Genomic DNA, 72,089 nt, shown 5'->3' with positions numbered 1-72,089 from the left:
TAAATATCAGAGAAACAAGATCAGAGTTTCTTTCTCCTTCCTCGAACTCCATCCTATCAGGAACTGGCTCTTTCAATCAGATTGTCCCCCATCCTGTCCTGTGGCTTCTGACACATGACCCAGAAGAGCAGCTCAGGCTCCAGCCATCAGACCACATTCCAGCAAGCAAGAACGGGGGTCAGGAAAGGAGACACGCCTCTGTAAAGACACTTCCCGGAAGTCGTACACGCCACTTCCCCTTATCAACCACGGGCCAGAATGGAGTCACATAGCTACCCCCAGGTGCAAAGGGGGCTGGCAAACATTCTCTTCTCTCTGGGTGGCCAAGTGCCAGCAAAGTTGGGAATCATATTGCTGAGGGAGAAGAGACAGATACTGGGCAACTAGTGGTCTCTGCCCTGGCAGTGGAGCAGGGGTCCTCCAACTACGGCCCGCGGGCCACATGCAAATACAAATATTGTATTTGTTCCCGTTTTGTTTTTTTACTTCAAAATAAGATATGTGCGGTATGCATAGGAATTTGTTCATAGTTTGTTTTTAAACTATAGTCCGGCCCTCCAACGGTCTGAGGGACAGGACAGTGAACTGGCCCCCTGTTTAAAAAGTTTGAGGACCCCTGCGGAGTGTGGTATGTGACTCCACAAAGAATGGGAATGGCCCGTCCCCTCGAAGGAAGCTGGTAACACGGCCTGGCTGTGATTTTTCTAAAAGCACTGCTTTACCTTCCAGTTTAAAAGTCTCATAATAATTTAAGACCGAAAGCTTTTCATTTATAAAAGTCAGTGTTCACTTATAATGGCGCTCCCTCAGGAAGAAAGGCATATACATAAAACTGGTTGATTAAGGAGCTTTTACAGAAATTTTCTTATTAGGGTCACTTTCAAACAAATGCCAAAGCAGGGGGGGAGTACGATGCACCTCCATCAGCTCATTAGACAGCTCAACAGCTGTAGCTCAGGAACCTCTTGTCTCCTCTGTACCCCACACCCTCAACGACGTCATTGCTTTTAATTGAATTTATTGGGGTGACATTGGTTAATAAAATTACATAGGTTTCAGGTTTCCAATTCTTGTTTTTAGTCCTCACCTGAGGATATATTCCCCATTGCTTTTTAGAGAGAGAGAGAGAGAGAGAGAGAGAGAGAGAGAGAGAGAGAGAGAGAGGCATCGATGTGCGATCTGGTTGCCTCCCACTCACACTCTGACAGTGGCAGGGAGTGAACCCGAAACCCAGGTATGTGCCCTTGACCAGGAATAGAACCCTGGACCCTTTGGTGCCCTGGCCAACACTCTAACCACTGAGTGCACTAGCCAGGGCTCAGGTTTTCAATTCTATAATACATTATTTGTATATTGTATTGTGCGTTCACCACCCCCCAACTATGGGAGCACTATGGTATCCTAATGCAAACCCTAGATGTCACATAATTTTATCTAGAGTAGCCCCCTTTATCCTTCCAAGACCCCAGTAGACGCCTGAAGCTGTGGGTAGTACCAAGCCTTACATATACTAGTATGTGGTGTTTCCTATACATACATATTTATGAGAAAGTTGAATTTATGAATTAGGCACAATAAGAGATTAGTAGCTAATAATAAAATAGAAGAAGTAGAACAATCTACCGTAATAAAAGTTATGTGAATGTGGTCTCGCTCTCTCAGAACATTTTACTGTCTTGTGCTCATCCTTCCTCCTGTGATGTCTCAAGGTGACACCATGCCCAGGTGATGAGATGAAGTGACGATTCGTGTCCCAGGCGGATGGAGGGGGATGGTGGGAGATTTCATCACACTACCCAGAACAGCACACAATACAAACCTTACAAATCGCTTACTTCTGGAATCTTCCATTTAATGTTTTCAGACTGCTGTTGACCGTGGGTAACTGACACTGTGGAAAGGGAGGCCTTAGGGAAGGGGAGATTAATGTATTGCTATTTTAGTTTCTCTAAAAGATAAGGACTCCCAACAAATTCAGTAAAAATATGTATATTTTTTCAAAAAAAACAATAAAGAATGAAAAATAAATAAAACATAAGGACTTCCTTCAAAAGCAGAACTGCAACCCTGGCTGGGTAGCTCGGTTGGTTAGAGCATCGTCCCCATACACCAAGGTTTGGGCTTGATCTCCAGTCAGGGCACATACAAAAGTCAACCAATGAGGGCAAAATAAGTGGAGCAACAAATCTCTCTCTCTCTCTCTCTCTCTCTCTCTCTCTCTCTCTCTCTCAAGTCAGTTTTTTAAAAAAGCATAATCGCAATATCACTATCATACCTTACAAAATTAGTAATACGTATTTAATATCATCAAATATTTTTGCTAGTGTTTAAATTCCCTGGCTCACAGATGTTTTAAAGTTCATTTGTTTGTGAATGGTGATGGAAAAATAATAATGAAATAAAATACAGGGGCTGGGATGCCGAAACCGGTTTGGCTCAGTGGATAGAGCGTTGGCCTGTGGACTGAAGGGTCCCGGGTTCGATTCTGGTCAAGGGCATGTACCTGGGTTGCGGGCACATCCCCAGTGGGAGATGTGCAGGAGGCAGCTGATCGATGTTTCTCTCTCATCGATGTTTCTAACTCTCTATCTCTTTCCCTTCTTCTCTGTAAAAAATCAATAAAATATATTTAAAAAAAAAAAAATACAGGGGCTGGGGGTGGGGTGAGTTCATTTGTTTGATTAAGAATCTTGCCAAAACCGGTTTGGCTCAGTGGATAGAGCGTCGGCTTGCGGACTGAAGGGTCCCGGATTCGATTCCGGTCAAGGGCATGTACCTGGGTTGCGGGCACATCCCCAGTAGGAGATGTGCAGGAGGCAGCTGATCGATGTTTCTCTCTCATCGATGTTTCTAACTATCTCTCTCCCTTCCTCTCTGTAAAAAATCAATAAAATATATTAAAAAAAAAAAAGAATCTAAACAAATCCAGCTCGTGTGGCTCAGAAGTTGCCAGTTTGATTTGATTCCCCGTAAGGGCACATTCCTGGGTTGCAGGCTCAATGCCCTGTAGGAGGCGTGCAGGAGGCAGCTGATCAATGATTCTCTCATCATTGATGTTTCTCTCTTTCTCCCTTCCTCTCTCTGAAATAAATAAAAACATATTAAAAAAAAAAAAAGAGCCTGGCCGGTGTGGCTCAGTGGTTGAATATTGACCTATGAACCAGGTGGTTACAGTTTGATTCCCGGTCAGGGCACATGCCCAGGTTGCAGACTCAATCCCCAGTGCGGGGTGTACAGGAGGCAGCTGATCAATGATTCTCTTTCATCATTGATGCTTCTATCTCTCTCTCCCTGTCCCTTCCTCTCTGAAATCAATAAAAGTAAAATAAAATAAAAGAATCCTTGCCGAAACCGGTTTGGCTCAGTGGATAGAGCGTCGGTCTGCGGACTGAAGGGTCCCGGGTTCGATTCCGGTCGAGGGCATGTGCCTGGGTTGCGGGCATATCCCCGATGGGAGATGTGCAGGAGGTGGCTGATCGATGTTTCTCTCTCATCGATGTTTCTGACTCTCTATCTCTCTCCCTTCCTCTCTGTGGGAAATCAATAAAATATATTTAAAAAAAAAAAAAGAATCCAAACAAGGTCTTTTTGGGGCAGCTGGGTGACATGTCTCTAATTCTCTTTTAATCTATAGCTACACAGTTCTGCACAGTAGCCATCAGCCACATGTGTCTATTTAAATAAATTAATATTCATAAAACAAGAAATCCCATCCTTCAGGCACACAGCCACATTCCAAGGGCTCAATGGCCGCATTTGAGCAGTGCCCAGTACTGCGGACGCCGGGCATTCCCACCACTCGGGTTCTGTGGCCAGCCCTGCCCTGTGGGATGCCCTAGACGCTTTAACCTGCAATTTATTTTTATTTTTTTTACATTATTTTTTTAAAATTTTGTTTTATTGCTTAAAGTATTACAAAGAGTATTACATATGTCTCCTCCCCACCTCCCCTCCCCCGCAATTTATTTTTTGAAGAATCTGGGGTGTTTGTCCTGTAGAAGCCCCCAAATTTTATTTATTTTTGTTTTGTGTGGTGTTTTTTTAAAATATATATTTTATTGAATTTTTTACAGAGAGGAAGGGAGAGGGATAGAGAGTCAGAAACATCGATGAGAGAGAAACATCAATCAGCTGCCTCCTGCATACCCTCTACTGGGGATGTGCCCGTAACCAAGATACATGCCCTTGACTGGAATCAAACCTGGGACCCTTCAGTCTGCATGCTGACGCCCTATCCACTGAGCCAAACCGGTTAAGGTTTTTTAAAAATATATATATTTTGTATTGATTTCAAGAGGAAGGGAGAGGGAGAGATAGAAACATCAATGATGAGATACACTCGGCTGCCTCCTGCATGCTTCCTACTGGGGATCCAGCCCACAACCTGGGCATATGCCCTTATCCAGAATCAAACCTGAGACCCTTCAGTCCACAGGCCAACACTCTATCCACTGAGCCAAACCGGCTAGGGCAGAGGTCCCCACGCATTAAACTCTGCTGATTCCAACCCCCCATATCATTTAACATGTTTCTCCCTTTTCTGTACTCTTGTAAACCAGCACTTAGAACAAAATAGTCCTGGGGATGAAATACAGCATAGGGAGTACAGTCAATAGCAATGGCCTAACTACGCAAGGTGCCCGGTGGGTACTCGACTCATGGAGGCTTCCTTTGTGAGTTACGGAAGATGTCTAACCCTGTGCTGTACACATGAAACGAATACAATATTCAATGTCAACTGTAACTGAAAACAAAGAAACAAACCAGCAACCCAGGAGTTAGACCTGGAGCCTCGATCAGGTTCAGGGTTGATTCCTTGGTGCCATTTAAGATAACAGGCAACCCCATTTTCCACATTATGCTAAGAAGCACTCAGAGATGAACATGGAGGAGGAGGTACCCCGGAACGTTATCAGGAGTTATTCTGGGGCATAGGATGGCCTTATTTTTGCCTGTCTGTACGCCAATGCCTATTCCCCAGTGGGCGTGCCTTTCTAATGAAAAGTCAATGAGAGCTGCTATTTATTGCAAACGGCGTGCCAAGCGGTGTGCCGAGAGCTCCACCTCCATTAGCTCACTGCATCCTCGTGGCCTCCTGTGAGGTCATTGTCTCCGGTTTGCAGTAAACACTCAGGAAGATTAAGTCACTTGTCCAAGGTCAGATGGTCAGTATTTGGTGGAGTCTGGATTGAATCTCTCAACTGGCTGACTCTCAAGGGATTCTGATTTTGGTAAGTGTGGCGTGTGGCCTGAGAGACGTAATTTCTGGGAAACCCTCTCAGGTTATTCCGAGGTCTGGGTGGCGACGTCCACCCCTGCTCACCACAGGGCATCGCACTCCACAAGCATCTCGCGTCCCCATGCCAAACCCTACTCTCAGCTGAAAAGTATTCTCGGTCTGGCACATATGAAGCCGAGGCCTGATGCCTGCACAGAGCGTGTGCTCAGCAAATGTTCCCTCCTCTCTCCCCTTGTTCCTGAGGGACCTGTGTGAGGGCCACTTCCACCCCGTGATGGCCCCGCCGTCTCTTCTCAAAGGTGTCATCCACTCACCACTCTGTGTTGAGCTTCCCACGATAAGCCAGCTGTCTTTGCTGGGACACATTTGTGCACCCACACAGCCCAAACCCCCTGCCTTCGTGGACCTCCTAGTTGGAGGTCAGGGAGGGGAGAAAAGTAAATAAATAAAAAAGAGAGGAAGTTAAACATAGAGAAAGCCAGGTGCTGATAAGTTACGAAGAAGGATCTGAAAAATAGGGTGTGTGTGTGTGTGTGTGTGTGTGTGTGTACATAATTTTTGAGAGGATGGCCAAGGAAATGCTCCCTAAGGCAAGGGCGGACACACGGGGGCTGAGGGCCAAGTCTAGCCCGCCGCCTGTTTTTATACAGTTGTGAGCTAAGCACCGTTTTTCCATTTTTAACTTGTTGGTATAAATCCAAAGAAGAACATTTTGTAACACATAAAAATTATAGGAAACTCCATGTCTGTGCCCATAAATAAAGTTTTATTGGAACACAGCTCTGCTCCCGTGTTTATTGCCCGTGGTGCCTTTGCATGACAATGGCTGGTCGAGTAGTTGCCAAAGAAAACAGGTGGCCCACAGTTCCTAAAATATGTACTCTCCGGCCTTTTCTAGAAAAAGTGTGGCAACACCTGCCCTGCGGTGTTACTTGAAGAAAGACCTGAAATAAGTGAGGGAGCAAGTCATGCATTTATCAGAGGGAAGATCCAAACTGATGTCACAGGACATGCAAAGTCCCTGAGGTCGGATCATGGCTTGTATGTTCTTGGCAAGACATGGGACTCCTTGTGACTGGGGCAGAGTGGACGGGTTCAGAAAACACAGGAGCTCACACTCAACCCACGTTAAGCACTTTGGCTCCTGGGCTGAGCAGACCGGAGCCGTGGCAGTTTTGTGGGAGGGATGATATGGTCTGGCTTATTCAGACAGATTTTCCTCTTTTAAGAATAAACTGAACCCAGCCGGTGTGGCTCAGTGGTTGAGCACTGACCTATGAATCAGGAGGTCACCTGGGCTCAATCCATAGTGTGGGGTGTGCAGGAAGCAGCCAATCAATGATTCTCTCTCATCACTGATATTCTGTCTCTCTCTCCCTCTCACTTCCTCTCTGAAATCAACAAACATACATTAAAAAAAGAGAGTAAACTGGAAGGTGGAGGGTGGGCAGTGACGCCGGCTCCGAGGGCACTCTAATAATCTAGATAAGAGGTGTGAGGCGGCAGCTGCCGTCGCCATCACTGTGTAGCTGCATGAGATCTGGGTGAGGTCAGCAAGCAATGCGTAAAGACAAAAACGATGAGCCCTGTTGGTGTGGCTCAGAGGGTTGAGGGTTGAGTGTTGACCTATGAACCAGGAGGTCATGGTCCCTTCCGGGTTGCGGGCTTATCCCCAGTAGGGGGCATGCAGCAGGCAGCTGATCAACGATTCTCTCTCATCATTGATGTTTCATATATATATATATATATATATATATATATATATATATATGATTTTTTACAGAGAGGAAGGGAGAGGAATAGAGAGTTAGAAACATTGATGAGAGAGAAACATCAATCAGCTGCCTCCTCCACATCCCCTACTGGGGATGTGCCCGCAACCAAGGTACGTGCCCTTGACGGGAATCAAACCTGGGACCCTTGTGTCCACAGGCCGACGCTTTATCCACTGAGCCAAACTGGTTAGGGCTCATCATTGATGTTTCTATCTCTTCCTCTCCCTTCCTCTCTGAAATCAATAAAAAAAGAATAAAAGATGAACTGTAGCTTATCGGATGCTCCTCACCCCTATCCCACATACAACCTCCCAGGAGGTCTTCATCTTAATAAATAAAACCTCAAGTTCCTATTCTGCCCCCCTTCCTGACCTCTCCTCCTCCCCACTTTCTCCTGGTCCTGCCAGCCCTGACTGCGCTGCTGCTGTCTTTCCTCCGACTGAACCAGCCCATGGAGCGCCAGGCTTGTCTGCTCTGGCCTCTCCATTTGTAGACTTTGCACGGCTTGCCGGCCACTTCCGTCAGATACCAGCTCTACAGGAGGCTTCCTTGACTCACCTAACATAGTCCCTCCTCACCTCAGTCCCATGACCTCGTTTTATTTTCCTTCTGTCTGTAAATTCCTACGTTCAGTATTTGTCTTCTCCCATGAGACTCGAATATTTGTTGAAGAATTGAATAAAAGAATGGGGAAGGTATAATTTTCTACTATTTATATTCTGCTTTCTCTACCCCAAAGCCTAGCCATCTACCACCCAAACCCTCAGTCTAGAAATCATCTCAGTCTAGAAATCATTGGTCCCAATTGTAGGCTTAAGAGCTCAACCCTCGAGGCACGTGCAGCAAAGGGGACTAGTGAGCCAGACGAGGCATCTTGAAGAGCAGGGGTGGGGCAAGGCCTGTGTTTGGGCAGCTTAATAAAATGGTCAGGATGTGCAACTGTAAAGCACGGTGACTGGAGGGAGGGGAGGGCAGGCGGTCACTGAACATACCGCTCCCAGTTCCTTGTTGCGCCGTCATTCCAAGGAGGGGGCTTCCTCTGGGACGTTTGGCAAAGCACGTCAGGTATTTCCCTGCTCGGGCAAGAACACAAGACCGGGAGAGGAGGTTTTCCAGGGACATGCAAGTTGCAGCCAAACAAAGTCACTTTCTGTGGCTCTCGGCCAGAAAGGAGAATCGGCTCTCATCTTCTCCTAAAATAAAAGCCCCTTAAAGCAGGACAGAAAGAGGTGAAAATAGCAATTATGTTGAAAGTGCAGAATTCAGGGTGGCTGCTTGGTGGAACCAGACAGGGCCTTTTTGTTCTGTGTGCTGCGGTAATAAGAGTGGAAACGTATCACTATGCATTTTTCAAAACCCATAGGATGCACCACATCAAGGACAAACCTGAATGTAAATTATGGACTTCAGTTAAAAACCACGTGTCAATATAAATTCATCAATTGTATCAAATATACCATATAATGCAAGATGTTAGTAATAAGAAACTGTATGAGGGCCCACGGCCACTTTCTGTACTATCTGTTCAGATTTACCAATTACAACATAGCCCAAAAGGCACACTTTTTAATGAGTGCAAAACTTGTGAAGCTCACCTTTCATTTCACTACTGTGTATGTTGGGAAACAGAAACATTTTTTATGCATCTGAGGGAGTGAGGTGGAAAACCTGGCCAGCCACCATCCATTCCCTTGGAATTGATCCACGTTTCTGTAGTTTGAACAGCATGTGGCTTTGCTTTTGTTGCTGCTGCTGCTTTTAAATGTCAGTATCTTGTCATCCAAAGAAAGCCCTCAGAGAGCTGGGACTCTTAAAAGACACTATCAAGTGTTTCAACAACTGACAAACCTCAGACTTCCTGTGTTTCTGTAACTTGTCGTTTTCCCTTCTTCCTTCTTCTTTTAATTTGTTAATGATCTCTACAGCTACGGGGCCCTCGGTCACACATCCCTAACTAGATCAGTAGATCAAAGGTGAGGCTTTGCCAGGTAATCAGTGCAATTTCAGCCTGGTAGCAAGCTATTAAAAACAGACCTACGGGTTTTTCAAGGACAACCCAGGTATTGATTTGGCAACCAAAAACTCCTGTGGTGCAACCAGTAACACAAGGGCCCCTGTTTGCACACCACCCCTATTCCTTACTCACTGTGTCCCTAGCGAAATCCTGCAAGACTCAGCCAAGAAAAGCCAGGTACACCCGCCCCCCGGCCCAGCTCCCGCCTTCAGAAAGGAATGCCACGGTTATAAATTAGACCAGGAAGAGAAACCTCTTCTTTTCTTCCACAGACTTGTTTGTGTTTTTTTTTTTTCTAAAAAGGAGATTTGTTGCCCATGCCTAATTTTTCCTTCCCGTCATGACACCTGTAGGTGGGATTGTCTTTGAAAGAACACATTTCTTATGTAATCTTGTCATTCATTTCGCGTTTCTGGAAAGAGGACACTTTTCTGCTCATATTGTTGTTAACATCTACCCAGGCGCCCTGTGATGGGGCCTGGGAAGGAAACGATTCACCACAGCGCGGTGAGAGGCAGGTCATAGCGGTGCCTGCACCACGCACGGCCTTCTCTGCACAGCTGCCCTGCTCCCTGCGCCCAGTGAGCCTGTTCCCGTCAGCTCTGCTCCTCTCTGCGTCCTCTGTCCGAGTACAAGTAATTGAGGCTGGGAACTCAGCCTCCATTTTTCATCTTGAAAAGAAACCTACACATTTATAATCGTCCACCTGGGTGCACCTGCTTCCAAATGGTCCTTCCAGGCTACCACCTCCTAATTTTGCACTTAAAGTTTTTTTTTTTCCCCTGCACCTTAATTTGTCAGATGAATGAATGAATGAGTAAAACCAAAAATATTCAGAAAAAAAATTCCAAAGTTATAAAAATAAAATATATCCTTTACATTTTTTTAATGACTGAAAAACAAAACAACCCACAGTAAAGCAATGCGTGGGAGGGATGAACAGTGAACACACCTTTTGCTTAAAAAAAAAAAAAAAAAAAAGATGTCAAACAATAACAGCACAACAATGAGGCACTAAATATGAGACATGCTTCATTTCCCTTTAATGTTTTGGTCAAAGCAGATCACAGACATACCCAGAGGTTCATCCTTCTTTATGAAAACGATGTGAAATATTTCTCATCTTTATTTAGTTACATTTAAAAATTGAAAAGTGATCACTGTTGATGGAAAATGTCTGAATATGTTATGCATTGAGTTTCAAGTTATCATTTTGAGTCCACTTATTCTGCATGGAAGCAACCAGGTGTGATCCATGTCTTTTGAAAAAAGATGCTAAAATTGGGCAGGGCCACAATATGACTTGCATGGGTCCCTTCCTAAAAAAGTAATATAAAATAAATTATGCTGGCATAAAAATGAATATATTAAATATTAAAACATTTTCTTCCACCTATAAAGTCACTTTTTTCTTCTGATTTTAAAAGACATTAAAACTTTTTTGTGGGTCCCCTGTGTCCAATGGAGAAGTCTGCCTTGGAGAAAATCACTTCCTAGAAGCAGATTAAATAATCATAAAACTCAAAGACAGAAGACAGACATTTTTAACAGTAAATAAATCTGCCAGTGAATTGTTACAATTATGAAAAAAATTTGTACTCATTAGAAAGCTTCAATCCTATGTAATAAAAGCCTAATATACAAATCTACTGAACGGTGGAACGACCAGTCGCCATGACGTGCACTGACCACCAGGGGGCAGACGCTCAATGCAGGAGCTGCCCCAGCCCGCAGGCCCCAGGCCAGCCAAGGCAGATGCCAGTGTGTGTGTGTGTGGGGGTGGGGGGGCATGGCCCTGCCAGTCGCCCCACAGATTGGCCCTGATCTCTGGCCAGGCCTAGGGACCCTATCCATGCAAGAATTTCATGCACTGGGCCTCTAGTACAAAATAAAAATCAACTGAGTGTTCAAATCAGGAGATATAAATAAATCGTGGTGCCTCTATTCATTGGAACATTACTACATTACTAAAAAAATCAGTTTTCTACTTTGTTAGGTGTGCTGCTTGAGTCTCCTTTCCATTTACATGTACAGAAGTTTTAATATCTTTAAGTCTATCAATCTTCACCTATGTCTTCTGCCTTTAATGTCATATTAGACATGATTATCAAATTAGTCACCAATATATTTTCCTTCAGTTATGCTTCATTATTTTTTTCTTAATCTGATACTTATTTGTATATTATATGAATAATATGAATGTACAGATAATGTAAAATAAAATGCTATCTTTATTTTGCTTAAATCTGTTTTGGGAATTTTCAAGCTGATTCAGCTCCTCTAAATCTCTATTTTAGTAAAAAGCACCCTATTGTCTTAGTAATTGTAACTTTATAATATTTTTTAATTCTTGGAATTAGGAGTTCCTTCTTCATTAATCTTTGTTGTCAAAATTTTATTTTTTTCACAGGCTGTCCATCATTCCAGATGAATTTTAATAGTCATTTTGCCAAACTCTCCATAAAAATCTCTTTTGGTTTTAAATTGAATTTCATTAACTTTATAAGTTAATTTGGGGAAGCAACATCATTACAATAGTTATTATTCTCATCCAGGAATACAACTCAAAACTCCATTACTGCTAATCTTTTGTGATTTGTGCCATGCCAGCACGGCCAAGGGTGACCCTGAGTGGGGGCGGTGAAGGATTTAGAAAAGACAGATGAGAGAAGAAAGCTGGGTCTGAGTAGGATGCTGCCCTCTCTGATGGAGAGACAGCGCCATGGACTACAAGCTGTGTCTTTATTTTATAGCAGATTCCATAAGGCAAAGTAAGGGCGTGACCAAGATGTTTACAACATTCTTGTGGGTTTCGATCCTACTCAATTACATGCACCTGAACTCTATCAAGCCCACATCACTCAGACACGTGGGGCCACGTGTTCGGACCATAGGTTCAAGCTTACAACTACAGCTGTTGGCTAGAATTGTGCTGGGAGGGCTCTGCCCTCCAAGCTGGGACTTGCACGTGGCCATGAGAGGACTGTGCCCTCTCATTAGTCTGAGGCTTGAACCTGTCAAAACACTGTAGCCGCTCTCCACAGTGATTCTCAATAAAATGTTTTATTTTCTTTATAAAAGAAATCAAAGTTTTCAACAAATAGGTAACCATTTTATTATTTTTACTTATTTTTATTTTTTAATATATTCTTATTGATTTCAGAGAGAGGAAGGGAAAGGAAGAGATAGACACATCAATGATGAGAGACAATCATTGATCAGCTGGCTCCTGCACGCCTCCAACTGGGGACCAAGCCCACAACCTAGACATGTGCCCATGACCAGAATCAAACCTGGGACCCTTCAGTCCGTAGGCCAATGCTCTATCCACTGAGCCAAACCGGCTAGGGTGATAACCATTTTTTTTTATGGGTTCAAAGTGCAAACAATATTTTTAATTGGATTTTCTCCCTAGAGTTAGTGAAGGTCTATGGAAATGGATACTTCCACACTTACTGAGTAAACTATCATGGAATTTTGGATGTTTTAATCTATTCAAGTGTAACTATATAAGGGCATAGATATTCCTTGTAACAGCAGGAAATTGAAAAAGAAATTAATATTCATCATTAGTGGACTGGTTATATAAATGATTATCTATCTCCAGGGTGGAATAGTATACAGTCAGTAAGAAGAATAACATTGATATGTTATTCAAATGACTAGAATTAAGCCTGCCTATTCTTAATCCAGTGGCTCACAGACAGGTGCATTTTTGCTCTCCAGGGGCCATTTGGCAATGTCTGGAGACATTTTTGGTTGTCATAGGTGGGGTGGAGAGAGTTGTTGCTACTGGCTTCTGGTGGGTAGAGGCCGGGGATGCTGCTAAACATCCTACCATGCCCAGGGCAGCCCCACAGCAAAGAATTGATCTGGCCCCAAATATCAAAAGTTCTGAGGTTCAGAAATTCTGTTCTAAACTGATCACTAGCAAGGAGAATAAAACTTACAGACTTTTGTTTTAGAAGAATTGAGTTTTACCTTCTGGGCTAAGGGAGGGCGCAGATTCCTCTCTGAAGTCTATTATCTGAAGCGTCAGGGTCCTGACAACGAGTAAGAATTGAGTTGTGTAAGTCACCAATGGTGTCTCCCACACACATAGAAAATTGAGAAAGAACAATATAAAAACTAAGAATATCTTCATATTTATGTAAAAGGCAAGAATACGCACCAAATTCTTAAGTCCTTAACTGGGGAGGAGTAGAACTTGGATTTTCTTTTCTTTTTCAAACTGCTTCATATTTTAAACATTTTCTGTAATGATCATGTCTGACCTTTACCATCAGAGAAAAACATAAGAATATCTCAGTAAAACTTTGGTTTAAATTTGGCAAGCATGTAGTTTTTAAGGTGATTTTTTCCCCATCGTACTACTGTTTTCTAAAATTGTTTAATGAAATTTTAAAGATTGGAGTGGCTGTGTTTGTGAAACCTGAATAAATGTGACATTTCCTGACAAAAGTTGGAGTTCCCAGATTACAGCTGAAACTGAGTTAAGCTGATATACAAATGTTCAGGTTCTTTCTTTTCTTTTCTTTTCTTTTTTTTTTGCTTCGAGTAATCTTATTTTCCATACATAGCATTGAATGGAAAGGAAATTGAAATGGGAGTTAGAAAGCCTGGCTTCTAGAATTAGGCATGAGAAACTGGGCAAGTTGTTCATCTATCAAAATAACCATAGCACCCAAAGGAAATGAGATCATTATCTCAAAGAGATATCCGCACTCCTCTGTTCACTGCTGTATTAGCCACAGTAGACAAGACATGCAAACACCTACATGTCCATTCAGGGATAAGTGGATAAAGAACACCTAATCATCCATAGCTATATAGATATATACCTATGTATCTATATATAATGAAAATTATATATACTATATATATATATAGTCATAAAGAAAGAAGGAAATCCTGGCATTTGGGACAACATGGATGAACTTGGAGGGCATTATGCTAAGTGAAATAAGCCAGACAGCCTGGCCGGCATGGCTCAGTGGTTGAGCATCGACCTGTGAACCAGGAGGTCATGGTTTGATTCCTGGTCAGGGCATATGCTTGGGTTGCGGGCTTGATCCCCAGTGTGGGGCGTGCAGGAGGCAGGCAGCCAATCAATGATTCTCTCTCATCACTGATGTTTCTATCTCTCTCTCTCCCTCTCCCTTCCTTTTTATCTTAATAAAAATATATTTTAAAATGTAAAAAAAAAACAATAAGCCAGAGAGAGACATCTACTATATGATATCACTTATACATAGAATTTTTCCTTTAAAAAAGAGTGAATTTATAGAAACAGAAAGTAAAATTGGTGGTTGCTGGGGCTAAGTGCTGGGGAAAATGAGGAGATATTGGTCAAAAGGTATGAGGTTTCAGTTATAAGATGAGTAAGTTCTGGGGACCTGATGTACATTGGCATGGTGGCTACAGTTAATAATACTGTGTTATATATTTGAAATTTGCTAAGAATAGATTTTAAACACTGTCTCACACACACACAAGATAACCGTGAGATGGATGTGTTGTATGTGTCAATTACCTGATGATGGTAATCATTTGACAATGTGTGCAATACTGAATCATCACATTGTACCCTTTAAATATATTACAATTTTGTCCATTATACCTCAATAAAGCGGGGGGCGGGGCGGGGGGAGGGAAGGATAGCAAACACCTATATGGCACCTGTGGTGTGCTGGGCACTGTTCTATGTACTTGGCAGCCATCGGCGCGCACGGGGTGTCCTCACAGCTGCTTTAACAGGCAGGTGCTACTGTTCTTCCCGCTTCACACAGGTGCCCGCGGAGCTCTGGCTCCCCTCCCATGGTCACTAGTGAGAAATTGGGGACTTGAACCCGGGCAGGCTCTGGCTCACTATGTCATCAGGTTATGCTGGGCTACGTCGACACTGGCCTCCTAACTCGTCACCTACCCAGACTCTTGGCCCCCATTGATCCATCCCAGCCCCTTCTTGCCACAAGTCATTTTTCCAAAATGAAACGCCCATCACTCGCCTTCTTAGAATCTCTCAGTAGTTCTGTGTTCATGCTGCTGGGGACCTCAGCTCTGCAGGCCGGACCCCCACCCCAGCCCTCACATCAGAGCTTGGGAACTTTCGCCTGAGTGCAGCCTGCACACAGGTGCAGTTTGTCCTGGCAATGATTTCATTTCTTTTAAATTGCCTTTCAGCATCTACAATCCTGGAGGATGAGGAAATAGCCATGCAGATCCCCAAGGGGTTGGTCCATTTAACAGGGAGAAAGAGCAAGGGACCACGCTAGACTAGAAAAGACATCAGTGACCGACATCCTAGGTCCATGCCTGGGCCTGGATTGCAGCTGGGCTTGACTGAGCCAGCTGCAAAAGACATTTTTGGAGCCAGTGGGGAAATCTGAATATGGAGTGGTACTAGATAAGAATATTTCTTGAAATGGAAAGGTGGAGGTTGTTAACTCATAAATCAGACATGATCTCCTTTTGGGGGGAAAATATATGGATGTTTATGCACACACAGAGAAAGATCTGGAAGCATAGAGTGTAACAGACATTGGAGTTTGAGGCTATTTTTTTTCATTATTGTTTAGCTCTATTTTCTAACTTTCTACAAAATGCACATATATTCACTTGCAATAGCAAAAGGTTATTTTTTAAATTTTTTAATTTATTGATATTTAGGGAGAGCGAGGAACACCGATTTGTTGTTCCACTTATTTATGCATTCATTGGTTTATTCTCACATGTGTCCTGACCAGGATTCGAACTCGAAACATTGGTGTATCAGGACAATGCTCTAACCACTTGAGCTACCTGGCCAGGGCACAAAAGATTATTTTTAATAAAAATAAAATAACCTGGAAATTTCCACGATAAAAATCCAGATTTTTGGCATATCTTGAAATATTGATAGATGTTCCTAGATTCTCCTTGAGCTCAATCAAGGGGAGCATGGGAGGTGGTGTTCCCTTTGGATGGGGCCTGGACTGTAGTTCAGAACCACCCCATCCGGCTTCCTCCCTCTCTTCCTCCTTTTCTCCCTCCCTCCCTCCCTCCCTCCCTCCCTCATGCAGCAATTAGATCTGCAGAGCTGCCCTGTGGCCAGCACTGTCCTGGAGATAGTAAATAGAAGTAGGTTTCTGTTTTCATGCAACTTAGATTTTCATGAGGGTGAGCAAATAACGATCGAACAAATGGTCACTTCACACGTCTGAGGTGGGAATCGCACTCGGAAGAGAGAGAGCCAGCTGAGGGGAGCGGGTTTCTCTGGGCAGTACATGGATAAGACTGAGAGCCAGGCCAGAGGCCGGGGCTGGAGGGGAGGCAGTGAATGTTCAGCAGGTAGGTGGGTGGGAAAGCCAGGGGGTGGGTGAGTCACAGGCAGGAATGCAGGGCCCTCTGTACCCCAGAGCGCTCAGAAGTACCGAGGAACTCAACAGTCCTCTCTGCCTGGGTCTTGACCCAAATGAAAACAACAATAAAAACCAAATGGAGAGCAAGAACGCCAGCACCGGTGAAGCGGTGAGGTTCCCGATGCTGCCCTCCGGGAGCCAGACTCACCCCCAGTGGCCCAAAGCCCAGGGCAGCCGGGCATCCGCTCCAGGGCAGGGCATGGACTTGAAGCTTGTCAGCAAAAGCATCCGGGGCGGAGCTAACCCCCACAGGGATTCCTTCCAAACGCAGCCATCAGATGAACCGCACCCCACCTGGGGTGGAGAGAGGCCAGGACGTCAGGCCAGTGGTGTGGTGCTCCTTCTGCATGGAAGGAACAGCAGGTACAGGGGGGGGATGGCCCTGACCAGGTAGTTCATTTGGTTAGTGTCCTCCCAATATGCCAAGGTTTAGGGTTCGATTCCCGGTCAGGGTACATACAAGAATCAACCAGTGGGTGCATAAATACGTGGGACAAACTGATGTTTCTCTCAATAAAAAAAAAAGCATGGGGAAAAGTGTCCCCCTCTCTAGGGCACCCATCACTGCCCTCCCCCCTCCCGCCCCCCCCCCCCCCCCGCATTTCTCACTTCTCTCGTTACTACCTCTGAGCAGGAAGGAGGCCGCCACCACCACACACCCTAACGCTGCCACCTACGCCTTATAATCAGGACAGGGCCCTTCACCCAAGCACTCTTTTTTACACACATTAGTCACTGAAACCTTACTGTGATTAATACAAAATAATATTGAATGTAAACTGTAATTGAAAAATAAAATGTAAAAAACCTCACTACGACCAGACACTGTTATGGCCGCATCATACGGATGAAGGGGCGAGGCAGGGAGTTTCTGTCATGGCCCCTGTGGAGCCAGGGCTGGAACCCGCCGCTCTGGCTGGGGTCTGCACCGTGGACATCAGCGGGCGCAGCGACTGCTCATGTCCAGAGCAGGGAAAGTGGGCGTGCAGATCTCTTCCCTCGTCCTGGCTGTGCGCCTGGGGTTAAATTACTTACCTTCTCTCCACCTGTTTCTCCCTTCTCAGGACAATGATAACAATGATGATCCTGGCCTCAGGATAGGTTCTAACAGTTGAAAGACTTCAGGCATTTAAAGCAGGCCTCAGCAATTCACTGCTAATCTGGGCAGCTGCCTGTTTTTATAAATAAAGCTTTATTGGAACACAGCTGTGCCCAATCATTGACGGATCATCTCTAGCTGCTTCACCTCTACCAGCTGGCTCCCAAAGCCTAAAACATGTCCTCCTGGACACTTTCCAGAACACGTACTGACCCCTGATCCAAAGCAGGTTCTATTTATCATTCTTTCCCAGGCCCAGCAAAGGTCTTGCCAATATTAGGTGCTTTGTAAAAAACAAAGTTAGCATAATTAGTGACAATAAAATATAGCAGTGATGATATAGCATTCAGAGGAAATTGGTTAATAATAAAACTTAAGGCCCATGTTGAATATGGAATGGCCAGATTTGCTATCTCAGTATTCAGCAATTTATTTTTAAAAAATATATATTATTGATTTCATAAAGGAAGGGAGAGGGAGAGAGAAGTAGAAACATCTATGATGAGAAAGAATCATTGATCAGCTGCCTCCTGCACGCCCCAACACTGGGGATCGAGCCCTCAACAGGGCGGTGTGCCCTGACCAGGATACAAACCAGGACCTCCTGGTTTATAGGTCAACGCTCAACCACTGAGCCACGCCAGCCGGGTCAGTATTCAGCGATTTCAGTTAAAATGCAGGTAAGCATAAAAAAGAAAAAAGAAAAGAGTGCAGGTAAGTGAAGGGTATTGGAATGCCACTCAGCTGGCTTGCCTTTACATGAAGGGGGGGTTGGTGGATGTGGGAGGAGACCAAATTTGCTACATTTCATTATTTTCGAAGGTTTAACGATAAGATGGAATGTAAGTAGATTCTGCAAACTTCCGATAACATGTTTGCATGGCGTAAGCCGCCGGCGCAGTGGCTTTCAGAGCAGACACAGCGAGGGCACCGGCCGCTGCGGGCGCAGGGAGGCTAGGGTGGGGCAGAGTGGGAAGGGGGGCGGGAAAGCCTGGAGGGAAGAATCATTAACTCGCCGCCCAGCTGAAAATCAGCTCCAGGCGGAGCTGCCAGTCGGGCCGGGTCCCACACCAGCACCCAGCCGGCCCTCCTAAGTCCACTCAGTGGGCATTTTGGTCTTCAGGGAGGAATGTTCACTTCCAAGCAGAACTGAACCAGGGGCAGTACTCCAGGATTCTCATGAGAACTAAAGGCTCGTGGCTTCCAGGCAACACGTTTGGCATGGCAGGCGGTCCCCCTTCTCCCTCCCGCTTTCCCCCTCCCCCTCCCCTCCCCCTCCCCTCCCCCTCCTCCATCTCCAGATCCATCCTGGCTGCCCCGCCTTGCAAACCAGTTACTGGGTCTTCACATTCGTTTTTACTACTGATTATAAGACAGAAACCAGGACTCTTAGCCCAAACGAAGTACTTTAAAAAGCCAAATATCAAGTCGCCTGGGAGCTAGCCCTTCGTTTTGCGCTCGTTAGCCACTTTGTCTTTCATTAGGCAGGAAGCAGTGTTCATACTGCTCCTTCTAACCAATAAAGAAATAAAAGATAAAAAAGTAAAATAAATGAACAAGAAAAAAAAATACTGCTCCTTCCACCAACTGCGGCCTGGCCTGATGTGATTTTTTGCTTGTGTGCGACGACGGTAACCCATGAACACAGACACTGGCCCCAGCGGCGTCCGGCGTTGGGCACCCCGCCGGCGGCCCGCGCTCAGGGCGTTTGCGGGAAGGAGGAGCCGCTGCGGCTCCCGGCGTCGGGGACACCGCGCGAGCCCCGCGCCGCCAGAGCGTCTGTCTCCTCGGAGAGGCTGCCGGCGCCCCAGGCGGCACACAAGCTCCCCGTTACTGACACGGCAAAGGCTCCGGCGGAGGGGGGGCCGGTGAGAGCACGGGGTCTGCCGTCAGGCTCGCCGGGGCTGAATTCTGGCGACGAGGCTGAGGCCGGTGAGCTGCTGGCTTCAGGCACCAGATCTCAGCGGTGCCCACATCCTCGGTGATGGAGATAAATACCATAAACTCAAGGCCGCGATGAACCAAATATCACACTTTTAAAGAAAGACGGGACTGAGATGAGGGTGGGCGAGCGAGGGGAGCCGCTGGAATGTTCTCTGCCTTGCTGAGCCACAGCAGTATGGACTTTCCCGGACTTTGTGAGGATTAAATGTTGGGAAGTTCGCAAAACTGCTCACACACAGGAAGCGCTCAATAAATGGTAGCTGTTATTATTTTGTTATTTCCATCAATGTTACTAATCCTTTCGAGGTCCATCATGGAAGACATATGTGAGCAGTAATATCCAAATAATTCAGAAAACTAAAGGGGCAGGTTACATACAGTAGTTTGTTGAAACTAAAGCATCACCCCTTGTAAGATGCTCCATCGTTTCATGGACGATTAAGAAAGAAGATTGATTGTTACATGGGAGGGGTGTTGGGGGCTGGGTGAAAAAGGTGAAGGGATTAAGATATTCAAATTGGCAGTTATAAAATAGTCATGGGGATGTAAAGTACAGTGTAGGAAATATAGTCAACAATCCTATATAATAAAAGTCTAGGTAGCATCACGTGATGTCGTCACAAGATGGCCGGCAGGGGAGGGCAGTTGGGGGTGACCAGGCTGGCAGGGGAGGGCAGTTGGGGGCCATCAGACCAGCAGGAAAGTGGTTAGGGGGCGATCAGGCTGGCAGACAGAAGCGGTTAGGGGCAATTAGGCAGGCAGGCAGGCAGGCAGGCAGGCAGGCAAGCAGTTAGGAGCCAGCAATCCCGGACTGTGAGAGGGATGTCCGACTGCTGATTTGGGATCAGGCCTAAACCAGCAGTCGGACATCCCCCGAGGGGTCCCAGATTGGAGAGGGTGCAGGCCGGGCTGAGGGACATCCCTCCCCCACCCCCGTGCATGAATTCATGCACCGGGCCTCTAGTCTATAATAATAAAAGCGTAATATGCAAATCAACTGAACAGCTGAACAATGGAATGACCATCCAGACGACCTTCTGGATGAAGCCAGGGCTGCGAGGGCTGAGGCAACAGCTGGGGCAGCTGCGAGGGCCTACCCTTGCATGAATTTCATGCATTGGGCCTCTAGTATTGTAATAATAGTATATGGTGCCAAATGGGTACTAGACTTATCAGGGTGATCTCTTTGTAAGTGATATAAATATCTAGCCACTACGTGGTACACCTGAACCTAATATCATATTGAATGTCAACTGTAATTGAAAAGAAAAAAGAAAATTTTTTTAAAAAAGAAATGCTTCCAAATACAATTGCAAAAAGCCATTGATTATACAATACTAATTTTAGTGCTGTTAACATGTAAAAACTAAAGCACGTTGGAATTAATAGGCTACAGCACTAGGTCACCCCAATTCCATGACAAGGAAGCATACATGTGTGTATTAAAAATTATCTGTTTCCACCCTGGCCAGTGAGGTTCAGTTAGTTGGAGCGACATCCCAACTGACAATGAAGGGTCACGGGTTCGATCCCTGGTCAGGGCACCTGCAAGAGGCAACCAGTGGATGTTTCATTGTCACATGATGTTTCTCTCTCCCCCTCTCCCTTCCTCTCGCTCTCAAATCAGTAAAAGCACATCCTTGGGTGAGGCTTTTTAAAAAAAGTATCTATTTCCAAACAAGTCAATGTTTAAATAAACCTCTTTTTGGAAATTTTGACTAGCTCATAAAATGGAAATGCTAGGACCCCTGAGCATTTGGACTGTCTTGTATAACAATGATTATTAAATGGAAAAAAGATTGAATGAGTGAGAAATGAAAGAATTAATGAAAGCTACAATTCAAAAGTTTCTACTCATAAACAGCAACAGAAATTATGTAAAACAACAACAAATTTTCTGGAGAAAGATGGAAAACTATAATGATACAAAAATGAAGGGAGGCCCTGGCCAGGTAGCTCAGTTGGTTAGAGCATCATCTCTATACGCTAAGGTTGTGGGTTCAATCCCCAGTCAGGGCACATACATGAATCAACCAATGAATGCATAAAAAAGTGGAACAACAAACTGATATTTCTCTCTCTCTTTCTCTCCCTTTCTCTCTCTCTTGAGTAGATATTTTCATAATTAAAATAGCAGTGCAAATGTGATACTGCTATGGTTAACCTGGGAAGTTTTTGGAACTCTACGTCATTCTGACACAATGATATTATGTTAAAATCCACTTATGTATTGATCACCTGCCCTGTCTCTGTCCTGGATGTAAGTTGGTAGTCATCGTTTTTTTAAAAAAAAAAAATATGTATTTTTATTGATTTCAGAGAGGAAGGGAGAGGAAGAGAGAGATAGAAACATCAATGATGAGAGAGAATCACCACGTGCCCCCCCCCCTCCCCGCGGGGATTGAGCCTGCAACCTGGGCATGTGCCCTTGACCGGAATTGAACCTGGGACCCTTCAGTCCACAGGCCGATGCGCTATCCACCGAGCCAAACCAGGTAGGGCTTAAGAGGTGGATCTTAATTAATAGTGAACAAACGAATGAATGAATTCTGTATATATGGAACCCTGAACGTAACTCTCTGACTGAACACAATATAGTCCAATAATTTAATCACACATTTAATCACTCCAAATTTCAACTTCAGAAAAACATTTGGACTACCCCACAGAGAGAATATTTAAAGACGCTAAGCATCTTTTCAAAGGGATTGGGCTTGGTGCAGGCAATTGAGGTTTATGACATTTAACTTAAAAGAAAAACTGTCCATTTTTTAAACCATTATTATTTCCAGACATTTCATGAGAAAGGGGGTCACACAAATTCCTGTAACTAATAAATTATTTTCCTGCTTCCTTAGAGTTAATTTTTCGGTTACTTTACATACTTAACGTGAGTTAGTTTTTTTCCACGATTCATAGAATTTTTTTTAAGACTTTCGTCTAAATTGCCTTGGGGTAATATCACCATTTCACACTGTTGCTTTGTTCAGTTAAGTACATACTTTAGCAATGATAAAATTTGGTAACTATTATTACCTTACCTTTCTGGTTATGTTCTTTTGAAGAAAGTAGGGGAAAATTATACCTCCCATGTTGAATTAGGAGTACAGACTTCACCCCCTCCCCTCCCCCATTTTTTTAAAAAGTTTTTTGGCAGTTGAAACCAGGTGCTAGTTCAGTTCATTCACGACATGAGAAAGATCAATGCACATTTGAAACTCCTCTTTCAGGGCGAAAATTGTAAGGTTGAGCAAAACAGAAAACAGTCTGTTTCTAAATATGGCAATGTCATATGACCTCTGTACAGGGAGCATTAAGGTATTAGACACATTGCTTCATGGATGTAGCATATAATTACTCTAGGAAAGAGGGCCCATGACCAACCAGCACAGATATAAATGTTGGGCTTCTGTCTGTCCTTTTTTGATCTAAGGAAATGCTCTTTAGAATGTTGGGCCGTCCCCATGTGACGGCTTGTCATTTGGGTAAACTTTCCCACTGCTCACAGAAGACAGCTCTTCTGTCTCTTGGGTTTTATTTTTATACCCCTTTTCACAGCAGCTGATGTTCAACCACTTTTCACACAGTAGATTTTTTTTTTCCATTTTCTCCTTTAACTGTGAAGCCAACTCGATTTGGTCGGTTATCATAGTCGTTCATGCTAGCATCGTATCGTATCCTTCTCGATTTGGATACCCTATAAGGAATCTCTGACTGTGGTGTTGTTTGTTTTAATTTTATTTTTTTAAACAAAGAAAGACCCTTTGAAGGAATCATCCTCTAAAGCCAAATGTCTTGTTTAATGGTCTCTCTTTTATTTTTTAAAATGTTTTTATTTATTTATTTATTTATTTAGAGAGAGAGGGAAAGGGAGAGAGAGATAGAAACATCGATTGTCTGCCTCCTGCATGCCCCCACTGGGGATTGAGCCCACAACCCAGGCATATGCTCTGACCGGGAATCGAACCTGTGACCTCTTGATGCACGGGATGACCCTCAATCCACTGAGCCACACCAGCCGGGCTGGTTTATTTATTTATATTTTAAAAAAATATTTTTATTGATTTCAGAGAGGAAGGGAGAGGGGGAGGGAGATAGAAACATCAATGATGAGAGAGACTCATTGATTGGTTGCCTCCTGCACACCCCCTACTGGGGATGGAGTCCGCAACCCAGGCATGTGCCCTGACAGGGAATCGAACCCAGGACCTCTTGGTCCATGGGACGACGCTCAATCCACTGAGCCATCACAGCTGGGCAGGGCTGGTTTATTTTTAAAGAACTCTTGATAAGGTCATTTGGACACATATCCTTAAAGCTTTTAGGGCTTACATTTTCTTAAAAATTAATTTTAAAGAGCATTTCAGGTTTACTACATTCCTGGAATTTTCAATTAAAGATTAAATTGGGAGTGAGAAGTTCGAGAGCTATCACTGTATTTCTAGCCAAGCAAGAGTTTGCAAAACCAAGGTTAGGAACAAAGACATGTGTAGCAGGGTGAGAGATAGGGGAACCATACACATCACAGTTGAGAAAAGGCCTCCTCACACTGCCATAGGCACTGACCATCTATCTGGGGGGAAATATTTACATGTTTTCCCTCCCGGCCCACAGGAGGGAAGCAGTAGGAGGAAGGAACTAGGATTGTTACACACTGGAGGGAAGTAGAGGCCTCAGCTGGTTTCTAAAAATTCAATTAAAAAATAATTTGCTCAGGCATGTAGCAGTTGTGGACCAGAACTGAGAATTGGGTTGCAGGGTTCCGGTGTCGCCACCTGGAAACTCACCACCCTGTTGACCTGGCTTTAAACATACCCGATGATGACCCATTGGTTAGTCTCAGATGTTCCTTGTGAAATCCATTCTTTTTCATAAACCATTTCCTACATAGTGATATTTATTTACTTACTTATTGTTAATCCTCACTAGATGATTTTTTTTCCCCACTGACTTTTTTTAAAAAAGAGAGTGGGAGGGAGGGAGGAGGAAAACCAGGGCGGGAGGGTGCGGGGGGGGGGGGGGGCAGAAAAAGAGAGAGAGAGAGGGAGAGAAACATTGATATGAAAGAGACACATCAGTTGTTTGCCTCCTGCACTCACCCAAACTGGAGCTGGGGATGGAACCTGCAACTCAGGTAGGTGCCCTTGACCTGGAATTGCACGGGAGACCCTTCAGTGGGTGGGCCAGTGCTCTAACCACTGAGAACACTGGCCAGGGCCATAGTGCTTTTTAAATAAATAAATAGACAGACAGACAGATAGACAGACAGATAGAAAGATTTCAGAGAGGAAGGGAGAGGGAGAGAGAGGAGAGAGATAGAAACATCAAAGATGACAGAGAATCATTGATCAGCTGCCTCCTGCATGCCCCACACTGGGTGGGGATCGAGCCCAGGATCTGGGCATGTACCCTGACCGGGAATCAAACTGTGACACTCAACCACTGAGCCATACCGGCTGGGCATGCTTTTTTTTTTTTTTAAAAAAAACACACAATTAGAATGCATTTAGCTATAATTATATAGTCAAAATTATTATTTTTTTCTTTTTTTAAATTAAATCTTTATTGTTCAGATTATTACATTAGTTACTCTTTTTTCCCATCATAACTCCCCTCCACCCAGTTCCCACCCCACCCTCCGCCCTCACTCCCCACCCACTGTCCTCATCCATAGGTGCACGATTATTGTCCAGTCTCTTCCCTCACCCCCACACCCCTTTCCCCCCCAAGAATAGTCAGTCCATTCCCTTTCTATGTCCCTGATTCTATTACAATCACCAGTTCATACTGTTCATCAGATTATTTATTCACTTGATTTTTAGATTATTATTTAAAACTATGTATTCTTGACCTATCAAAAGATCCCAAATGTCTTTTAAATATTCCTTGTTTCAAAACAACCCTCGCAAAATTAGATTAAAAGTTGTGTTGGTCTTTATAACCTTTGCTTGTCTTTAAAAAATTAACATTTAAACACACTATTTTTGTGGACTGTCTCTTGCAGAATGATAAATCATAACTTTATCAACTTCCCCAGAGGCCTCAGAACAAAAGAAACAAGTTCAGCTATGTGCAGTTGCTCCGTGAATTCACCCTAAAAGGTAGTACTCCCTGCTGCATCTTTTGTTCACAGTGCACGACTTAAACAATTAGCTGGGAAAGGCGCTTTCTTTTTTGGTGATGAGGGAAGATCCTTAGCCAAGGAAGCGGTCAGACACCTAGCACAGCTCAGGGGCTGCCCCAGCCTCAGGTTTAACTTTGTTAATTACAGAACTGAAGCCTGCTGTGTGTTGAGTGATCAAGACTTAAGAGTTTCCAAGTTGAAGGAAGCAGTAAACTCATTTCTATGAGCTGTCTATCAAATTACTCCTGCTGCTAAAAATGGGAGCTTCCTTTGTTTGCCAGCCTGTGTGCTTAGAGCAGTTTTTCAGCGGCTGACAGCTCTCTCTCTCTCTCTCTCTCTCTCTCTCTCTCTCTCAATAATCTAAAGTCTTTGAGAGATTAATACTCAAGTGGGCTTTGTAGTTTGGTTTGTAAAATGGTCAGCATGTCAAGAAGGAAAAGAAAAAGGAAGATGAGTTCCTCCAATAGCACTACCTAGGGACATTTTCGGCCTCTTTTTAAAAAGCCCCTGGAATTTCATTCCTGCCTTCATTTCTAATTAATCACTTGGCTCAGTAGACTATTCAGGAACCGCACTCCACCAACGGAGAATTATCTTCAGGAGACGAATTCACTAAAGTTCACTGTGTCTTATTACTCGTTTGCCCATGAAGCAGAATTTTTCTTTTCCAGGAAAGTCTAGGGGGTAGTTCAATCTTTGCAATAAAAGAATGAGGTGGATTTAAAAAAATAACAACACACCACACAAATTTCCCATATTCCCCTAATCATTTTCATTTTTTTTCCCCAAGCACAGAGAATGTAAAAGCTCCAGAAATATCTGGCTTCCCCTTTTTTTTTTCTTTGTCCTTATAAAGTCAGTAGGTCAAAGAACCCACATGTAGAAACAGGAAGTGAACACATGAGACATATGTTTAAATTCTGTCACCAACAAATCAGTTAAACATGACTCCTCAAAGCTTTGTTCCTATAGAACTTTCCATTGAAGTGTCATATTTTCACATCTACATATTTACACTTGTTTACACATACAGAAATACTCAGGCTCAGTGAGGCTGAAAATGTAGACCTGGAGTCGAGATCCCCAAACCACAGCACTTGAGAAGTGGAAATCATACCATTTCGTTTATCCCAGCTCTTTGGTGATCTAAAAGCACATGCAGGCTGAGAAAAGCTAATTAGCTTGCCTTTGGCTCTTTGGTCCTGTATTTGCCATATAATTTTGCCCTGGACCTTTAAGGCAGTGGTTCTCAACCTTCTGGCCCTTTAAATACAGTTCCTCATGTTGTGACCCAACCATAAAATTATTTTTGTTGCTACTTCATAACTGTAATGTTGCTACTGTTATGAATCGTAATGTAAATATCTGATATGCAGGATGGTTTTAGGCGACCCCTGTGAAAGGGTCGTTTGACCGCCAAAGGGGTCGCGACCCACAGGTTGAGAATCGCTGCTTTAAGGGCTCCTGTTTCCTCCTCTGTAAAGAGGGTCCATTGGGAGACCTGATTTTAAGTTATTGAAGCGCGTGTGATTTTGGCAGGTAGGATGTGGATCCTGCCGAAAAAGACATCCCAGGATTCCACGTAACCAGTCGGCCTCACCTTCCCACTCACAGATCCGTTTACTCTGGCCCTGGACAGGCGTCAGCCCCCTTCACAAAAGGTTGAATTCTGGCAGCTCCGGTTTCCTGCCCACTTGGGTCTGTACATTTTCACCGGCCTTTGACGCAGAAGAATCCAATTAGAGTCAAGTCCTTTGGTGCAAGTGGCAGCAGATACTAGAATATCCAGAACTGTCAGAATCCCGTTTCTGGCTTCGCCAGAATGGGTCTGTTAGGGAATTGCTTCCACCGCTCATCATTTCAGGCTGAGCACGAATGATTTATCCTGCCCAAGTTATTAACATTGACTGTGTCCTCTGAAGAAAGCACAGTTTGTCAAACCTGCCTGTTCGGGCTAATTCGATATCTTTGGCGTGAGTTGTGATCAATGCAAGGTGAGTCCAGAGCATGGCTTTGGCTAAGGAGTACGTCCAACCCATGGACTCATTTGGTGACTGAACTCGAAAAGTTCATTACTGACTTGTTCAAAACCAGGATGGCACACAGACCTACCTTAGTGGTTTAATGTAATTCTTCTTAGGAAAGCAAACAGATTGAGCAATCCTTTAATTCAGAAACAAGTTGCTCAATGGACGTCGACTGAAAATAACAAGCCTGAGTAAGGGAAACCATAAACAGAGACATGCACTAGCTATCCCTGCTTCTTGATTGATTTCACATTGACAACAAAGCCCTCATTATGATAAAGGATCTGGGAGGATCAGCTGGAGGAATCTCACTGCCCATAGAGGGATCGCTCGAGGAGCTGAAAGCACCAAATTAACTTCCCACAACAAAATGAAGAGAAAAACTTAATCTGAGTTTTTAGAATATGTCTGGCTCTAAAAGTCTGCAGCGCTTAGGAAATAAACGGAGGTGAACTTGTTTTTCTTTCTTCCACCCACAGAAAAGTTTAGTTATTTAAATAGGCACTTGGAGATAGGGTTTCTAGAAAGGAACATGGTCTGTGTTTTCCTTATCACAGCGAAAGGGACATACACGCCCTTTAACAGAAAGCAATATAAGGCCATTCAAAGAATCTCCCTGCAGCTAATGGCAGTGGGATCTGAGCCAGGTAACACTCACCTGGAAGCTTGCAGGACCAAAAAAGAAATAGTTAATTCAATTCCTGTGTCAGTCAAACCTAAAATGACTTTCTCAAAGTCTATATCCTGTTTTCTGTTAACGAGTGTATTTTTAAAATGTCTCCATGAAGCAACACATATTTAATGAATGCCCTAACACAAAAGAAGGCAGAGCCTGGGTTCCAGCCCTGGAGGGGTTTACAACCGCATAGAATGTTTGGAGAACCACAGTCCTGCCCTTCTGGAATATTCCCTGAAGTGGACTCCAGGACCCCACACACTTCTTGCAGGCCTGGGGAGGGGGAGGGGGAAGCAGCGGTGAGAAGTGCAAAGAGCTGAGGCAGGAGAGTAAAGAATACCTCCCCACCCACCTTTAATAGCAGTTGCACAGCTATTCTTCCTTTGGAGTCAGATAATGGCATTCTCAGCCAATCTGGTCGGCGTGGATTAGCAGTCAGTCATTCAGTCGGTTTGATTGGGGGGAGGGGAGAGGGAGAGAGGTGGGAGAAAGAAGAAAAGGGAATTTGTTTGTTTGTTAATCCTCACCTGAGGATATTCTTTCTCCAATGATTTTTTTAGAGAGGGTGGAAGGGAGAGGGAGAGACACAGAGAGAAAAACATCTCCCCTCCCCGCCTCCGCATAAATCCCCACCGGGGCCTGGGATGGAGCCCACAACCGAGGTACAGTGCCCTGCGCCCTAGACGGGAATTGAACCCGTGACCCTTCAGTCCACAGGCTGCTGCTCTAACCTCTGAGAAAAACCGGCCAGGGCAAGAAAAGATTTTTAAATAAAATTTTTATGAGTTTATTTGAGGCAAACTGATGCCGTATGCTAGAGAGCGAGATATCAAATGCTCCAGAATTTTTGTTTATTGTCTAATGAAAAGGAGGGAGGCACAGCAATAACAATAGTGGTGATGATGACCATGCTAACTTGTGTGGGTATTTCTGAAGTGCCCCGTCCAGGCCAAGGGTTTTCTATTACTCCCTAAACCTCCAGTTAGGCTCTACCTCACCCTAGCTGACACTCCCTCCGTTTCCTAAATCCCTTAGTCATCTTTCCTGAGGGCATCTGATGTTTATCCTACCTTCAATTCCCACTCTTCTTTTGTTTGTTTTTTTTTTGTTTTTTTAGAGGGAGAGGCAAGGAGAGGGAGAGACATCAATGTGAGAGTGGAACATCGATTGGCATGCCCCCTACCGGGCATTGAGCTGGCTACCCAAGCATGTGTCCTGACCCGGAATTGAACCAGCGACCTTTCAGTGCAGGGGACGATACCCAACCACAGGAGCCAGGACTCAACTCCCACTCACTCCCATCTGTGTAAGACAGGTGCACTGTCCAGGGAATTATGATGTTCCCAGTTAAAACGTGGGAAGGGAAGGATTCTCCTTTGGTGTCATGTACAGACTTTGATGCCCTGCACCATGATAGTCTTCCTCTACTGGAATCCTCATACTGCCACCCAGAGCTGTGTTGTCTTAAGCAACGGCTCCATGCCTCAGTTTTGGCATCTATAAAATGGGTATAGTAATGGTATCAAGCCTTAAGCATCATTATGAGGGTCAAACATGCCAATGCATATGTCTGACACAGAGCCCTACATAAAGGCCGGCCATTGTTTTTATGGTAATTTTTTAGGGGCCGGGAAGATTGTTAAGAAACTGGTAACAGCCCTAGCTGGTTTGGCTCAGTGGATAGAGCGTCAGCTTGCGGACTGAAGGGTCCTGAGTTAGATTCCAGTCAAGGGCACATGCCTGGGTTTTGGGCTCGTTCCCCAGGAGGGGGCGTGCAGAAGGCAGCCAATCAGCAATTCCCTTTCATCATTGATGTTTCTATCACTCTCTCCCTCTCCCTTCCTCTCTGAAATCAATAAAAATATATTTTTTTAAAAAGAAAGAAACTGGTAACAGTCTTCAGCCTGGAACTGCATTAACTAATTAGCGTCTAAAGACAATATTGAAAGTCACTGATGCTTGAAAAAATTTATCTCACCAATAGGACTTACCCACGGCAGACACTTCTATAAGCTAAATTAATTTCTAAATGAGCCCATTTTTAGAAATAAAATTCTAGACACATAGATCCATTTTGCCTCCTAAGAACATAATAATTCCATGAGAAAAGGAACTGAGTTCCCCCACAATTTTCTAAAGCGGCCGTTTATAATGTCTATCGAGCTAGCAGGTAAGGAAAATTAATACCATCAGGTGTAAATAGAACACCTGCTGGGGCTAATTTGGTAATTCATCCCCCTCCCCCCCGACAAAGGTAGATTTTCAAGCCAAATGGTACATAATTGTGCCTTAAACATTTAAAAAGTCTGCTCTCCACGTGTCTTATATCCGTGTTTATTTTTTATGTCGTTTACATCTGTTGTTTATAAGTGTTCTCTTACTCATCTGTGCCAATAAGCTGTCTTAATTTTGCTGCACTTTGCAAAGAACCCATGATTGCTATTGGTTGCTTTTTAAATTTATGTCATAATTTTCTGCTTTTAAGGTGATGAATTCCCCTCTTGTATTTCTATTGCTAAATTGTATGCCTTTCGCTATCCTCTGGAAGGTACATACCAGCTCACAAAGAGCACGTGGGCGGAGGAATGGAAACCAGGCAGCTGGAAGAGGAAAATGCACCATACAGATCACTTCACCCTAACAGGCATGGTGTTTGGTGTGGTTTTGCTTTGATATTTACCTTCCCCCCCTTCCCCCGCCCCCAAGAAGAATGGATTCAAGTATTACTTGAATAATTAAAAGTCCAAAGAAAACACCCAGGATTCCTTAACCATCTGCGGCCCCGCTGGGCTCACCTGCCAGGTCCAAAGAACAGGAAGTGGGGCTGGGTGGGTTGGGGAGCGGGTAGGGGGTGGGCGGGGGAGGAGGAAGCCCGGGCGACTCAGACTGCTTCCTTGGGTCACCTCGTTCTCAGCCATCTCCTGCCTCCCCCACCCACGGAGTTCCCCAAAGTGTGGAAGGGCCGGCCCACGATGCCATGCCGTGGGAAAATTGGTGCACGCAGCCCCGCAGGGGAGAGTCGTAAATGAGAGAGAGAGAGAAAGAGAGAGAGAGAGGGAGGGAGGGAGGGAGGGGAGAGGTGGAGATCACGTGACTTTCTGGAACGCAGGCTCCTTCTTTATTCCGATTTCTCAGTACACTTAATATCTCCAAAACGTGTCAAGTGACTGGGAAAGAGAGAAGCCGCGTTCCACTGGAAGGGTCTCTTCTTGGGTTCACAGGAACTAACTTTTTTTAAAAAAATTCTTTATTGTTGAAAGTATTACATATGTTCCTCCTCCCCATGGACCCCTCCAGCCTGCCCCCACCCCCCACCAGGCCTTCACCACCCTATTGTCCACAGGAACCGACTCTTGGTTCTCCCTCCTCGCTCTCAAGATTTCTTCTCTTTCAAATCAAATAATTTGTTTCTCATTCTGAGCAAAGCTTTCTAGATCGTGATTCCCCCCATGAAAGCAAGACTTTGAAGTCGTTCTCCAGCGTCCTTCTTAGAGGGATGTGGTCAGGGGAGACAGGCCTCTGGGCCGGGAGCCCTTTAAAAGGGCAGTTTCCCGAATGCGAACGACTTGAAACCTCCCAGCTGCTGGGAGACGTGTCCAAAGGCAGGCAGGCCTGGCTGCCGCTCCTGCGTCCCCAAAGAGCACCCAACCCGCCCCCCTCTCCCATTCCCCTCCCTCCACCCCTCCTCCCATTCCCCCCCTCTGCCTCCCTCTCCTTCTCGCTCTTAATTTTCATGAGTTAAAATTCGCTTATGAAATTTGAGCAAAACTGATGACATACGCAGGGAAGCAAGATCTTAAATGCTCCCCAAACTTCTCTCTTTGCCGGGGAGAGGGGGGCTGTAAGGTGAAGGTGGGCAGGACAGAAAAGAAGCTGTATTTCTGAGTGAGGGATTAGCTTTGAATGAGCAAGGATTCTAAAATTTATATTTTTTAATTTAAAATTTTTTTTGTATTGATTTTTGAGAGAGGAAGAGGAGGAGAGAGAAAGAGAAATAGGGAGATGTCAATTTGTTGTTCCGCTTACTTACACATTTATTTTTTGATTCTTGTATGCGCCCTGACCGGGGATCAAACCCACAACCTTGGTGTATCAGGAGGATGCTCTAACCCCGTGGTCGGCAAACTGCGGCTCGAGAGCCACATGCGGCTCTTTGGCCCCTTGAGTGTGGCTCTTCCTAAGCCTTAGGAGTACCCTAATTAAGTTAATAACAATGTACCTACCTATATAGTTTAAGTTTAAAAATTTGGCTCTCAAAAGAAATTTCAGTCATTGTACTGTTGATATTTGGCTCTGGTGACTAATGAGTTTGCCGACCACGGCTCTAACCCACTGAGCTGCCTGGCCAGGGCTACAATGGATTTAGCCCTGTCTTCTAGCACTTCAGGCAGGAGCAGCTGGAATCCCGGGCTGGCCACCTCCCGGGTGGCTCGACTGGGAGCTGTGGTGGTGGAGTGCTACCTTCACCCACCTACTGCCAGGACAGCTCGCAGCACCTGCCCCACAGTGGCCGGACGCGTTGACAACAATTCCACCCTCTTGGTGAGGAATGAGATGTTTGTACATGAAGTGACCTTTAATTGTGTCTCAGAAAGTGCTGTCAGATCGACATGTGGTTTCACTTTATTCAGCAGAGGCTATTACATTTCAAGCTGTTTTGTGCTCGTTTTCAGCACTTAAAGAAGCATGTTCTCCTTCCTCTGTTCAATGGGGCTCCAGGAAGCTTGCTTCCCTCCCCACCCTCCCCCCGCCTCGTAGATATTGTTGTTTGATTAGACTTTTTTATTTGTCGAGTCAGATCAAAGGTGGCTTTTCTTTCTTTAGGAGAAATCTTTTCTTAAAAAGCCAATCAAAGGAACGGATCCCATGGTAAAGAGGCATTTTATTGAAAAGCTTTCGAAAAGGGAAAAGATTTCATTGTGAGTGAAGAAGAGGTGTTTTTATTTTTTTAAATAACTTTTAAAAATCCATTTTAGAGAGAGGAAGGGAGAGAGAGAGAAAGAAACAGCGATGTGAGACAGAAACATTGATCGGACTGGGGATCAAACCTGAGACCTGGGTATGTGCCCTGACCAGTAATCGAACCCGTGACCCTTCAGTGCACGGGACAACACCCAACCAACTGAGCCATACCTGCCAGGCCTGAGCTGTTTTTATTTCTGCATTTTATCTGCCAAAGAGTTGGGTGGAAATTTATAACTGGGATTTCTAAACTTCTGACTTTGCAGTTTTACCTAGGTAGATATATCATTATGGAAAACTCCTACTTCCCATTTTATGATCTGGGAATATCTAGGAGTCGTTGGTTCTCCCCTGTTTGTCCCCACTCCCATCTTCAATATGGGGACGCTGTTCTCACCACCTGGCATGTCCCTCCCCTGTCTCCTTGTGGGACAAGGCCTCCTACTTCAGGAGGAAACTCAGGGGTTTCCTGAAAGCATTATGTTCCTGTAGCAACTCGTGGTTGCCCCTGCTGAGTGAGGGCCTACCGCCTGATAGCAAAATTACCTGTTTACTTGGTGGCCCTCCGAAGGGTCCTTCGGGCAGGAAATGTGTCCTTCACCTTTGGCCTCCCACACTTGTTGGAGTTCAACATTTTATCTGTCGTTCCGAACTGAACAAAGACAGAAGTGTGCTCAGAATTTGCTTTGCTGTGAAAAAGATGATTATAAGTGGGTACCAGACTTAATGGGGGTGGAGGGAATCACCTCAAAAGTTATAAAAATATCTAACCATATGGTGTACACCTGAAACTAATATAATATTGAATGTCAACTGTAATTGAAAAATTTTTAAAATTTTTAAATTGCAATTATTTTTTAAAACTGTTTCAAATATTTTAAAATTGATTTTAGAGAGAGAGAGGAAGGGAGAGAAACATCGATATGTTGTTCCACTTATTTATGCATTCATTGATTGATTCTTTTTTTTTTTTTCATTGATTGATTCTTACATGTGCCCTGACCGGGGATCGAAGCCCCAACCTCGAAACCTTGACATAATGTGACGACACTCTAACCAACTGCGCTATCTACCAGGGCAAAAATTGCAATTATTAAAAAAAAAAAAAGACGATTAGGGCATATTAGGACTGTTTGGCAGTCACACAGTTAGTGACATTTGTAAAACATCACATATGGACTATATGGATGCTCCTACACAGCACTTACTATGATCTCAGACGATACGTATTTTTCTTCTTTACCGTATCAATTAAGCAGCCTCTTCAGCTTAAAATGCCTGCTCCATGAGGGAAGGAGTTCCGTCTTGTTTTCTTCACTGCTCTATCCCCAGCATTCAGAACAATGCCTGGAATGAAGCTCAACAATTACTGGTTCAAGAAACAAAGCCACCTAGGCACCATTTCCCCCTCTGCCAGTCCTGATGATGGCGGGACACTGAGACAGTCATCCAGATCATTCAGGCCCACAATGACTTTCTTCTGCGTTATCAGCAGAAAGGGACCTCCGTTATGTGGGTGGTGGTCACAGCTCTTCACTAGCACTGATTGCAGGCTTAGCTTTAGATCCAAGTAGTGCATCCCGTGCTGCATGCCTCTCTGATGCACAAAACAACGTATTCTTATTTATTTATTTATTAAATATATATTGATTTCAGAGAGGAAGGGAGAGGGAAAGAGAGATAGAAACATCAATGATGAGAGAGAATCATTGATTGGCTACCTCCTGCACATGCCCCACTAGGGATAAAGCCCACAACCCAGGCATGTGCCCTTGGTTGGAATCGAACCTGGGGCCCTTCAGTCTGCAGGCTGACGCCCTATCCACTGAGCCAAACCAGCCAGGGCACAACATATTCTTTATTCAAATAACCAGGCAATTCCCATGGGAGGAAATGAGGAGAATACACTATTTGGTATCATGAAGAATGGCCAAAATAAAGTTTTACAATACCTCTTTTACTCTCATTTCCTCTAGCAACCTTTTGAAATAGGTGCTTCATAGAACTTTCATATATATATATTTCAGAGAGGAAGGGAGAGGGAGAGAGATAGAAACATCAATGATGAAAGAGAATCATTGATTGGCTGCCTCCTGCACACCCCTCTACAGCAACCCGGGCATGTGCCCTTGACTGGAATTGAACCGGGGACCCTTCAATCCACAGGCCGACGCTCTATCCACTGAGCCAAACCAGCTAGGACTAGAACTTTCTTGATTCAACCCTAGCCAAGGAAATTTAAAAAGTCAAAGCATTTGGTGTGTAGAATACAAGATCCTAGTGCCAGGGACCAGCTAGGTATGTTCTCTGCTGGATTCCACACTGCCTGGCAGAATGCCTGGACATAATGGGCGGTCAAGAATTGTGTTGGTGAATGAATGACTGGGTGAATGAATGAATAGTGTCTGTCTCAGCTACTGTTGTGTAGATTGAACTTTAGGCACTGTTTGAGACCAAGAAAATTTGTGGGAGAAATTTTCCCTGCATGAACAATATCGTGGTTGGGTGGCTAACCATTTAATTTGAACATTTAGGTGGCCACTTGTATGCCCAATTAAAAGTTTCCAACCACAGTTTTGCTCGTGTGCATATTGCCCCTATAATTAGCCATGTGTGTAAAATACACTAGTTTTTTTGTAATAGAAGAAGCAGAGGCTCTTGCCAGGTAGCTCAGTTGGTTAGCGCTTCATCCCAATATGTCCAGGTTACAGGTTCAATTCCTGGTCAGAACACATACAAGAAATGACCAATGAATGCATAAATAAGTAGAACAACAAATCGATGTTTCCCTCCCTAAAAATCAATCAATGAAAAAAATTTTAAAAAAGAAACAACAAGGTAATCCTTTATAATAAAAGGCTAATATACAAATTGTCCCCTTGGAAGTTTAACCAACCAGGAGTTCAACCACTTGCTATGACAATGTGCTGACCACCAGGGGGCGTCATGGAATGAAGGAAGGCCCCGGCCAGCAGCTGGCAGCCAGGGGAAGGAAGGCCCTGATTGCCATCCAGGCCTAGGAACCCTACCTGTGTACAAATTTCATGCACCGGGCCTCTAGTATACATACATGTGGGGAAAAGAGTTGAGCATCAAAGGAATTCTAGGAGTGAAAAACAATAGAAAAAATGAAAGGGATTCGATAATGTTTTCTCTTCTGCTTTTTTTTCTTTTTTGAGTCTCATGCTCTACCAAGTAAGTTAGCCGGGCACCTATTTTTTTTGAAAATTTCACCCCTTTCTTTAGAGCACAAAGCCTCTGAAAGCAGATCTAGGCTCTGGCAAAAAAAAAAGAAGGGGGGGGAGGGGCGGAAATTAAGTCCAATGCAAGGTCTGGCCAGCTAACATACCTTTACTCAGTGTATCAGTTAGCTTTTTCTATGTAAGAAACCACCCTGAAATGTAGCATCGTAAAGCAACCACTGTTAAAAATGACTTTAAGACTTTATTTTTTATAGAGCAGTTTTAGGTTCACAGCAAAATTGAGAAGAAGCTACAGAGAGTTTCCATATACTTCCTGCTCCCAAACATGCACAGCCTCCCTCCAACCATTTTTCCTACATCCTCTTCCAGATGAAGCCAGAGAGGCTGCTCACTGTTGGGTTCCTCATGCATCTGCGGTCAGCTGGGCTGCTGGATGATATCGGACGACCTCCCTCTCACGTCTGCTGCCTGTCCCACTGGAGCGTCTAGGTCAGTAGTTCCCAACCTTTTTTTGGCCATGCCCCACCTAAGCATCTCTAAAATCCTGTGATATATATATTTTTTATTATTCAAAAAGTGAACTCCTATTCACATGGAGAAAGCCTAAAAGGCCATTAACTTGGTCTAAACAAGCTTCCAAAGAACATGGCATCCCTGAAAGAGAAAAATCAAAGAACGAAAGAACAGTTGAAGTACTGAGGAAGAAATCACTAAGAAATTGCTAAAAAAATAATAATAATACATCCCAAGAAACCAGAAACACCAATCAGAAAGGATATATGCACCCCTATGTTCATAGCAGCACAATTCACCATAGCTAAGATCTGGAAACAGCCTAAGTGCCCATCTGTAGATGAATGGATTAGAAAACTGTGGTACATCTACACGATGGAATACTATGCTGCTGTAAATAAGAAGGAACTCTTACCATTTGCAACAGCATGGATGGAACTGGAGAGCATTATGCTAAGTGAAATAAGCCAGTCAACGAAGGAAAAATACCACATGATCTCACTCATTCATGGATAATAAAGACCATTATAAACTTTTGAACAATAATAGATATGGAGGCAGAGCTGCCTCGAACAGACTGTCAAACTACAGCAGGAAGGCCGGGGAGGGTGGGGGGGCAGCGGGGGGGTGGGTAAGAGATCAACCGAAGGACTTGTATGCATGCATATAAGCATAACCAATGGACATAAGACACTGGGGGGTAGGGGAAGCCAGGGGGTTGTCAAGGGCCGGGGAAAAAAAGGAGACATATGTAATACTCTTTGTAATACTTTAAGCAATAATAATAATAAAAAAAGAACAAAAAGAAAAAACAAACAAACAAACAAGAAACCTGATTTCCTAATAACTTGTAAAATACTAGTTGTATTAGTCATAGTTCAGCCTCTCTCTAAAAAATTTTGTATGTTTATATTATTTTTAAATATACATATATTTAAAAATAATATACTTATTAGGGATTGTCTTGTGCAATGGTGGTGGTGGGGGGGGGGTGGCTAAACAGTCCACAGAAGGGCTGGGAGTCAGGCTCAAAGGTCACAAGCAGACTGGAGCCCCACAAGTACAGGCGGAAGCTTGTTCACAGTCACTCAGGAAAGGAGACCCAGAGGGATGAGAGAACAATTGTATGAATCACTGGCAGAAGCTGTGCTATGCTACAAAATGCTGCTGCCATTCTTACACGTTCTGACTCTATAACTTATTTCCTAAGCTCATTTCTTCTACAAATTACTTCTTCCACCTCTGTGATTTTCTAAATAAATGTTCTCTTATATAAAAAAATAATAATAATATGAAGTGATATGGAAAAATAGCAAATAAAGTTTCAAAAACAGAACTGAAATGCATAAATATGTCACAATATATATTTATATACTATATATGAGGCCCCTAGAACCATAAGAAATGCCAAAAATTCACTGTTAATAACTCATTCTTTTTTTAATTAAATCTTTATTGTTCAGATTATTATAGTTGTTCCTCTTTTTTTCCCCCCATAGCTCTCCTCCACCTAGTTCCCACCCCACCCTCTGCACTTACCCCTCCCACTGTCCTCATCCATAGGTGTACGATTTTTGTCCAGTCTCTTCCTGCACCCCCACACCCCTTTCCCCCCAAGAATTGTCAGTCCACTCCCTTTCCATGCCCCTGGTTCTATTATATTCACCAGTTTACTCTGTTCATCAGATTTTTTTGTTCACTTGATTCTTAGATTCACTTGTTGATAGATATGTATTTGCTGTTCATAATTTTTATCTTTACCTTTTTCTTCTTCCTCTTCTTAAAGAATACCTTTCAGCATTTCATATAATGCTGGTTTGGTGGTGATGAACTCCTTTAGCTTTTTCTTATCTGTGAAGCTCTTTATCTGACCTTCAATTCTGAATGATAGCTTTGCTGGATAAAGTAATCTAGGTTGTAGGTTCTTGCTATTCATCACTTTGAATATTTCTTGCCACTCCCTTCTGGCCTGCATAGTTTCTGTTGAGAAATCAGATGACAGTCGTATGGGTACTCCCTTGTAGGTAACTGACTTTCTTTCTCTTGCTGCTTTTAAGATTCTCTCTTTGTCTTTTGCTCTTGGCATTTTAATGATGATGTGTCTTGGTGTGGTCCTCTTTGGACTCCTTTTGTTTGGGGTTCTCTGAGCTTCCTGGACTTGTAAGTCTATTTCTTTCACCAGGTAGGGGAAGTTTTCTGTCATTATTTCTTCAAATAGGTTTTCAATATCTTGCCCTCTCTCTTCTTCTGGCACCCCTATAATTTGGATGTTGGTATGCTTGAAGCTGTCCCAGAGGCTCCTTACACTATCTTCACATTTTTGGATTCTTTTTTCTTTTTGCTTTTCCAGTTGGGTATTTTTTGTTTCTTCTTATTTCAAATCTTTGACTTCATTCTTGGGATCCTCTTGTCTGCTGTTGGATCTCTGTATATTATTCTTTATTTCAGTCAGTGTATGCTTAATTTCTAGTTGGCCTTCTTTCATATCCTCCAGGGTCTCACTAAATTTATCGGTGGATTCCAAAAAATTCTTGAAAAACCTTATAACTGTGGTTTTGAACTCTATATCCAGTCGTTTGCTTTCCTCCATTTCTGTCATTTGTGACCTGTTTCTTTGTCTCCACAGTTTTTATGCTTCCCTGTGTTGGTAGAGTGGCTTTGTGTGCTAGGTGTCCTATAGGGCCCAGTGGCTCAGCCTCCCCAATTACCTGAGGTGGACACTCTTAGTGCACCCCTTTGTGGGCTTTGTGCACAGTCTTGTTGTAGTCTTGTTGTAGTTAAGCCTTGATTGTTGTAGTTATCACTGAGAGGAATTGACCTCCAGGCCAATTGGCTGTGAGAATCAGCTGTGTCTGCAGTGGAAGAACTTCTGTGCTGAAGACACCCTTCTAGGGCAAGACTTGCTTCAGTGGGGCTTTGGTGTTCACTGAGTGTGTCCCTTATGAATCTGAGGAGTTGTAATCTGGATGGTCCCACTCTGACCACTGGGTACACTGGCTCTTTGATCTAAGAAGGTGCTAATTTAGCCTCTGCCTGAGGCTACCCAGCAGGAGCTATGAAGAGATCTGCAGATTCCCCTTCCTTTTTGGGGGTTTGGAGGTGCCCAGATGAGGCCCAGCTGTGAAGCAATGCAAGCTGCTGTGGGGCCTTGGGCCTTCTCTTGGAAGTTCTGGGTCTGTCTGGCCCAGCTGCAATTTGTTAGGTAATTTTCAGATTGCAAAGGGCCAGGGCATTCATATGCAGAAGCCTCTGCTGCAGCCTGGGTGGGGCGGGGTCTCAGGGAATCAAGAGGGTGGAGCAAGCAGCTATGGCTGATCCTCAGCCCTGCCCTAAGGGGCACTGTGTCTCAGTGTCCCGGTAATCGCTGCAAGCACCTCTGAGGGAAAGCAGCCCTCAAGTTCCGAGTTCTGCCTGCTGCCAGACAGTCCAGTTTCTCCCCGTAGGAGTCCTTAGAGACTTCCCGGAACTGGAGTTCAGAGCAGTCGGGAGCTTGTGACTCCCTCCCGATTCAGAAAGACAGCCACGTCCTCAGTTGCCAGCCCCTTTCCGCGTATGCTCGAGCCTCTGTACCTCTGTACTTTACTTATGCAGCTCCTCTGGGTCTCAGTGTGCTTTTCTCTTTCCTTCTAGTTGTAGAATTTCCACTCAACCAGCCTTCCTGTAGTTCTGGATGATGTCCCTTTTGTCTTTTCGTTGTATTTTTGAAGTTGTTGTGGGAGGCAGCAATTTCCGGTGTTACCTATGCCGCCATCTTGGTTTCTCCCCCTAATAACTCATTCTTGAATTGCCCCCCTTAAAAATCAAATTGCCCCCCTGTAAGGGTGTGTGCTGCATGTTGGGAGCCACTGGTCGAGGTGTTCTAAGCAAGGACAGCTTGTCCTTGTTCTGCGTGGTTACTTAATCCTCCAGTAGCGTAGCGCACACTTCTTCATCTGATGGCCTCAAGGCCCCAAAGGGCAACAAGAGTGAAATATACAAAGTGATTTGAACCCTGGACTAAGGCTTATGCCCCATCATGTGAGCTTGAAAATAGTGCTAACAAAGTATTACCATTGGAGAAAACTGGTTTAAACAAAACTAAGTGATGTTATCATTAAATGAACTCAATCTGGCAGACATAAACCGCTAGACATAAGCATAGGAGAGAGGATATCAGTGCTGAGGTGGCCAGTTTTTGCAAAGCAATGCTAGCATGCAACGGCCGGATTGAATGTATACTAAAAAATGGCTTGCTGCTTATGAAAGTCAAGTTTAACTGGGCGTCCTGTATTTTTTTCTGGCAACCCCCATATTATAGGTCTCCACTTTTTCAGCAGACTACCCAGAATTCTTTGCATGACAAGTGATCAAAGACCTACAGACAGCATGGGGCAGTCAGGGTCAATTGTATATTATTAAATAGCAGTAAAGCTTAAGGTCTTTCTTATTATTTTCTTTTTTTTAATATATATATATATATATACTTATTGATTTCAGAGAGGAAGGGAGAGGGAGAAAGAGATAGAAACATCAATGATGAGAGAGAGTCATTGATTGGCTGCCTCCTGCACGCCCCCCACTGAGGATCAAGCCCGCAACCTGGGCATATGCCCTGACCAGGAACCGAACCAGTGACCTCCTGGTTCCTAGGTTGATGCCCTACCACTGAGCTACACCCGGCTGGGCTCTTATTATTTTCATATTAGAAATAGAAGTTTTATTATTTTTGTTTGCCACCCAGTGGACTGCTCAGCACCAACCACCTTCTCCACTTTGGAGACACTACACTCTGAGCTCCCAAGGCAGAGTCACTCATTACTGGGCTCTGTCTCCAGGGTGGATCATTCGTTCCTTACAGACCATATGACCTTGAGCAAATGCTTTAAATCTTCTGTCTCTCAGTCTCCTCATCTGTGAAGTGAAGCTAATAATAGTACCCACTTGTAAAGCCATGGGAGAAGCATATGCATAGCATGTGAAAAATGCTTAGCCCAAGTGTCAGACACATACCAGACCCTCATTACATGTCACCTGTTATTATTATCACTTCTAGAGGCCCAGTGCATGAAATTTGTGCACAGGTAGGGTCTCTAGGCCTGGCTGGTGATCAGGACCAATCAGGGCCTTCCTTCTCCTGGCTGCCAGCTGCCAGCCAGGGCCTTCCTTTGTTCCTAGCTACCTGGTGGTCAGCCCACATCATAGAGAGCAGTTGAAATCCTGGTCGGTCAAACTCCCGAGGGGACAATTTGCATATTAGCCTTTTATTATATAGGACTAGAGGCCTGTTGCACGAATTCATGCATGGGTGGGGTCCAGCCAGCCTGCCCCGATGGGGGTCCAATCAGGGCCAGGCCGGCACTGGGGAGGGGCTGTGGGCAGTTGGCAGGCCGGCCCTGCCTCTGATCTGGGGGGTCCGATCGGAGGCCGGGCTGGCTGGGGAGAGGGGCCACTGGGGGTTGGGTGGGGCCGATCAGGCTGCCACAGTGCGTGTCATAGTGACTGGTCATTCTGGTTGTTCTGGTTGCTTGGCTTTTATAGATATAGGTTATTGCTCTCACTGTTACTGGCAATTATGGTTGGTCAAATACTATAAGAAAAAATGTTATAGCTCATTTTTTAAAAAAAATGCATTTTTTATTGATTTCAGAGAGGAAAGGAGAGAGATATGGTGAAAGAGAATCATTGATTGGCTGCCTCTTGCTGCCCCTCCCCCCCAATTAAGGATCAAGCCCCCAACTCGGACATGTGCCCTGACTGAGAATCGAACTGTGACCTCTTTGCTCATTTGTCGATGATTAATCACTGAGCCACACCAGCTGGGCAACTCATTTTTTAAAAAAAGGAATCTTAGCTCTGACCAGTGTGGTTTAGGTTGTTGGGCGTTGTCCTGTGCCCTGAAAGGTTGCTGGTTGGATTCCCATTCAGGGCATATGCCCAGGGGGTGGGCTCAATCCCCAGTAGAGGTGTGCAAGATGTAGCTACATTGAAATTTCTCTCTCTCTCCTCTCCCTCCCTTCCTCTCTCTCTAAAAATCTTTTTTAAGAGGAATCTTGAAATTATTTTTAAACTCTGTGTCTTCTTTTAAAGAAATAGGTAATACAACCAAAGTACCTAGAACTGGTATTCTCAAGATAGTAGGACTTCACTTATGTTTCAAATTTAGCAATGAATTGGAGCTCTTAGGGCATTTTCATGTATATACATGTCTGCACACACCTCCCACAGTCTTGGGAATGTATATTAGACCCTTTAAATTGTAAGCAAGAGATGTCTCAGCTCACTTGAGGGATTGGGGGACTGGTATGTGGTCAAAATAACAATAATGTCATACTGATACCTGGGTCAAGATCATTGGCTGTACGACTTTATGTAAGTCCCCTAGCCCTCCTGAGCCTTGGTTGTCACCACTCACCTCCCTCTAAGACTGACGGGAGCTACATGCACATTGGATGAGCAACGACATTATTTTAAGCTCCAGGGTGCTATTCATACATGATCAATTATTATGCCTCAGAAGCACGTCTTTTGTGACCGGATAGTATAAATACATTGTCAGATGCAGAAAAGGATACATTACAATGATTTTCAAGTTTATGGTTGAAAAATCAAACAAACACCTTACTTAATCTTCAACTCCAGCCTTTTAAAACTCACAATGTTTTGATGGCAAGTCTCTGAGTTGGAGTCAGGAGCGTGGAACTTGACACTGTGGGCCCAACAGAGTATTCACGATGTTGAACACGGTACCTAATTTCTAACAGGCACTCGAGATAGAGTTGTGGATAAAAGAATAAAACGAACGAATGAGTCAGTGAATGAATTCTCTTGGCGCTTTGGGATGCCCCGAGGAAGTGGGCTGACGTTAGGTGGGGGAGGACCCTGTGCATGTTTACAGGCTAATTTCACTGTTGCGGGCATTGCAGGTGCTATAAACCTGTGCTCTGCTCAGAGCTGATTCTTTGTGTCCTTCCTCTATGGGACTGAAGTTCAGTCAAGCCCAGAGAACCCCACCCTTAAATAAAGCCTTTAGCATTAGGCATAATAATAGCTGCCAACTGAGCTTTTGCTTTCTGCTTGGCCCAGGGCTATGTTCACTGAAAGATTTTCAGGTTAAGAGTTTGAACTCCAGGGTCAGCCGATCTTGACCTCCAACTGGGTGACTTCGGAGAACTTTCTTAACTATTCTGAGCCTCCATTTTTCATCTGTAAGTTGAGTGACCCAATAGGACCTACCTCGCTGAGTTACTGTAATTATAAAAATAGTTATTGGGGTAACATTTATTGGTGCTTATTACACATCAAGCATTTTCTCACTCCTAACAATTACCCCTAGAATCCATTATGGTAGGTAAATTAAGTCATAAAATATATCCCACCCAATGCAATAAAACTATTTCACTTTGAATGACTTACACATATACCTGTACAAGCATTTTCATTTTTTCTGAATTATCCCTTAAGTAGACATCTTTGCCCATCCCTGGCCTAGGGGATGGTGGGATGGAGGAATACAAGAACAGCTGTGAATCAGTAGGAAATTGTAGCAGAATATTAAAAAAAAATACATTTGTTTTAAAAGCAAAGATGACTCACACGATTATCCTTTTGAAGAACTTAGTTGTTCTTTGGTCAATCAATTCAGGAAAGACAGCCTCCTCCCTTTGAAAAGCCACAGCCTGTGTTTACATATGAAAGGCGCTGTGTGTGTGTAGGAAAGAAACCAGCTTTTCTCTGGCCCAGCCTCTCCTGTGCTGTGCGACCGCAGACGGTTTTGCCATCCTGGGATTCTATCCCTCATTCACGTAGTGGAGCCTCGTCTGGGAGTCCCTGGCACGTCGCCCTGTGGACAGGAAACCCAAGCAAACCCTGGGCATGCTCCCCAGCAACAGACGGTCACTTCGCGCGCGCGGCTGGTCAGCATCCAGAAGGCCAGGCGGGCCATCGACCGGCTCATTCATTTTTCAACTGATTCCTGCGGCTGCGCGCAGATGTGGCTGCAGAAGCTGAGTTGCAAAGGGTGGGAGACCGGGTGAACAGTAGCTGAGCCGCGAAGATAAACTGAGGTGCCGCCTGGTGCTTGTGCAGGGAGACAAGAGCAGCGGTGGCTTTGGGTCCTTTGAGTCGTGCCCCGGTTCAGGGCGCTGCTGGGTGGCACCGGGCGGGCGGAGGTCCGGAGGGCAGGCCTGCCCCGGGCCATGCGGGGCCTGCTTACACTGAGAGCAGTTCCAACACCAGGAAGTCCAGCAAGGGCTGGTATCACTCAATTTGGCAACACTCATTTAACTGAGAAAGTTATTTATTCAGCTTTCTTATTTATGCTTTTTCCCCCCCCTTTCTCATGCCCATGCTGCACCCACATTGCTTCTCTGTTTCGTACGTTCCTAATTCATTGGAAAAGAGGTTTTTGTTTTTGTTTAAACCACCTGTTTTTGGCTTTACAGAAAAGCACAAAGGGAGTAAAAATTATTCAGCTACATAGAAAAGGGCATTTTTTTGTTATTAATTAAAATACAATATTGACATGCAATATTATATTAGTCTCAGGGCCACGCCATATTGATTTGACATTTATATATCTTACAATAATACCAATGGATCAAGAAGATATGGTGTATAAAAACAATGGAATATTACTAAGCAATAGAAAAGAGTGAAATCCTGCCATTTGTGACAACACGGATAGGCCCAGAGGGTATTATGCTAAGTGAAGCAAGTCAGATAAAGACAATATTGCACGATTTCACATATGTGTGGGACTAAAGAAAATCAAAACAAACAAGAAAAGGGCACTTTAACATCTTTTAAAAAAATGATTATCTTAATTTTATTTTTTAAAAATTATATTTTTATTGATTTCAGAGAGGAAGAGAGAGGTAGAAAGAGATAGAAACATCAATGATGAGAGAGAATCATTGATCAGTTGCCTCCTGCACGCCCCCCACTGGAGATCAAGCCCACAACCCTGGCATGTGCCCTTAACCGGAATGGAACCCGAGACCCGTCAGTCCGCAGGCTGACGCTCTATCCACTGAGCCACACCGGCCAGGGCCACTTTTAACATCTTGGTGAACATCATTCTCAACTGCTCAGACACCGAATTTACCTAAATTCAGACCTTTTTCTGCAAAAATAAACATAGGCCAACATTATCTTTGTTAATGACAACGTATCCCATTGTGTGGCTGCGCTCTATTTTACGTAACCCTTTGAAGCTTCTGAGGGTTCCGAATGTTTGTAATTCATAATTATTCCAAACTGGGTTTTTGTGCAAACACCCTTGTGTATCTGGCTTTTCACACTGGAGAGAGTCTCCTTCAGATAGGCCCCTAAAAGTGAGGTTTTCAGCATCAGTGCGGACCTATGTGTATCTTATATTTGGTTTTCTATATCCCAGATGCCATCCAGGAAAGGTGACCACTGAGCAAACCGGCCATGGTGATACCTGCAATTTTTAAAAAGATATATATTTTATTGATTTTTTACAGAGAGGAAGGGAGAGGGATAGAGAGTCAGAAACATTCATGAGAGAGAAACATTGATCAGCTGCCTCCTGCACACTCCCTACTGGGTACATGCCCTTCGCCCGACTCGAACCTGGGACCCTTGAGTCCACAGGCCAACACTCTATCCACTGAGCCAAACCGGTTAGGGCATACCTGCAATTTTTAAACTCTCCGTCTCCCCTTTAATGTATTCTCCGGGGAGAAAAGGTTAGTTCTTCTGTGAAGTAGAAAACAAAAGTCTCCAAAACAGAAACTAGTTACTTTGCCATGCTGTCCAGCTAATGCTGAAAGAAAACCGTGAACATCCCTTTCAGGAAGTTACCTGTGTTTTTAGCAGCGAAGAGGTAAAATTCTGGCTCAATACTATAATACAGGCACAAATGAGAGGACATATCGGGACAATGTTCCAACCCACTGAACTACCTGGCCAGGGCAAGAAGGGTTTCTTAATTCTGGATTTCCCTCTAGACAAGAGCACCTGAGACAATGCCTACATCCTGGCACAGAGTAGAAGTTCAATACAAAATAATTGAATGAATAAATAAAATGTGACCACGTGACCAAGTGACGTGTTCATCGTATCAGTGAGAGGCCATCTAATCCAGTGATGGGGAACCTATGACACGCGTGTCCGAGGTGACACGCGAACTCATTTTTTTGGTTGACTTTTCTTTGTTAAATGGCATTTAAATATATAAAAATAAATATCAAAAAATGTAAGTCTTTGTTTTACTACGGTTGCAAATATCAAAAAAGTTCTGTATGTGACACGGCCCCAGAGTTAAGTTAGGGTTTTTCAAAATGCTGACACGCCGAGCTCAGAAGGTTCGCCATCACTGATCTAAATCAGCCAGTTATTCAGGAACTCGTACTAGGTCACCGATGGGGGCAAGGAGGGGCTCTGCACAACCCTTTCCTGGGTTTTTATGTTCTTCTTGAGTAGAGACAGCACACTGATGGGCAGGGCTGCGGGAGCCCCCTGCCCTGTGTTTCGTTTTGGCTCAGGGGATGGACATGAGAAACAGTGGCCAACATTTCTGAAGTCAACTTTTACCTACTCACCTGGATTTCTGGCTTTTCTTGACCCCATCCAGCCTCCCGAGGCTCTGGCCCAGCCCCAGCCACAGGACCATAGAGGCTGGGGCGAGGAGCCGCCCGCTCCCTGCCCGCCACAGCGCCCCCTGGCTGCCGGCGCCCCTCCCGCCGGCCGGGCCCCCGGAGGCGTCCGGATTCGCCACGCCTTTGTGCTTTGCTTTTTTGTTTTAAGGTTGGAATGTGTGTGTTGGAGATCTTGTTATCTTACCTGGATTCGCCCCCAGCAGCTCAGAGAAACGGGCTTGCTCTCTCTCGTCCCCGTTTCTAAGACCCTCCCTGACAGCCTGCGTTTTGGTCTTTGTCTTGACCAGAGGAGCAGGCGCAGCTCTCGCCGCGAACTCTCCCGCGGGTGGACGGCCATCAGAGGCGTCGGGAGCCGCTGCTGTGCCTGTGGGTGGGGGCGGGGACCTGGGGAGAAGAGACAGACACCCAGATTATGGAGGGTTATGGCTCAACCTGCGGCTTCCTGGCCAGTCCTGGCTGCCCGGCTAAACCCAGCAAGACATTGACTTGAAATATGTATTTTTGGGGGAGGCGGACAGGGGGAAGAGATCAAATCTTGATTCTCCTCTGCTTTGAGGAAATGATTGCTGACTCTCTTTGTCTATGTAATTAGACATCAACATACAGAGAAACATTCTGAACATTTTGTTATTGGAAAAGCAGGCGTTTCCCAATCCCCCTCCTCCCCGAATAACATAGGAATAAATGCCAAACTCCTATTAACGATTCGCTGGTAGTCTAACCGGCTTTATTTGCTCCTCCGACAGTAGGTGTTTAGTGTCAATGTACATTTTTTTTTTTTCTGCCACGATGCTTCCTGTCCCCAAACTATTAATTTTGTTTTTATGAATAATACAGTATGCCCGGGTTATTATTGAGTTTGATTGTATGCTCGCCTCACGCTCTGCATTTTAATTTACGTGTAACTGCTCAGGAAAAAAAAAATGCAAATCTCTTCTATTCAAATTCAAACAAAAATAAATGGATTTTTTATGGCCTAAAGGATCTTTTCATTACCAAATCATTTATCTTTTCAGGAAGTACATTTATATATCCAATATGCTCTAGTGCTGTCTTTATTTTCTTCCCTTTTTCCGCCTTTAATAAATATGCTGCCTCTTTTCATAGCTCCTGTGAATCTCTGCCGATAGGGGCTGCTTATAGCAGCCTGAGCAAGACTATAATTAATAGCATGAAACAGAAAGCAGAAGGGTTCATAGAAAACTCAAACATATTAAATCTCAAAAAAAAAAAATCTAAAACTTGGATTGCCATGTTTCAAAGAAAAAGGAAAAACACATGCTGGCCTTAGCAAAACAAAATAATATAAAGGCGGGAGGTGGGGGAGAAATGTGTGTCTGTGTGTCTGTGGGTCTTGCCGCTGGTGTCTTTAAGAGCCAGATCCCTGCTTTGGCTTCTAACAGGATCTGCTATTAGAAGTTTGGCATTTTGAGCGCCAGGCTGTGTTTTTATTGAACACCGCTTTATTTTTATATCTTGATGGAGAAAGCCGGCTCAGAGGGCTCTGCTTCTGGGAGGGGTCAGAAGACACAAACAGCTCCCAGGAGGGGTGGGGTCCACAAAGCACTTTCTGCTAAACGCCCTGGGGCAGCTCCAGGGGCTTGTCCTGCTTCGGGAGGCCCCGGAGTGGGAAACAGGAGGGCCATGGAGTTGATGGCCTTTTCCCTGTTTTTTAGACATTCGCCTTTCTCTGGCAGATTGCACTTTAAAAATCATACGATTGCCTTAAACATGCCCAGACTGTTGACTTTCCCGTTGCATGTTTACGTATTAAATCGGATTTCAGGGCCAACTCAATGGATGCCTTTGTTCTCGCCAGATTAAGTCACACAGATAATCTGGTTTAGTTATGGCTACATTGTTGAGATGGTGCTAATTATAGAGCTTACAGTACTGCCGAGGGGGTGATGTACATGGTCATTTTGAAGAAGAAGAAAAAAGTCATATGCCCAGCTCAGAAATGTACGGTCTCTCTGACTCTCTCCCTAAAGGCCCATTTCAAGACGGGCGGTTACTTAGGAATTCTTAAAGCCCCGCCCGCCTGCGGACGCGCAGCCTGTGTGGGACCCTCAGTGGTCCCGGGGTTGAGACGGGCAGAGCTGGGTTGTGATCTCACAGCAGTGTGCACGCTGTGGCTCTGACAGAGCAAAGGGAGGGGGGCTGAGACCACCCCACACAAACCAGGCCTTTGCACGGAAGGTTTCCCAAATGAAAGGAAGAGGGGCTGCTTTCCTATCTTCTTTCCTTCCTTCCTTCCTTCCTTCCTTCCTTCCTTCCTTCCTTCCTTCCTTCCTTCCTTCCTTCTTCCCTCCCTCCCTCCCTCCCTTCTTTCCTTCCTTCCTTCCTTCTTTCTTTTCTTTTTTAAAATTAATTTCAGGGAGAGACAGAAGAGATAGAAACATCAATGATGAGAGAGAATCATTGATCGGCCGCCCCCTACTGGGGATCGAACCCAAAACCCGGGCATGTGCCCTAGACCAGAATTGAACTATGACCTCCTGTTTCATAGGTCGATGCTCAACCACTGAGCCTTGACAGCCGGTCAAAAGGCTGCTTTTGGACGAGCTACCACTAGCCAGCGAGGAACAGAGCAACCCAGACCACATCTGACAGCGAACTCCTTAAGAGACAAAAATAAATCAGGGTTTCGGGAGGTGCTGTCCTTCAATGCCCTGTTTCCTATTCGGAGAAATGATGGGGCTTGGATGGGAGGGGAGATGGGATGTTTAAGCAAATGTTTACTAAGGCGACTCCTTTCCACATCCTTGGGGATTGGCCCTTCACATCGTGTCCTCCATTTCATGATTTATTTGGGCAATTCCTGAGCTGGGGGCCAAGGGAGAGATCAAGGTCTTGGCACCTTGAACAAAAACAAATAGTACATCGGAAAATATTTAGCAGATGAAAATGCAGAACACAGAAAAGTAGACGGAGGACTATTCTGAAGAAACGGTGAGGTTCTCACTAGGACGTGATAAGATACTGAATGTGAGACGCAGCTCAGGCAGGGAACGTGTGTAATTCTTATCTATGAATCACCTGTCACTCAGGCGACTAGATGAGGTGGATAGACAAATGCAGGAGAGAACAGACACGAGGATCACAATGCCAAGGGCAGCTTTCTTGTTTAATGTGTCAAAACATAGGAACACAGCCCTAGTCGGTTTGGCTCAGTGGATAGAGCGTCAGCCTGCGGACCTAAGGGTCCCAGGTTCGATTCTGGTCAAGGGCACATGCCTGGGTTTCAGGCTTGGTCCAACGTGCAGGAGGCAGCCAATCAATGATTCCTTCTCATCATTGATTTTTCTATCTCTCTCTTCCTCTCTGAAACCAATAAAAAAATACATATAAAAAAACCCAAAACAAAAAACCATAGGAATACACATTACTAATACACATAAGAAATTATGCTTAAAAAATATTGGGTGCAACATATGAATAGGATCCTGGATCAGATTAAAGTTTTTCCTGTAAAGGACATTCATTGGACAATAGGCAAAATTTGCATAAGTTTGTGGATTAAATAATGGTACTGTATCCATGTTCATTTCTGGAGTTTTATAATTATGCTGTGATTATGGAAGAGAATTTTTATTTTTAAACAAAACATACGTACTCAAAAAGGGGACAAAAGTGGGAACGTGGGAAGAGAGTTAACTTAAAAAAGTTTTTCTTTGGTATTGATTTCAGAGAGGAAGGGAGAGGGAGAAAGAGGTAGAAACATCAATGATGAGAGTGAATCATTGATCGACTGCTTCCTGCACGCCCCCTACTGGGGATCGAGCCCGCAGCCCAGGCATGTGCCCTCACAGGGAATTGATCCATGACCTCCTGGTTCATAGGTTGACATTCAACCACTGAGCCACACCGGTCAGGTGAGAGTTAACTTTTGCTTGTTGCCACATTTCCAGAAATTGTCCATTGTCGGTTACCTGCTCTACTGTTTAAGATCCCTGGCAAATTAATGACACACGTACTGTGCACCTCCATTCCCTCAGCTCTAAAATGGGTTTAGTGCTATTTCATTTCAGTTAGTTGCAAGGATTAAAGGAGATAACTTCGGTAGAGCATGCAGCTAGCACCTGGCTCTCAAGACAGCTATCAGAAGCCGTCTAGTATGTGGTCACGGTTATGCTTACAATGAGTTCTAGGCTTCCTTTCTGATGAGCTGGCTTTTATTGTTTGGCAATACCTTAAACTAAAATGTCTTGCTTGTCAGTCTCTGTGCCTGGGGAATGCTCGTGTGCATTAGAAAACACAGCGTTTAGAGGTTGGCCTGAATTCCTACCAAGGTGAACACCTTCGTGGTTACATGCAGCCTATATTCTTTCCTCGTAGAAAACAAGTTTGAAGAGCATAAAAAATGTGGGCTTGAAAGAGGAAAGCTCTGCTGGCCAGGGCGAGTAGCTGTTGGCTTTTATGTGTAAGAAAAAAGGGAAATTTGTTTTAAAATAGTCCCTCAGTAACAGTAATAACAGCCCGCAGTGTGGGAGCAGTAGGTCCAGATTCCTAACCCGCTACTGCAAGGCTTCTCCAGCGGTAAGTTCTACAAGTCCTGTCGGTTTTACACTTCCAACTCATTTTCTTTTTTAAAATATATTTTTATTGATTTCAGAGAGGAAGGGAGAGGGAGATAGAAACATCGATGAGGACAGAAAAATCATTAATCAGCTGCCTCCTGCACGCCCCCTACTGGGGATTGAGCCCGCAACCCGGACATGTGCCCTTGACCGAATCGAACCTGGGGACCCTTCAGTCCACAGGCCGACGTTCTATCCACTGAGCTAAACCGGCTAGGGCGCTCAACTCATTTTCTACAACCTATATTTTGGGGCAACGAGAAGGGGGAAAGAGCTTGATGAGACAGTGAAACTATTCCAAGTCTATTTTAGCCGTTACTTTTTGCCTCCTTTCTTTTGATCATAAAGATGTTATATGTTCAGAGTAGAAAACTGGGCCAGTTCTATAACCAGCAGCAGAAAGCAGAACAGGAAAAGTCTCCACAACCCTCCACCCAGAAGTGTCAACATTTGGGGCAGTTTGTTGTAACCAATCAACTCACCAGTTTTCTGAGCAGCTACTTATCCGCTTGTACTCACAGTGTCATTTGAGGACAGAAGTGGCGCCCTGTTCCCTTTTGCTCCGTGTGTACATCTCCACAACCGTACTTGAGGCAACTGGATTATCGGGGGATATGAAAAGCTGCTTCGCCGAGAGGGACAGATAAGGCCCTGATAAGGCTATTAACGAGCCTGGGCCTGATTATGAACAAAGACTTAAAAGGACCTAAGTGCCAGGAGAGCTCACCAATAGTACAATCGCTGTTGAGAGTGTGGACTTTAGAGTCACCAGCCCTCAGGAGTCCCGCTGTCATCATTTGCGAGCTGTGTGACGGTGAGCAAACTAGTTAGAGTTTGGAAGCCTCGGCTTTTTGATCTGTAAAATGGGATGATAATGGCATCTGCCTAAAAGGTGACCAAAGAATTAAATGAGAAAATGAGTGTACAATAGCCCCAAGGAAGGACCCATGGTGCCAGGTGGGTACTGGAAGGGTCAGGAGAATCACTTTGTAAAGTATATGACTGTCTAACCACTATGCTGTACACCTGAAACCAATGCAAAATAATATTGCATGTCAACTGCAATGGAAAGATAAAATTTAAAAAAAGGAAAGGGTCACCACTGTATTATTATTATTTTTTAAAAATATATTTTATTGATTTTCTACAGAGAAGAAGGGAGAGGGATAGAGAGTTAGAAACATCGACCAGCTGCCTCCTGCACGCCCCCCACTGGGGATGTGCCCGCAACCAAGGTACATGCCCTTGACTGGAATCGAACCTGGGACCCTTGAGTCCGCAGGCCGACGCTCTATCCACTGAGCCAAATCGGTTCGGCTGTATTATTATATTTTAAAAAATATTTTTATTGATTTCAGAGAGGAAGGGAGAGGAAGGGAGAGAGATAGAAACATCATGGATGAGAGAGAATCATGGATCGGCCACCTCCTGCACGCCCCCTAGTGGGGATTGAGCCTGCGACCCAGGCATGTGCCCTTAACCGGAATCAGACCCGGGACCCTTCACTCCGCAGGCTGAAGCTCTATCCACTGAGCTAAGCCGGCCAGGGCTATTATTATTATTTCACAGTTTTGGAGAATGGTTTGGGTGGAGTAGGAAGGATATCAACATTCCCATCTTAGAATTTAAGGCTGCAAATTGGTAAAGCATGAGGCCAAACTGCATTTGCAGACATGTAGTGTTTGGTTTACCGAGTATTTAAACATTGTTGAAATGAGGTAGATTATTCAGACACAGTCAGATATTCCCTAGCAAAATAGGATAATCAGACAACTTTGAGTTCACATCCCCTGCCATGGCAACAGTAGCTAAGTAACAACGACATGCCTTTGGTTGGCATGAACTTTGCTAGAATCCCGTATTCTTCAGGATCTTCCCCAATTCTTTGGCACGGGAGTTTGAGACTCGGGTTAAACCTCTTTCAACAATACTTGCACTGACGGTGATTCCTAAAGGAGGAATTTCTGGTACCACTCGAGGCACATTTTCAGGGTGGTCTGTGGTTCTTCAGTGTCTCCAGGACTCCGAGCAGAAGCTCTGAGTGTGTATCAGAATGCCCTGGGGGGCCTGGTGCAGCTCAGGGCGCTGGGCCCCACCCCAGAGCTTCAGCGCCAGTAGGTCTAGGGTGGGGCCTGAGCATTTGCATTTCTGCCAAGTTCCCAGAAATGCTGCTCTTCTGGGACCCACACTCTGAGATGCAGGGACCTGTACAGAGGGGAACATATGTATACATATATATGTATGTGTATGTGTATAGATGTGTGTATATGTGTATATATATATATATATATATATATATATATATATATATATATCTTTATTTGGCTTTATTTGCAAAAGTGATATTTGCTTACCTTAAAATAAAATGCAGATAATGCAGAAAGGTACAAAATAGAAAGTGAAAATCTATAGTTTTCCTACTAAATAATTATAGTCAATAGTTTATTTCTCCCCTTTGAGAAGAATTAAGAAAAAAAACTTGATACAAATTGTTTATTGCTTTATCAGCTGATGTGATAGAGACCAGAACAGACCCTTGAAGAGCTGTGGAGGGGTGTTTCTCTTCTAGGCTGGTTGGAAGTGATAAGGAATTGAGCAGCAGACCGTTGTGAAGCCCCAGGGAGGTACAGGGGGGCTACCGGAGTGAGTCTCACCCCCAGGAGAGGTACAATGGACACTCACAGAGTGAGACTCGCCCTACCTGGCCTGTGCTTGATCAGCTCACTTGGTCCCCAGAACAGTTAAATAGGGGAGGCGCTAGTTACTCTTCTTCGTTTATAGATGAAATAGAAGCTTAACGAGGTCAGTGACTCATGCACAGCCACATGGCTAGTGCCAGTGGAGCTGGGATTTGAACGTGAGTGGCCTTCAAATAATAATGCTACCTGCTCCCCTCCCCACCCACTCACTGCCTACCTTTGCCGGGTGGCACGCACTGAGAGTCCTTGTGATGACAAGCGCCCGGCTAAAGGCTGGGGAATGCAGAGATCTCAGGGTGTAAGCCTGGCAGAGTGGTTCCACCCCCTGGTTGTCGTCATGCATTCCCTATGGACTGTTTCACCAGGAAAAGACACATGCACATCTTTGGTGAATAGTTTCTGGGGTTTCATAGACATTCCCCAGGCTAACTCCTGCCTCTCGAAAGTTAAGGACACTTGATCTCCTAATGCAGCGATTTTCAACCTGTGGGTCGTGACCCCTTTGGAAGTCGAACAACCCTTTCACAGGGGTTGCCTAAGACCATAGGAAAAAACATACATAATTACATATTGTTTTTGTGATTAATCACTATGCTTTAATTATGTTCCATTTCTAAGAATGAAAATACATCCTGCATATCAGATATTTACATTATGATTCATAACAGTAGCAAAATTACAGTTATGAAGTAGCAACGAAAATAATTTTATGTTTGGGGGCCACCACAACATGAGGAACTGTATTAAAGGGTCGCGGCATCAGGAAGGTTGAGAACCACTGTATGAATGCAATCCCCAAATTCTATCGGAGGGACTCGTGACTTGTGCATGAGACTTAGCGGAGGCATCGATTCTTTAGTGCCTCACGCTGTTTGAGAGATCATCTTGGCCTCCGCGTTCTCATTGCTAATATATGGAATCATTAGACTCAGGGCTGTGCGCCTGGGCGGTCACACAGGGCCCCACGCTCAGAGGGGCTCACACTCGGCTTCATGCTCTGCTGTCACCACCATGAAATTCTAAATAATTTTTGAACAAAGGACCTCAAATGTTCATTTTGCATTATCCCCATAAATTATGTAGCTGGCCCTTACTAGACATTATGATACCTGAATAAGACCCCCTCCCTACCTTAGAGGACTGGACACTTGAAAAAATAAGTATGGGGCAGGGTTTAAAATTCTCTTTTAGCCCTGGGTTCGATTCCAATCAAGGGCAGGTACCTTGGTTGCAGGCTCAATACTGGGCCCTGGTTGGGGTGTGTGTGGGAGGCAACCAATCAATGTGTCTCTCTTACATCGATGTTTCTCTCTCTCTCTGTCTCTCCCTTCTCTCTAAAAATCAATGCAAAAATATCTTTGGGTGAGGATTAACAACAACAAAAAAGTGTACTTACTGATGAGAGAGAGAGAGAGAGAGAGAGAGAGAGAGAAGACATAGATTTGTTGTTCCACTTATTTATGCATTCATCGGTTGTTTCTTGTATATACTCTAACCGAGGATCGAACCTGCAACCTTGGCATACCGGGATGATGCTCTAACCAACTGAGCTATTGGGCCAGGCCCAGGGCAGGTATGACTTCATATCACCCTCCCAATGACCTGGCGTGATTGGTTCTAGTTTTACCCACATCTTACAGATAGGGAAAGCATTTTGTAAATGCAGTCAACGCTTGAAATATCTAGTGTGTGGTCATTAGTGAGCCTCACTAGTGAGTTATGAGTCTAGAATTTTGCCTATTTGTATAAATTCCCCATCTATTTTAAACACACACAAAAGTGGAATCTCTGGGGACCTTGCCCAGCTGTGCAGATATTTTTATTCTGAAAACACTGAGTTGTTATCTGAAACGTCCTAGTGCTAATTCAGGAGGCCTTTGGATCTTGACTCATCTACTCATCACGGCTGAGCCCAGCTCCCAGTAAAAGGGAATGTGATTGGAATCCCCTGAACTGAGCTGGACTGTGACTGCAGGCAGTCCTCCGGGTCCTAAAGAGGGTGTGGTGTGTCTGTGGGGTAGGGCGGGCGCAGGCCCAGTGGCTCCACACAGCTGGAAGCAGGTGCCTGAGGGCGCGGAGCCTGTCCTTTTAGCAGCAGTGGGGACACTGCATTTATGCCACGTTCTGTGAGGGGTCCAGTGCATCAGGCCGGATTTTAGTAATTCAATTTCACTTTTACAAGCCGTTCAACCCGGGTCAGTTCACTACTTAGATATCTGTGCATTACTGAACTGTGATCATTTAAAATCAATATGGGCCACCAGCTCAAAGGAGAACTGAAAGTTTTATATTTTCGTACTGAAAAAAACAATTGTGAAACCTTTAAATGCTACTTTTCCTAATTAGTCTTTGCTACTAAAATACTTTTCCCAGTTCTCTGTGCTAAATGATATATTGTCCCCATAACTGTTTGATTAAAAAGGAAAGAAGTTCTTTGAAAGCCATTAGAATTGAAATGATGTCTGTCACTGTATGCTTCTGCCTGGGGAGCTTTTCACCTTTCTCACTACACTAATTTGTGCGGGTGTTTATTTTCCTTTCTGTGGGAACACTCTGTGGCCTGCCCTCCCTCTCTCTCTCTTCCTTCTGTCTAAAAAAAGTTAACTGGTTTCTTACTTTTATATGATATTATGTTGTTTACTACTTAATTTTGAGTATGAGCTGGCATCCTCTCCTGAGTAACTCATTAATAATAGTAACACACTGCATTTAAAAATATATCTAAAAATATATCTAAATATTATAATGCGGAGCTTGATTGCATTAAGTATAATTTGCAGGCTGCAAATTGAAATAAATTCCTGAGTGTGTTTTTAAACACCTAAGTGCTGCCCAGCAGGCGTGGCTCAGTGGTTGAGCGTTGACCTATGAACCAGGAGGTCATGGTTTGATTCCCAGTCAGGGCATGTGCCCGGATTGCAGACTTGATCCCCAGTGGGGATTGTGGAGGAGGCAGCCAATTAATAGTTCTCTCTCATCACTGATGTTTCTATCTCTCTCTCCCTCTCCCTTCCTCTCCGAAATCAATAAATAAAAAATATAAACAAAACAATACCACCGAAGTGCTGGGCTCTGGGGCAGGCACTGTGAACACTGAGCTGATGAAAATACAGTTCGAAAAATTATTACTTGGTTCTTCACATTTATTGAGGTTCTGTACTAATAACTTTATTTTTTATTTTAATTTTAAATACATCACTTTTTAAAAATATATTTTTTATTGATTTCAGAGAGGAAGGAAGAGGGTGAGAGATAGAAACATCAATAATGAGAATCATTGATCAGCTGCCTCCTGCACAATCCCCACATGGGATGGAGCCCGCAACTGGGGCATGTACCCTGACCAGGAATTGAACAATGACCTCCTGGTTCATAGGTCAATACTCAACCACTGAACCACACTGGCCAGGCACTGTGCTAAGAACTTTAAATAAATTGTTTCATTTAATTCTCACAGCCATCCAAGGAAATAATATTATTATGCCTTTATTAGCCCCAAGAAAAGGCCAGAGAGATTAAATAACTTGCCCAAGGACACACAGCTTATTAAATGGCAGTGCAGGATATATAACCAGATCTATCTGACTGCAAAGCAACATCACTTATAACCCACTTGAATTCTAGGAGCCCTGTTTGTTGAGTTTAGAAGAAAAACTAAGAAGATTAAGGCTTTCACAGGGCCTACTGTTTTAGTTGACATATCTCTTCCTTTCCTTACAAATAAAACTAAAGTGTGATGTCTTTTGATTTGATTCTGCTTCTTTTGTTCTCCAAAGAATGAAGACTCACTTGTTTCTAAGCACTTCAGCTGTCAGGTTTAAGCTGTCTTTTGTTTGGATTTCAACCGAAGTCGAACAAGCCACGTAGATGAGTGCAGGTCACTTTTCCGAGACTCAGTTTCCCAACTTGAAAACAGGGATAATGACACTGACCTCCTCAATGACATTATGAGGATTCTGTGAGAAGATTCACTTGACACAGGTAGAAACTGGCCTTATTAAGTTCACGCACTCTGCTTGATGATTGAAATTCCTCTTAAAAGTTAGACAAATTTTATAATTAGGAAATAGATTTCTCCTTCAAAAAATATTTTTATTGATTTCAGAGAAGAAGGGAGATGAAGAGAGAGATAGAAACATCAATGATGAGAGAGAATCATTGATCAGCTGCCTCCTGCATGCCTCACACTGGGATCAAGCCAGTAACCTAAGCATATGCCCTGAACAGGAATCAAACCATGACCTCCTGATTCATAGGTCGACGCTCAACCTCCCAGCCATATCGGCTGGGCTAAAACACTTTATTTTTTTTAAGAGAAATTTTAGGTTCACAGCAAAATTGAGTGAAAGCTAGCGTTTCTATCTGCCCCCTGGCCCCCACATAAGCGCAGCCTCCCACTGTCAGCATCCCCACCAGAGTGGTACACAAGGACGAATCTACACTGACATCATCTTTTCACCCAACATCCGCAGTTCACCTTAGAGTTCACTGTTGGTGTTGTACATATTATGGGTTTGGACAAATGTAAGATGACATATACTCACTGTTATGGCGTCCTCTGTGTCTGAGATTCATCCCTTTTCTTCTATATCACATCTATATTTTAAAAATAGATTTTAAAAAGTCCTAGACTTTGGGTTGTAGAATCTTATATTCTTTGAAATTGAAAGAAGAAATGGGCTATCAAGAAGTAATTGGAAAATAAAATTTGGAGTGAATAGGTAAGGAAGAGGTGAGCCAGCTTGAGAGAAGTGAATGAGGAAAATCACGGAGGTGAGCTTGGCCTGGCATCTGCAGTAGTGACGTGTAGTTTCTGAAATAAAAAGGTAGTGTAGCCCTGGCCAGTGTGTCTCAGTGGATAGAGCATCGGCCTGTAGACCAAAGGGCCCTGGATTCCATTCTGGACAAGGATGCGTACCTCCGTTGGGGGAAGCAACCAATCGATGTGTCTTTCTCACATCGATGTTTCTCTCTCCTTGTCTCTCCCCATCCTGTCCACTCTCTAAAAATCAATGGAGCCCTAACAGGTTTGGCTCAGTGGATAGAGCGCTGGTCTTTGGACTGAAAAGTCCCAGCTTCAATTCCGGTCAAGGGCATGTACCTTGGTTGTAGGCCCATCCCCAGTAGGGGGTGTGCAGGAGGCAGCTGATTGATGTTTCTCTCTCATCGATGTTTCTAACTCTCTATCCCTCTCCCTTCCTCTCTGTAAAAATCAGTAAAATGTATTTTTAAAAAATCAGCCCTAACCGGTTTGGCTCAGTGGATAGAGCGTCGGCCTGTGGACTGAAAGGTCCCAGGTTCGATTCCAGTCAAGGGCATGTACCTTGGTTGCGGGCACATCCCCGGTAGGAGGTGTGCAGGAGGCAGCTGATCGATGTTTCTCTCTCATCGATGTTTCTAGCTCTCTATCTCTCTCCCTTCCTCTCTGTAAAAAATCAATAAAATATATATATAAAAAAATCAATGGATAAACATCGTCAGGTAAAGATTAATACCAACAACAACAAAAAACAGGTTATCGGGGATCTTAAACACCATGGTTTGGGAAGTAGGAATCAATTGAAAGTTCATGATTCAATCAGTATTTTAGGTAGAATCACTTGGGGATTTACTACTGACTGTTTACATATTTACTGTGTGTCAGCCACACAGTACAGTAATTTGAGGAAACAGTGATGAGTCAAAGCCGACCTGGTGTCTGTGGTAGGCAGCCTCGAAGATGGTGTCAATGATCCGCCCCTCCCGGTACTCACACCCTTGGCTGTGAGCTAAACCCAGTGACTCAAAAGAATATGACAAAAGTGAGGGTGTCATTTCGAGGGTTAGGATACACAAGGACTGTGACTTCCATCTTGCTCACCCGCTGCTGCTCTTTCTCGTGTATGCATTTGCCCTGAGGAAAGCCAGACGCCATGGAGAGGCTTGCTTGGCAGGAACAGAGCAAGGTCTCCAGCCAATAGCCAGAGAGGAACTGTGTCCCTCAGTCCCACAGCCCATGAGGAACTGAGTCCTGCCAACAGCCACGTGAGTGAGGTGGAGCTGGGTCCTTCCCAGCCGAGCCTCAGATGATTGTACCTTGAGCTAGAGGCATCCACTTAACAGCACAACCAGATCCCTGACCCACTGCCATACCAACAGCCGTAATAACTGCTTCCGGTTTTAAGCTGCTATGTGTGGGGATAATTTGTTACTCGGCAATGGAGAGCTAATACAGTCTCTGCCCTCAGGCAACTTATAGCTTCGTGGGGGTAGAAGATGTCAGTTAACTACGATACCAATTAGGGTGATGTTACAGCTATGCCAGGTGCATGAAATTAACAGACCACACCCTGGAGCAGCCTGATTTTGTCCGAGGAGACAGGCTTTCCTGGGAAATGATGGCTGAGCTGGGATTTGAAGAGTACATTGCATTAACTTGGTGGTCTGGGATGGGAAGAGCATTTCTGGCAACAGGAACAGCACGTGCAAATGTCTGGTGAGAGGAGGAAGCACTAGTGAGGTTGGAACCCGGATGAAGAGGGGGTGGCAGGGCCTAGATCCCCTAAAATCTTATAGGGCATGCTGAGGGATTTGGGCTTTATCTTCAGCCCAGTGAGAAGTGTTCTAGCCGGGGGTGGGGGGGGGGGGGGCGTGCTCAGATTTTCCATTTTAAAGGTTTTCTTCGGCGGTGGTACGAAGATGAGAGTGGAAGCAGGGACCAGTTAGGAAGCTCCTACAATTGTGCAATCTAGGAAGGTGGACTGGATGGGTGTCAGTGGGAGCTGAAGATATGTGGACAGTCTTTGGAGATTCCTGAAAACAAATTTGGTGAGTGTTATTGATGGTTTTGAGAAGGAGGGTGACAGGAAAGGAGGTATCAAGACTGACTCATACTGTTTGTAACAGGGGAAGCAGGAGAGACTGGAAGAGGAGAAGCTATTCAACTATTTAGGTAAGAGGTCAAGAAGATGCTAGGTTGATGACAGAAGGACTGGCAGAGAGATGCCCAGGATATTGCAGAAAGAAACCAATAGGATTTAGAAGTGGATTGGCTGGGTGAAGGCCTTATGGGAAAAGGAAGAATTTAGAAGGATATCAGCCCAAGTGTTTTTGATGTCTCTGTCTGGAATATGTTGAGTGTGATTATGGATACATATCACACGAAATACCCTCAACTCTGTCCATGTATGCGGAAGTGGGCTGGTTTGTGAATGGTTGGAGAGAAGCAGCATAAAAAGAGAATAATAGAGCTTTTCATTATGAAATATTATTATTAAAGCCAACAGAAAAAATGTTGTTTTAATGAACCCATTAGACACATGTTGGGACTTACTGCAGCCATAGAAGTGGCTGAGCTGCGTGATGGAAAACTGTGTTCCTACTTGAACAGGGTTGTGATAATTTCATTTCAGTTAGAACTGTAAGTCCAAATGGGTTTGAACGAAACTAAATGATCTTCAATTAGGAGAACCCATGTGCACCAATTAGACTTCTACAGATAAGGAATCAAAGAAGATATATACACACATATATATTTAATATGTAATATTCCAATATCTAATATAGCATATAATTACTATACTGTATAATGGTACAGATAAATAAATTAAGGGGAATATGTAATATTATAAATGAATTATACTAATTTACACACATATTTATTATTAACACTAGGAATAAAAACCCAAGTTTAGCCCAACCGGTGTAGCTCAGTGATTGAGTGTGGACCTATGAACCAGGAGGTCACGGTTTGACTCCTGGTTAGGGCACATGCCCGGACTGCATGCTCGAGCCTCAATAGGGGGTATACAGGAGGCAACCAATGAATGATTCTCTCTCATCATTGATGTTTCTATCTCTCTCTCCCTCTCCCTTCCTCTCTGAAATAAAAAGATATATTAAAAAAACAATCCCAATTTTAATTTATATATTAATGTATTTTATTTTATTTTTAAATATTTTATTGATTTTAGAGAGGAAGGAGAGGGAGAGAGAGATAGGAACATCAATGATGAGAGAAAATAATTCATTGGCTGCCTCCTGAAGACCCCCTACTGAGGATCAAGCCTTCAACCCAGGCATGTGCTCTGACTGGGAATTGAACCGTGACCTCCTGGTTCATAGGTCGATGCTCATCCACTCAGCCACTGTGGCCAGGCTATCTATATTAATGTATTTTAAATAAAGGATGTAACATATATAAATATATGTCCTCCCTTAATTTGTCTTCAAATCTTTGATAATCATTCACCCCATTTGACATCTGTGAGCCGATTAGTGCCACATACTACACCGTGGTGTCATGTCATGTGTCACGCTGTAGAATTTTGTTGTCTAATGAATAATTCCATCCACCCACAGAGCATTTAATCTGGTCAAGATTAAGGACCTATTTACATGCACAGATGAATTTAAGCAAAGAGGCCCATGTGCATTTCAACTCATCCCTCTCCACTTTAATTCACACAAATTAGGCTTGTAAATATTGGACAACTTTAACAACAAATGAAGGCCCTCCGCCCTGTTTTTTGAGGAGAGGACAACACCGAACAGGACACACCACTGCAATTGTCTCCTAACTGGTTTCTCTGCTCCTCTCCTGTCCCCCCAGGGTCTATCCTGGAGGTCACAGGCACCTTTACAAAAAGGCAATCAATCATGTGACTGTCTTCAGACCTTCTACAGCAGCTTCCCAATCTCACTTGAAACAAAATCCAATCGTGTTATCACCTCTTTCCTCTCTGCCCTTACTCATGGTCAAAGCACACCAGCTTTGGTTCCGTCCCTTTCCCATGCCAAGCCCGCTCCTGCCATGGGGCCTTTGCAATTGCTGTTCCCTCTGCCAGGGACGTGCTTTCCCTCGAGTTCCCCATGGCTGGCCTCTCCCCATTCAAGTCTAGGTTCAAATAAAATCTTATTTGAAAACTTCTCCCTACCTCTCAGGCCCCCTCTCCCATTATTCCATTTTATGACCATAGTAGCGCTGCTCTCATTTCCTGAAATTCTCTTTCTAGCTGTGCGAGTTAACTGGCTTTTGCTGCCACTTTCACCTGGGTGCCAACTCGGCCCTGTTCAGTCTCCTTCATTGCTCGGCACTTACTAGGTGCTCAACATTGTTTGAAATCCACTTATTGAATGGATTGGCCCAAGTCACTGTGACCGATGAAGGCTGCTTTGGGAGCATCCTAGTGACCATCCTGCTAGCAATCCTTTAACACATTCAGATTCATTACTACAGGCAGGCCCCACGCAACACAAACAGAACCATGTGGTGATTGGCGGCTCAGCTCATGAGTCAGTGGGCTTGGCAGGGCAGCACTACCTACACATTCTGTGAGGCGCGGCATTGCACACCCACCTCCTCACAGGATAACTATTTTCAAATAGCTCTACTGAGACGCAATTCACAGGCCACACAGCTCACCTATCTAAAGTACACGGTCCCGTAGTTTTTAGTAGATCCACAGAGCTGTGCAACCATCCCACTATCTCTTTCCAGAGCATTTTCACCACCCCCCACACCCCTTACTCATTAGCCTCACATCCCCCACCCCCCATCCCACCTCCTTCTAATCCTAGGAAACCACTGGTCTCCTTTCCGTCCCTATGGATTTGCCTATTCTGCAACTGAGATTTGTCCAATAGACAAACGTGTGCTCCTTTGTGAACGCTTCTTTCACTTGGCGTAAGGTGCTCAAGGTCCATCCATGTTGTAGCGTGCAGCCGCACTTCATCCCTTTGTATTGCCAAAGATTCCATTTTATTTATCATTCGCCCATTGAGGAACATTAGGGTTATTCCCCCCCTTTTTCTCAAAAATACATTTTTATTGATTTCAGAGAGGAAGGGAGAGGGAGAGAGAGATAGAAACATCAATGATGAGAATCATTGATCGGCTGCCTCCTGCACACTCCACACTGGGGATGGAGTCCGCAATCCAGGCATGTGCCCTTGACTGGGAATGGAACCTGGGGCCCTTCAGTCCCCAGGCCAATGCTCTATCCACTGAGCCAAACCAGCCAGGGCTCTCCCCCCACTTTTTTTTTTTTTTTTGGCTGTCAGGAAAGTGTGCTTTCAATGATCTGGGGAATATACCCAGGAATGGAAATGCTAACACTATGTGTATCCTTTTGAGGAACTGCCAGACTCTTTTCCAGAGTAACTACACCCTGTTACAGCAGTGCGCTGGCTCTGAGAGCCAGACCAGGCTGCCAGCAACACGCATGTCCCTGAGTAAGACCCCGGGTGGTCAGAGGAGGGCTGGGATGGGGAGTGGTGATCCCTACGGACAAAAAACCCATCTTGCTGTAATGGGAATGGGGAGTGGATATAACAAAGAGTTTCCCTCTTTGTGGTCTGGGGAGGATTTTAGTGGTACAGGGACAAGGCATTGATCCCACAGAATCCCAACGTGAGAACACAGCGCCCTTCTCATTGTCTGGCCCATCTTATGATTGCTCAAAGAAGGAAGTCTCAGTGCGAGCTGAATATGTCTTTAACCCCTCTGTGATATTGCAGATCTCCCTTGGGGGGGGGGGGGAGGAGAGGCAGAGAGAGAGAGAGAGAGAGAGAGAGAGAGAGAGAGAGAGAGAGAGAGGCACTGGCTCATCAGAAGCTAGAATTTAGCTTTTGGGGGGTACATTTTAAAAAATGGTCACTTCTATTTATGAAATATGACATTGATTTTATATTTATAGCAGTGATACAGTTTCTTTTAAAAACTTATTTAAATGGAAAAATATTTTTAAAATAAGCAATGGTAATAATCTTTTATGGCTCATGAGGGAGTTTAAAAACAATGAAGGCAGGGGACACATATGTAATACCTTAATCAATAAAGAAAAAAAGTAAAAACAATGAAGGCTCTTAGCAGAATAGTAGTTCAGTGGATTTTGATCTCTTTACAAAGTGACAATCACAGTTTTAAGACTTTGACACCAATCAACTTTATTCAGTGCTCATTCTACTCATTCTACAGATGAGGACATTCAGGCACAGAAAGGCTAAGCCCTGGCTCAGGGTCACCCAACTAGGAAGTGGCAGGGCTGTGATATGCAGCCAGGCAGTTGGCACCAGCCTTCCTGTTAGGAAGGTGGCATGGGAACGACTGAAGTTTGGGAATCCCAGGGTCAGTGATGTATTTGTAAGCAAAATGCCACCTGCTCACAAAGACTCCGTAACTGCCTTCTCCCCCCCCCGCACCCCCCCGCCCCCCCGCTCCCCAGAGTGGGTCCCCGGCCACCCTCCTGGCTGGTACCTGAGACCCTGCTCTTCCAACTATTATTGAATGAAACGGGGTCAAGACTGATCCAGGCTGGGCAAGTCCAATTCTCCTCTGCCCTTACAAGAAAATAAAAAGATCGGCAATAAACATTGTCACCCGAGAAACTGGGAAATAAATAATTTCAAAGAGAAGAAAGGAAATGAATGACTAAAGTCAAGGGTAAAATTGACAAAATAGAGCCCCCCCCCCCCCAAAAAAAAGGATGGGGGATTTGATCACTTTCTAGATTTGTTAGATTCCAGGGCCCGAACCCTTATTTCCAGTGGCTTTGGGAATAAGGACTCTCAGCCGCTGGCCACTCTGCTTTCTTGTGAGTTTGGCAGGAAACGCCCTTTGCCTGGCTCTGGAGGCCTTCAGCCCGCCCCAGCAGGCATGGAATGAGCGCTAAGGCGGGCCTGCTGGAGGGGGAGTCACTGCTCAGCCGCCTAACCTACCCAGGCTGCCACCTGGAGGACTAGCAATCTTTCTGCACAAAAAGGAGCCACCCTGGACCTTCAGTTGCCTCCTGAACTGAGAGGGTGACCAGCCAGGTCCCACTGGTCCGGGACTTCCCCGGGTATAGCACTGAAATTTCCACGTCCCGGGAAACCCCTCAGTCCTGAGCAAACTAGGATGGTTGGTCACCTTAGTGGGTTGCCCCCAATGTTGGAGAATTCCAGAACATTCTGGAGGTAGTGTTGTCCGGGCCAGTGGTCCGTAGGGGCAGACTAAGAATGATTACATTGGTGCACCCTTCAAACTGACAATGAGGGATGGACTGGGATATGGCCCAAGAATTTGCATTTTCCCCAGGGGGGTTATTGTACACTTACATTTGGAGGACCATGCTTCTCAAATTATAGAATTTGGCCCAAGATGCAGGTCATGGCAGTAGCTACTGTGGTCCGGAATGTGGTGAAAAGAGGGAAGTGGAGGGAAGTGGGCTTGGAGTTGAGCAGGCACCTGACTCCCCATTTGCCTCTGGGTAATAAAAGAACTCCTCGCCTGCCTGCCGTGGCTCAGTGATTGAGCGTTGATCTATGAACCAGGAGGTCACAGTTTTATTCCTGGTCAGGGCACATGCCCAGGTTGTGGGCTTGATCCCCACTAGCAGGTGTGCAGGAGGCAGCCAATCAATGGTTCTCTCTCATCATTGATGTTTCTCTCTCTCTCCCTCTCCCTTTCTTTCTGAAATCAATAAAAATATATTTTAAAAAAATAAAATAAATGAGTTCCTCAATCCTCCCTTTCCTAATGCATTAGATGGTGATGATGAAAGGATATAATATATGTGACGCCCCTGGCTTCTAGTGAAGGCCTGATAGCTTAGTTCCTCTTTCTTAGACATTGAGAATCACCACGGGAATGGGGTTAGTTAAATTTTGAGATTCACAGAAACCAAGGTCAGAGGAAGCAAGATAAAATGTGTCAACCTTATGGGCACCACCTGTGCTTTTACACAGAATGATAACAGATTCAAAGTTTTATAGTCTCTTTTAAAGTGTGCATTATTTTTTATTACGGTAAAAAATACGCAACATATAATTAGCCACTGAAACCATTTTAAAGTGGACAATTACTGTCACATTAATTATATTCACAAGGTTGTGCAACCACCATTGCTCTATTTCCAACATTTTTCATCACCCCAAAGAGAGACTCTGTACCCATTAAGCAACGACTCCTCATTCCCACAGCTCCTGGTAACTTCTGTTCTACTTTCTGTTTCTGTGAATTTGACTGTTCTAGACACTTCCTCTAAGTGCAACCACACCATACTTGTCCTTCTGTGCCTGGTTTCTTTTCCTTGGCATAATGTTTTCAGGGCTCATCCATGTTTCAGCAGGGGTCAGAACCCCATTCCTTCTGAAGGCTGAGTGATGTTGCATTGTGTGTAACAGACCGCGCTTTGTGTATCCACGCAGCTGCTAATGGACATGGGTGGTTTCACTTTTTTTGGCTGCTGTGAACAGTGCTGCAATGAACATGGGTGTGCGGGTTTCTGTTTGAGTTCCTGTTCGAGTTCACATGGCGGGGGTTCCACCTAGAAGTGGAATTGCTGGGTCATATGGTAATTCTATGTCTAAATTTTTGAGGAACAAGCATCTTTCCAAAGAGGAGGAAAGAAAGTAGACAAAGATAAAGAAACTGCAGGCTGACTCAGGATACATGTCCAGCACTGGCCATGTTTGCCCTTCCTACCGGGCATCCCATCTGTAATTCTGCCCGTGAACTTCAGAAAGACAGAGAGAAACACAGTTTCAGATTTTCTTTTAAGGCAAGTCTTTTCTTCAGAAGTCCCGATAAATTTCTCAAGAATTTGATAAATTTCTCTAGAATTTGAAATGATATTCTTAAACCACGCCTGATAACCAGGCAAAATATGTCTCTTTTTCTGAGTATATCTTTGTTTTCATGTTTGAAGATAACATATGAATAACTGAATACAATTGCACCAAGATGAATATTAGGCAGCTGCGTTGATACATCTCTGTGTTTCCTTGAATTTCAAACTTCCTGGCCAGATTACAATTAAAAAATCAACAATCCTCATGAGACCTCACTTTATAAGTAAGTTCCTAACTGTCTTAAATATGCAACATTTGATTTTCCCATCTATGTGACTTCCCTACGATTGAAACTCAGCCACAGACGCGTAAGCAGCTGAGGATGGATTTCTTTAGGAAATTAAAAATATTCCAGGAATCTTAATATTCTATTTACTGACAGGGCAAACTGTCCTCTCAATCCATGGAACCAGAGCATGTGGCCAACACAATTCCTCGAAGGAAAAAAAAAAAAAGTCCACCCGCCTCTTTATACTCTGTTCTGCTGTATGTACATTCTCGAATGGAAAACTCCCCTCGACCAGTTCTGAGAAACAATTGCTGATTTTCCTCTAACCCCCTCAGTTGTGGTGAGACTTTCTTCCCAGCTGACTTGGTCTGCTGCAAGAGAGCTTGCGTGATATTTAATCCCGGGGCCCACAGACGGGTTCTCGCTAGCACTAGAATTGGTCTCTTTTACAAATTCCCCTTCCTAAGCAAGCTACTGGGGCCAGGAACACTGATTGGCGTATTTTTAAAATGTATTTTTATTGATTTCAGAGAGGAAGGGAGAGGGAGAGAGAGATAGAAACATCAATGATGAGAGAGAATCATTGATTGGCTGCCTCCTGCACACTCCCCATTGGGGATTGTGCCCGCAACCCAGGCATGTGCCCTGACCAGGAATCCAATGGTGACCTCCTGGTTCATAGGTCAATTGCTCAACCACTGAGCCATGCTGGCTGGGCCCTATGGGTCTATTTTTAAACAACAGAAAAGAACTCCACCTTGTATTGTAAGTGACAGTAACATCGTTTCTGACCACAGAGCAGAAACAGGCTAGTTCAGGATCTCAGGGGTAAGCAGAAACTTGCTAATAGGACAACTGTTTAGCTGTCAGTCCAGTGACATGCTGGTAGGTGGCTCTGGGGGTGGCGGTGGAGACGCCTTGACTGTGTTTGCCCATTCCATGGTGTAAATGTGCCCGCTGTGCCTGATTTCAAACTTCTGACATGATGTTACTAAAGGGAGAGTTGGGAAGATATATTCAGATCAGCTCTCCAAAGCCAGGATACAGGGTTCCAGGACACCACACACTCCTTGACTCAAGACCTAAGAACCTAAATCTCTTGCAACAGCCTGATCCCATTCTTCTTTCTTGAAGGAAGTTACAAACGAGTTTTTGCTACACCCGTTATCTCCGTCTCCATCACTAAATCCCAGAGGCTCTGCTAATTCTTTCTGAGTAACAGAATTTACTTAAATTGTTCCAAAGTTAATCTTAAAGCTCAACCCCTGTACTGATCCAGAAGATAAGCGTCCTGAGAAATCAAATATTTTTTTGGTTAACAAAACTCTTATTAGTGCCTCCCCGCTGTGGAATTAATCCCACGTAAAAATAATTGTCACATGTACTTTCAGGCTTGGAGTTATTTTAACAGAATGTTCTTGTCATGTTGATGTCATTCCAATGACATGTAATCGGTATTTTTGTTCTCAAAATGTGGATGTTTCCCAGGAAACTGACCAGTGGGAAGGAAGGTGGGTGGGGAAGTGAAAATGTGTCAGAATCTGCAAGTTAAGAAGTCTTGTTAGTTCTTTTAGTTTGAGTTTAAGGAAGAACTTTCTGATTTCTTAGGACAAAAAATAATAATAAAATAAAAATAAAAAATCTCTCTCTCTGGGATCCTCTGGCTTCCACAGCATACTAGCAAATCTCTATGCAACATTTATGTAGCATTTTTGACACAGAATTGGTGCTATTGATTTCTCTGCTTATTCTTTTAACTTATCTCTTTAACTCTCCAATGCCCAGAAAAGCACTGGATTTGTTTGAGAAATGAGTCACATGATTATTGTCAAAACTAAAACGGTTATGCCCAGATGGTGTAGCTGAGCAGTTGAGTGTCAACCCATGAACCAAGAAGTCACGGGTTTGAATCCCAATCAGGGTACATGCCCAGGTTGTGGGCTTGATCCCCAGTAGGGAGTGTGCAGGAGGCAGCCCATTGATGTTTCTCTCTGATCTGCTTTTGTATCTCTATCCCTGGCCCTTCCTCTCTTTAGAAAATAAATAAAAAACATTAAAAAAAACTAAAATGGTTAGAATTGGGCTTTCAAAATTCTAATGGACTCATCTTTTTCATGAGTTCATCCTACACAATTGAGCCGCTTTTAAGCCCACTACCATCATGAATTTATTTAAGCAACCAACTCTTTTGAAAGTTGCATAAGAAATGGGGTGGTTTTTGCAAAGGGCTTAAGCAAATGAGGAGGCACTGTCCTTCGGGCGAAGATGCAGGCTAATCATGTGGGCAGAGAGGGAGGGTGAGTAACAGCTCTGTTACTCACCACTGAAAAAGGCACTTAATGGTTTGGAGTGGTGTTTGTTCACCTGTAAGTTGGGGTCATATCTAACGTTTAAGGATGTTGTAAAGATTACATTCGATAATATGCATTGAAGGCTGCTGGCCCAGAGTAAGCTTCATTCAATAAGTGTGTTTCTGTCCCTGCCTTCCTCCCCTCCTCCACCTATCTTTTTTTCCCCATCAACTAATTTTTTTTTAAATATATTTTTATTGATTTTTTACAGAGAGGAAGGGAGAGAGGTAGAGAGTTAGAAACATCGATGAGAGAGAAACATCGATCAGCTGCCTCCTGCACATCTCCTACTGGGGATGTGCCCGCAACCCTGGCACATGCCCCTGACCGGAATCGAACCCGGGACCTTTCAGTCCACAGGCTGACGCTCTATCCACTGAGCCAAACCGGTTTCGGCTACCATCAACTAATTTTCGAAACTGTGGCTAACTCTACATAACATAAAACATGCCTTTCTAGCCACTTTGAGTGTATAGTTCGCATTGTTGTGCAACCATCATGATCATCCATGTCCAGAGCTTTTCATCATCCCAAACTGAAACGCTGTCCCCATTAAACATCAACTCCGCATTCTCCCCTCCCCCAGTCCTTGGCAGTAACCATTCTACTGTCTGTCTCCATGGATTTGAGTGTTTTAGGTACCTTATATCAATGGGACCACTCAATGTCTGTCCTCTTTTCTGTGTGGTTTATTTCAGTTAGGCAGTATTCAAGGCTCATTTATATCGCATGTGTCAGAACTTCATTCCTTTTTAAGGCAGAATAATATTCCATTGTATGGAAAGACCACACTTTGTTTATCTGACATCTATTGAGGGACATTTGACTTCTTTATACCTTTTGGCTATTGTGAATAAATGCTGCTGTGAGCATGGTGTTACCAGTGCAAAGTTTGTGTGCCTGATGCTTCAAAAGGCCAAAATTCAAAACGTCAGTCTTCCCCCTAAAACAAAACAAACAAACAAACAAACAAACAAAAAATATCAGAGTCTGGAGTAAGGAAAGATTTATGGATTGAGAAGGAACCAACCAAGAAGATGGGAGCCCTGGCGGTTTCTCAAAT

Source organism: Myotis nattereri, assembly GCF_964212035.1.
Source record: "Myotis nattereri genome assembly, chromosome: 8".
Lineage (NCBI taxonomy): Eukaryota > Metazoa > Chordata > Mammalia > Chiroptera > Vespertilionidae > Myotis > Myotis nattereri.
The sequence above is the reverse complement of the archived record's forward strand: the minus strand, read 5'-3'. Positions refer to the sequence as shown.